Below are 68,267 nucleotides of genomic sequence, written 5' to 3' on the forward strand. Positions count from 1 at the left end.
AGGCAGACGAGTACATTTTTGCCGGGTATTGGAGGTTTTGCGTACAGGCACAAGGAGTTGGAGGGGTTTGTGCCGGGTATTTTCCGTTGGGATGCGGTGCATCTGTCTGCAATTGGAAGGCGGCGATTGAAAAGGCTCCGGAAGTGGGGGTGTGCCAGGCGTAGCAGCCGGGTGGGGTAGTGCTTCCCACTCATAGGGGCGGGCAGTTGGTGTGTTGCTAGGAGCAACGGTGGTATTGCCTGGGTCTACTGACCAGGCAATAATTTCTGGTGTTACAAAAAAATAAAGGTTTTCAGTCTGGTTTAACGGAAGTTACGGTTTCAAATTAATAAAGTTATTTGGTTAAAACCCCCAATAAAGAAGGGCCGCGGCCTTTTAAACGCCTTCATGTGTGTGGTCTCCTTTATTTATAATTTGTATAATTTTGTAAAGTATTTAAGTGGTATGTTTTCATGCATTTGCCATGGACAGGGAGGAGCACAATAGGGCGACGTACTCATGGCAGATGCTGAAAACTGCCCGTATATAGCTAAGTGTAATGTATACAGGTGGCTGTGTTTCTGGCTGTGCTTTCTCTCTTGTTTCAGGTACTGATCTGTGAAGAGATACATCTCAGCATTCTGGAAGGATCTGTTGCTGAGGATGCTGCTGGACACTTCACTCAATCAGGAGGCGGACTGAGGGCAAGGGTGGTGATTGGCTCTGGTCTGGGTGCTAGGGTCCCCGGTGACCCAATGGCTGAGCAGCTATGGACAGTATAAATAATGAGGTGACCAAGTTTCTGGGTCAGTTGGCTGGGAACAGGCGAGCTTCTCCCACCCTCCCTCCCTATTCTTCGAGTCAGAGCCTGTCGCGGTATCCTACTTATTGGGGGGGGGGGGGGGGGGAGTGCTTCCCACTCATAGGGGCGGGCAGTTGGTGTGTTGCTAGGAGCAACGGTGGTATTGCCTGGGTCTACTGACCAGGCAATAATTTCTGGTGTTACAAAAAAATAAAGGTTTTCAGTCTGGTTTAACGGAAGTTACGGTTTCAAATTAATAAAGTTATTTGGTTAAAACCCCCAATAAAGAAGGGCAGCGGCCTTTTAAACGCCTTCATGTGTGTGGTCTCCTTTATTTATAATTTGTATAATTTTGTAAAGTATTTAAGTGGTATGTTTTCATGCATTTGCCATGTACAACAGTCCAGTATATCAGCACACCGTAGTTCAATTAATTACGTTCTTTATTGAGCCATAATCCACATTCCTTGATGAAGAGGACCCTGCACGGCCCCCGAAACATTTGCCGGCTATCTTGTGGATTATGGCTCAATAAAGAGCATGATTAATTTAACTACAGTGTGCTGATATACTGGACTGTTTGACTTTTTAGAAAAACTGATCAGTTTGAGGACTCTTCCGACTTTTTAAATGATCCAATTTTTGATTACGATTAAAATACGTAGCAGCATGCAGTACTTTTTTAATCTGAATCAAGAATCGGATCGTATAAAAGAATCGGAATCGCATGTAGTGTGCAAGAAAACTCATTCCGATCTGCAACCTGACAAGTGTGAACCTAGCCTTACTTGTAAGTTTCTATTCAGTCAGAGTTTATAATGGCTTTTCTTTAACTTCAGCCTCTGTAACCACATATTCACGGATCCCTTCTATGAAAGTGAAACCGTTTGCTCTTTCTTGACTATCAGTAGTAGATAGGAACTGTGAACACCCAGATTCCCACACCAGCCAATGAGGGGAAGGGAGCCTCTGAGACTTTCAGTACAACTTCCTGCAATGTGAGCTTTCCTGACTGAACTGGCTGCTTCAGACTGTGGATCTTCTTCCCTCAGAAAGTCATGAAACATGGCAGGTAATGTAATGTGAGCTGGTTATTATTGCACTATACGGAATTACTAGCAAATACTGTATGTGTCAGCTAAGCACAGCACAAGTGTACGGCATGGATGGAGGAGACACTGGATATTGGAAGATAGTTTAGTGGGTGAAGGTTGTAGGGAAGAATCTGTCAAGTGTAGAACAGGAGGGAAAAGTTTTCCACTGCAAATGTACTGTGATAATCCTAAAGGTCCCCATACATCAGAAGATATATGGGCAGATCGACCAAGATCTGTTGTCTGTCCATACACCACAGGCTGATCCCGATCGATTTCAGCATGAAATCTCTCGGGAATCGCCCTTGTGACGCTTCCTCGCCAACCCCCCGCGCAGTCCTCCCTAATGTAAAATGTTTCCCCCGTGCAATATACTTTACATATCCGTTGCTGGCTCTGGGCTCTGTTCTGATACACACACGCAGGGCCGGTTTTAGCAACAATGGGGCCCCAGGGCAAAATAAACCTGGGGGGCCCCCCAACAGATACCCCGGAACAAAAATAGGCATTAAGGGACCTTTTTTGCAGCTGGTATAGTCAGGGTGTGAAGCCCCAATCAGTCGGAACTCCACATTCTGGCTATCCCAGCCTGCATGGGGGACAAGGGGTTAAAACATTTCAGGAAGGGGGACCCCCACATCATTTAAAAAAAAAAAAAAAAAACTTCCCACACTCTAAACTTTAAAAAAAAACAACTGAAAATAGGAAAAAAAAATGCCAGGGATCTTCATACAGCCATATTGCGGCTGTATAGCGATCCCTGGCCAAAGCGCTGCGGCTGCGTATGGACCCCCTGGAAACCCCGTCAGGAAATTCATGGCTCTTTCTTTTGATACATGTAAAAACACTACCTAAAAGTGACATTTACCGCGTCAGGAAATTCATTGCTCTTTCTTTTGATACATGTAAAATTACACTACCCAAAAGTGACATTTACCGCATTTAAAAGTATACTTTTTTTCTTCGAAACTTTAAAATCGATTTTCTCAAAAACTATAAGGTCTTTTTGAAAAATTGTTTTCCTCTTATTCCCAAGGATCTCCTTAACATATCCTGCAAATTTAGGGTTTCTAGCATTTAAGGTGGATTTGCTATTAACCGTTAAATTCGGCGGGTTTTTAAATGTGTATTTTTTTTCCTTTGAAACTTTAAAATCGACTTTCTCAAAAACTATAAGGTCTTTTTGAAAAAAAATGTTTTCCTCTTGTAGCCACTGGTGGCCCCCACAGGCTCTGGGGCCCTAGGGCAATTGCCTCTATGGTAGCGCTGGCCCTGCACACACAGTGCGTGTGTGACGTCACACACGCACCCACGTTATGTCAGCAAGCGCATGAGGAACATGTATGTGGACGATGCCAGCGGTGGACATGTAAAGTATATTGCAACGGGGAGGGGGGGGGGGGGCATTTTCCATTAGGGGACAGAACGCAGCTGATGCGGCGTCACAAGACCGATTCTCGAGAGACTTCATGCTGAAATTGATCGGGTATCAGCCTGTGGTGTGTGCAGCCGACCGATCAACCCCCTGGTTGTGCTGCTCAAGTACTGCGGAGCGGATCCAGCTAATAGCGTATCGTGCGGTACACAGTCCCGCTAGTAAAGCTAATATTGCCGTGCGTTGTCTTTGCACAACAATATTACTGCAAGTTTGTGCATCAAGCCCAATGTGTTGTGTGGTTGACCTTGTCCATTCTGGATACCTTACTGTGATATGCACTTACCATGGACCACTGCTGCTTTCAAATAGTAAATACATTAGGGCTCAGCGTCTGTTCACACTGCATGGATCAATTTTCAGCACTGGGCATTAGTCGTTCTTGCATGCGTTCCATTTCATTATCGGTATCCAACTCGTCGATATACCCGTAACGCTTCCGCGGATCCAGAATTATCTCATACTGCATATACTTGCATTCCGTTTGACTGAATGGACAAAAAGGATCCGTTACGAACGGAGTGATGTGAACGGATCCTAGTGCTTTGCATAGGATCCATTCACACCCATTGGGATCCATTCTGTTTCATTCTGCTAAACAGATTATTTTTGAGTTTAACCACTTGAGAACCACAGTCTTTTAGCCCCTTAAGGACCAGAGCCTTTTTTTCCATTCAGACCACTGCAGCTTTCACGGTTTACTGCTCGGTCATACAACCTACCACCTAAATGAATTTTACCTCCTTTTCTTGTCACTAATACAACTTTCTTTTGGTGCTATTTGATTGCTGCTGCGAGTTTTAGTTTTTATTATATTCATCAAAAAAGACATGAATTTTGTCAAAAAAATGACTTTTTTAACTTTCTGTGCTGACATTTTTCAAATAAAGTAAAATTTCCTATACATTTGAGCACGAAAGTTATTCTGCTACATGTCTTTGATAAAAAAAAAACATTCAGTGTATATTTATTGGATTGGGTAAAAGTTATAGCGTTTACAAACTATGGTGCCAAAAGTGAATTTTCCCATTTTATAGCATCTCTGACTTTTCTGACCATCTGTCATGTTTCATGAGGTGCTAAAATTCCAGGATAGTATAAATATCCCCCAAATGACCCCATTTTGGAAAGAATACATCCCAAAGTATTCAGTGAGAGGCATGGTGAGTTCATAGAAGATTTTATTTTTTGTCACAAGTTAGCGGAAAATGACACTTTGTGACACTGTCCTGGCATTTTGGGGGGTGCCTAATTGTAAGCACCCCCTGTAAAGCCTAAAGATGCTCATTGGACTTTGGGCCCCTTAGCGCAGTTAGGCTGCAAAAAAGTGCCACACATGTGGTATTGCCATACTCAGGAGACGTAGTATAATGTGTTTTGGGGTGTATTTTTACACATACCCATGCTGGGTGGGAGAAATATCTCTGTAAATGACAATTTTTTGATTTTTTTTTACACACAATTGTCTATTTACAGAGATATTTCTCCCACTCAGCATGGGTATGTGTAAAAATACACCCCAAAACACATTATACTACTTCTTCTGAGTACGGCGATACCACATGTGTGGCACTTTTTTGCACCCTAACTGCGCTAAGGGGCCCAAAGTCCAATGAGCACCTTTAGGATTTCACAGGTCATTTTGCGACATTTGGTTTCAAGACTACTCCTCACGGTTTAGGGCCCCTAAAATGCCAGGGCAGTATAGGAACCCCACAAATTACCCCATTTTAGAAAGAAGACACCCCAAGGTATTCCGTTAGGAGTATGGTGAGTTCATAGAAGATTTTATTTTTTGTCACAAGTTAGCGGAAATTGATTTTAATTGTTTTTTTTCACAAAGTGTCATTTTCCGCTAACTTGTGACAAAAAATAAAATCTTCTATGAACTCACCATACTCCTAACGGAATACCTTTGGGTGTCTTCTTTCTAAAATGGGGTCATTTGTGGGGTTCCTATACTGCCCTGGCATTTTAGGGGCCCTAAACCGTGAGGAGTAGTCTTGAAACCAAATGTTGCAAAATGACCTGTGAAATCCTAAAGGTACTCATTGGACTTAGGGTGCAAAAAAGTGCCACACATGTGGTACCGCCGTACTCAGGAGAAGTAGTATAATGTATTTTGGGGTGTATTTTTACACATACAGATGCTGGGTGGGAGAAATATCTCTGTAAATGACAATTTTTTGATTTTTTTTTTACACACAATTGTCCATTTACAGAGAGATTTCTCCCACCCAGCATGGGTATGTATAAAAGTACACCCCAAAACACATTATACTACTTCTTTTGAGTACAGCAAAACCACATGTGTGACACTTTTTTACAACCTAGGTGCGCTAAGGGGCCTAACGTCCTATTCACAGGTCATTTTGAGGCATTTGGATTCTAGACTACTCATCACGGTTTAGGGCCCCTAAAATGCCAGGGCAGTATAGGAACCCTACAAGTGACCCCATTTTAGAAAGAAGACACCCCAAGGTATTCTGTTAGGAGTATGATGAGTTCATAGAAGAATTTTTTTTGTCACAAGTTAGCGGAAAATGACACTTTGTGAAAAAAACCCCAATACAAATCAATTTCCGCTAACTTGTGACAAAAAATAAAATCTTCTATGAACTCACCATACTCCTAACGGAATACCTTTGGGTGTCTTCTTTCTAAAATGGGGTCATTTGTGGGGTTCCTATACTGCCCTGGCATTTTAGGGGCCCTAAACCATGAGGAGTAAGGCCCATACACACGTCGGATTTCCGCGAACGACGGGTCGTTTGAACGTCCCGTCGTTCGCCCGCTAAGTCGGGCGTGTGTACAGGCTGTCGTCCGCTTCATAAGGGCGAGTTTGAGCGATCCGCCCGGCCTTTAGTCTTGAACCCAAATGTCTCAAAATGACCTGTGAAATCCTAAAGGTACTCATTGGACTTTGGGCCCCTTAGCACAGTTAGGGTGCAAAAAAGTGTCACACATGTGGTATCACCGTACTCAGGAGAAGTAGTACAATGTGTTTTGTGGTGTATTTTTACATATAACCATGATGGGTGGGAGAAATATCTCTGTAAATGACACATTTTTTATTTTGTTTTACACACAATTGCCCATTTACAGAGAGATTTCTCCCACCCAGCATGGGTATGTGTAAAAATACACCACAAAACACATTATACTACTTCTCCTGAGTATGGCAATACCACATGTGTGACACTTTTTTGCAGCCTAGGTGCGCTAAGGGGCCCAACGTCCTATTCACAGGTCATTCTGAGGCATTTGTTTTTTAGACTACTCCTCACGGTTTAGGGCCCCTAAAATGCCAGGGCAGTATAGGAACCCCACAAGTGACCCCATTTTAGAAAGAAGACACCCCAAGGTATTCCGTTAGGTGTATGGTGAGTTCATAAAAGATTTTATTTTTTGTCACAAGTTAGTGAAAAATGACACTTTGTGAAAAAAACAATAAAAATCAATTTCCGCTAACTTTTGACAAAAAATAAAATCTTCTATGAACTCGTCATACACCTAACAGAATACCTTGGGGTGTCTTTTTTCTAAAATGGGGTCACTTGTGGGGTTCCTATACTGCCCTGGCATTTTACGGGCCCAAAACCGTGAGTAGTCTGGAAACCAAATTTCTCAAAATGACTGTTCAGGGGTATAAGCATCTGCAAATTTTGATGACAGGTGGTCTATGAGGGGGCAAATTTTGTGGAACCGGTCATAAGCAGGGTGGCCTCTTAGATGACAGGTTGTATTGGGCCTGTTCTGATGGATAGGAGTGCTAGGGGGGTGACAGGAGGTGATTGATGGGTGTCTCAGGTGGTGGTTAGAGGGGAAAATAGATGCAATCAATGCACTGGGGAGGTGATCGGAAGGGGGTCTGAGGGGGGGTCTGAGGGTTTGGCTGAGTGATCAGGAGCCCACACGGGGCAAATTAGGGCCTGATCTGATGGGTAGGTGTGCTAGGGGGTGACAGGTGGTGACAGGAGGTGATTGATGGGTGTCTCAAGGTGTGATTAGAGGGGGGAAATAGATGCAAGCAATGCACTGGCGAGGTGATCAGGGCTGGGGTCTGAGGGCATTCTGAGGGTGTGGGCGGGTGATTGGGTGCCCTAGGGGCAGATAGGGGTCTAATCTGATGGGTATCAGTGACAGGGGCTGATTGATGGGTGATCAGTGGGTGATTAGATGGCAGAACAGATGTAAACAATGCACTTTGGAGGTGATCTGAGGGTAGGTCTGGGGCAATCTGATGGTGTGGGTGGGTGATCAGATTGCCCGCAAGGGGCAGGTTAGGGGCTGATTGATGGGTGGCAGTGACAGGGGGTAATTGATGGGTGACAGTGACAGGGGGTGATTGATGGGTGATTGATAGGTGATTGACAGGTGATTGACAGGTGATCAGTGGGTTATTACAGGGAAGAACAGATGTAAATAATGCACTGGCGAATTGATAAGGGGGGGTCTGAGGGCAATCTGAGCGTGTGGGGCGGGTGATTGGGTGCCCGCAAGGGACAGATTAGGGTCTATTCTGATGGGTAACAGTGACAGGTGGTGATAGGGGGTGATTGATGGGTAATTAGTGGGTGTTTAGAGGAGAGAACAGATGTAAACATTGCACTTGGGAGGTGATCTGATGTCGGATCTGCGGGCGATCCATTGGTGTGGGTGGGTGATCAGATTGCCCGCAAGGGGCAGGTTAGGGGCTGATTGATGGGTGGCAGTGACAGGGGGTGATTGATGGGTGGCAGTGACAGGGGGTGATTGATGGGTGATTGATAGGTGATCAGTGGGTTATTACAGGGACGAACGGATGTAAATAATGTACTGGCGAATTGATAAAGGGGGGGGGGGTCTGAGGGCAATCTGAGCGTGTGGGCAGGTGATTGGGTGCCCGCAAGGGGCAGATTAGAGCCTAATCTGATGGGTAACAGTGACAGGTGGTGATAGGGGGTGATTGATGGGTGATTGATGGGTAATTAGTGGGTGTTTAGAGGAGAGAACAGATGTAAACACTGCACTTGGGAGGTGATCTGATGTCGGATCTGCGGGCGATCTATTGGTGTGGGTGGGTGATCAGATTGCCCGCAAGGGGCAGGTTAGGGGCTGATTGATGGGTGGCAGTGACAGGGGGTGATTGATGGGTGGCAGTGACAGGGGTGATTGACAGGTAATTGACAGGTGATCAGTGGGTTATTACAGGGAAGAACAGATGTAAATAATGCACTGGCGAATTGATAAGGGGGGGGGTCTGAGGGCAATCTGAGCGTGTGGGCGGGTGATTGGGTGCCCGCAAGGGGCAGATTAGGGTCTAATCTGATGGGTAACAGTGACAGGTGGTGATAGGGGGTGATTGATGGGTAATTAGTGGGTGTTTAGAGGAGAGAACAGATGTAAACACTGCACTTGGGAGGTGATCTGATGTCGGATCTGCGGGCGATCTATTGGTGTGGGTGGGTGATCAGATTGCCTGCAAGGGGCAGGTTAGGGGCTGATTGATGGGTGGCAGTGACAGGGGGTGATTGATGGGTGATTGACAGGTGATCAGTGGGTTATTACAGGGGGGATAGAGGCATACAGTACACAGGGGGGGGGGGGGTCTGGGGAGAATCTGAGGGGTGGGGGTGATCAGGAGGGAGCAGGGGGCAGTTTAGGGTAAAAAAAAATAGCGTTGACAGAAAGTGACAGGGAGTGATTGATGGGTGATTAGGGGGGTAATTGGGTGCTAACAGTGGTCTGGGGGGTGGGCAGGGGGGGGGTCTGAGGGGTGCTGTGGGCGATCAGGGGGCAGGGGGGGGGGGAATCAGTGTGCTTGGGTGCAGACTAGGGTGGCTGCAGCCTGCCCTGGTGGTCCCTCGGACACTGGGACCACCAGGGCAGGAGGCAGCCTGTATAATAGGCTTTGTATACATTACAAAGTGTATTATACATACGGGCAGCGGCGATCCGGGTGCTAGTAACACGCCGGCGCTTCCGAACGGGCAGCGGGTTACAGCGCGAGGGGGGCGGAGCCATTCACCGGCTGCTGATCGCGTCATGAATGACGCGATCTCTGCCTAACCACGCCCGCCGCCGATGTGCGTATTGCGGTCGTTTAGGCCCGGACTTTGCCGCCGCCCATCGGCTGGGGCGGTCCTGAAGTGGTTAATGTGATCTGAACCTTATTCACATTATGGGCTTGATTCACTAAACCGTGCTAACTCATAGTACAGCCGTGCTAGCGTTTTGTGTGCATTTTCACGCGCAATCGTGAATTATTGCACGCAATCGCGAATTTGCAACCGCGATTGCGTGCGAAAATTTGCGTTTGTGCGCAAAACCGCATGCAAAAACACTAGGGCGCCCGTGCTATGAATTAGCTTGGTTTAGTGAATCAAGCCCTATGAGTGATGCTATCAGTTCTGATGTACCGAACTTGGGGCTTAATTCACTAAAGTGTGATAGCTGCTATCACAGTAGTTATCACGCGAGCAAAGGTTTGCACACGAACATTGTTACTTCGTGTGATAGGCGAAGGTTTGCACGTGATCACATGTGCTTTTCACGTGAAAAGCGCATGCGATCGTGCAAAAACGTTTGCTTATCACACGAAGTAACGCTGTTCATGCGCAAACCTTTGTGCGCGGAAGCTCGCGTGATAACTGCTGTGATAGCAGTTATCACACTTAAGTGAATCAAGCACTTTATGTGTAATCCACATGGTAACATGAAAGTCCATAGACTTATGGTTGATTGACTGACAAAATAGGACAAGACACACTATGATATCATCTATAGACAAATTGGACACCAGACGCTAGTGGACAAAATAGGCGCACCCATTGACACCAATACAAAATAGCAACAGGCAGGCGGCCAAGTGGAAATTTGTGCGCCCGATAACGTATATTGGTTCTAAAATATGGTATGCCATCACTTGACTAATTAACATAGCAGCGGCCGCTAGTGAAGTATCGCGGTTGGTTAAGCTGCCTTAAAGCTGCCTTAAAGAGAACCCGAGGTGTGTTTAAAGAATGTTATCTGCATACAGAGGCTGGATCTGCCTATACAGCCCAGCCTCTGTTGCTATCCCAAACCCCACTAAGGTCCCCCTGCACTCTGCAATCCCTCATAAATCACAGCCGTGCTGTGAGGCTGTGTTTACATCTGTAGTGTCAGTCTCAGCTGCTCCCCCGCCTCCTGCATAGCTCCGGTCCCTGCCCCCGTCCCTTTCCTCCAATTAGCAGGGAGGGAAGGGATGCAGGCGGGGACTGGAGTTCTGCAGGAGGCGGGGAGAGCAGCAGACTGACACTATAGAGATAAACACAGCCAGCTCTGACAAGCTGTTTGTCAGCAGAGTGGCTGTGATTTATGAGGGATTGCAGAGTGCAGGGGGACCTTAGGGGGGTTTGGAATAGCAACAGAGGCTGGGCTGTATAGGCAGATCCAGCCTCTGTATGCAGATAATATTCTTCAAACCCACCTCGGGTTCTCTTTAAAGGATACATGAAGTGAGGGCCTGTTTCCACTACACGCAGATTCTGCATGCAGAAAACTGACTCCAATGAATGCCTATGGGAAGTCTGCATCTGAAATATCGCGTTCAGTGGAAACAGGCCCATAGACATTCATTGGAGTCAGTTTTCTGCATGCAGAATCTATGTGTAGTGGAAACAGGCCCTAAGAGTGATACAGGAGCTGCCACATATACTGGATTTCCTTTTTAAACAGTGCAAATTGCCTGACTGTACTGCAGATCCTCTGCCTCTGAAACTTATCCATAGACCCTGAACACTGAAAATGCAGATCAGAGGTTAGACTGGCGTTTGACTCTTTGCCGCATGCTTGTTTCTGGCGTGTAATTCAGACTCTACTGATGTATGAAAGATCAGCAGGACAGCCAGGCAACTGGTATTGTTTAAAAGAAAAGAACTATGGCAGTCTCCATAACTCTCTCACTTCAGGTGTCCTTTAAAAGACAACAAAAGCGGGAGGGGTATGGAGGCTGCCATATTTATTTCCTTTTAAGCAATACCAGCTGCCTGGCATCCTGCTGATCCTCCTTTATATTGCTTATATAAATATGGCAGCCCTTATATCACTCTTGTTACAGTTGTCCTTTTATTGAGATGGTAAACTTTGAGCCTTATGGGATTTCTCTTTTCAAATATTGTTTGTTATTGTTGTTGATTCTGTCACTTGACTTATGCATAGATGGAGTGTTGTATGTGCAGATCAACAAAGAGACAGATCTTTCTCTGATTAGAGAGAGATCTGTTGCCTGCCCATACACCGCAGGCCGATTCCTGATCGATTTCAGCATGAAATCTCTCGGTAATCAGCCTTGTGACGTCAAATTTGCCGCCTCGCTGCCCCTGACGCTGTCCTCACTAATGTAACGTGTTCCGTGCAGTATACTTTACCTTTCGGTGTCTGCTGCTGGCAACTACGTGGGGCGCGTGTATGTGGATGGAGCATGAAGCCAACGGCAGACACCGACAGTTAAAATTTACTGCACCGGGAACCAGGGGGCACATTTTACACTGGGGGGACAGCACCGGAGGTTCTATTGCTTGCGTAGTTTGTCCCGATATCGCACGGCGTTGCGGCCACGCACCCGATCGAGCATGTCGGCCCTACATCTTGCAGCATGTCCGATCGATACATGCAACCAATTTGGGCCAAAATTGGTCACATTGTCAATCAGGCATGCTTTTAGCGGCACCAATTTTTATCCGATTATAATAATCGAATTGGATGGTTGATCACCTACCAAGTCATCTGATGTATGGCCACCTTTAAGCAAATTATTATTTATTATTCCCTATTTTCAGGTAAACTGCTTGAACTCCGAAAGGGACTGGTTGAGGGCGGCAACCTTGCACTTTTAGGTGCTCTGTTGGATGACTTACAGGAAGATAAAATACTGAGCCCTGCAGAGGTGGAATGTATAAATGAAGGACACCCTTTGAGTAGAGACAAAATGCGGGCGTTGGTTGATTATGTGCGGAAGAAAGGAGACAGATCTAGCAACATCCTCATCCAGAGAGTGTCAGAAAGAGACAAAACTCTCAGTGAAGAACTCGGGATAACAGGTGACTCCTTCCCCTCACAAGTCTGTGGGCTTGATTCACCAAAGAGTACTAACTGTTAGCACGGCAGTTTTCGCGCAAATGTTTGCGTTTCCGCGCAATCGCTAATTTTTGCGCGCAATTAAATGGTTTCACGCGCAAACGCATGTTTCCGCGTGAAAACGCGAATTTTCGCACGCTAACGATTTTGTACGAAAACGCCTGTGCTAACAGTTACCACTGTTTTGTGAATCAAGCCCTGTGGCTGCATGACAGCATCTCAGGTTTTCAGTGTTCAAATATCATGGGAGAACCCTGTAGATTCTGTTTGGTGATTTGTCTCATTCAGCTTGCTCCTAAATTATATTAAACCAAGCTCCTTGTAGTTCGCATCCTGTTACCCAGTATATCTATAACTGTATATGAAGTGTCCAAATTAAAAATTAAAAGGCTTCAGCTAGACATCTTTTTGTGTCCTACAAGTTGTTTCACCCTCTTAAGGTAGCCATACATTAGGCAATTTTGCCAGCTGATCGACTTTCCAATGTAATAATTTTATGGAATCAGAGGAAAATCGGTGACGCAACTTGTCCACCGGATCAATGTTTCAAAATCTTGGGTCAAAATCGTTCAAAAGGACATGTTGGAAAATCGATCAGGGGAGCAGCGGTAACATCGTTCGACATCGCAATGAGCAATATACTTGACGGACCTCCAGCCGATACCCCTGCCCCCAAGTGAAAAGTGTACCCCAGTGCCTGTGTGCAGTGTTTTAAAGTCTTACCTCTCCAGTCCTCCTCCGTCACCAATGTGTCCACCGTCACCATGAGCACCTGTATGATATGGCACCAGGTGCATGTGGCGTCACAACACGCACCTGGTGACAGCGGACACAGAGGTGACAGCAGAGGCATTCAGGAGTCTCGCTGGTAAAAAGGTGAGATTTTACAGAGCACAGGCAACGAGGACATTATTATACTGGGGATGGGGCGGCCAGGCAGGCAGCGGCGGTGCTAGGCCAATTTCTGATAGATTTCATGCTGAAATCTATCAAAAATCTGTTGGCGGTGTATGGGCAGGCAACAGATCCCTCTCTGATCAAATCTGATAAGAGAGGGATCTGTCTCATGGTTGATCTGCGCATATATCACTTGATGCATGCTCGTTTCCCCGCCCCTCCCACATGTGAGGAAACGCTACAGATTCTGACATAGAGGAAATGGACTCTTACAATTATGCTAGTTACACACAATGAGCTTTCTGTCAGATTTACTGTCAGATTAATTATGCCCGACAGGTCCGATCTGGTTTCTAGTCGATTTGCTAATTATTTTTTCATAGAAGTGAACGGAAAGTCGATAAAAAATCAGATCAGACCTGTCAGAAATAATCGATCTGACAGTAAATCTCATTGTGTGTACCTAGCGTTAGGTGAATTACTGTAGATCACCAGTGCAGATAATCCACTTTGTTTATCCAATGGTCTAGTTAAGGGACGGTTTACACTCTGAATGCAGATCACAAATGGCGATCGCGATTTTGTGTCACGGTTTTGCACTTTGATTCCTATTTAACAGTACAAGAATCACAATGCAATCGCCCCCAAAGCGCTGCATGCAAGAAGTTTGCAGTCTATGCAAATCGCAAATGCTGCAGTGGGAATGATCCCATAGGTATACATTAGCAGCAGCGCTTTGCTGATCGCCGGCTGTCAGCAAAGCGCTGAAAAGCGTTCAAGTGTGATCCAGCCCTAACAAACACTCATTATGTAAATATAATTGATTAAGGAGTTTATGAAGTTGTGTATTGTCTACATAAAGTCTTACTTTTTCTCCTAAGTTTTCTCCTAGGTGATATTTTCACACCTTATATATAAAGGACCTTGAGCAGAATCTGTGGGTATGCAAGCATAGAAGCATGCCACGGCTATTTGATACAGAGTAGACACTCACTGACCCCTTATAGAAGTGCTCCTGCTCCCGGGCTGGCCGCCATTAATTACAGTGGATCCTGCAACTCCTAACTAAGTGACCCAGAATAGGAAGCCTGCGGGTCCTCTCTGCACATGCGCAGGTTTCCTGGCTTTTTCCTCCCCTCTGTGTGTGAACCACATAATGAAGCGCGGCAGAGGGAGGAGGAAGAAGCCGGAAAGCCTGCGCATGCGCAGAGAGTGGGTGAAAAAGTACAATTATTCAGGGTATTTTCTTACTTGCTAGTGGCTTAAAGCAAAAGTGTTCCCCAACCCTGTAATCAAGGCCCACCAAAAGTGCATGTTTTGTGGAAATCCTCACAGGTAGGTAATCCGTTCTGCTGAGGCACTAATTACCCCACCTGTGTATGTTTGTGGTTTTCTGCAAAACGTACTGTTGGTGGTACTTGAGGACAGGGTTGGGGAACTCAGGCTTAAAGGGACCCTGAGCAGAAGCCGTGAGTATGCATATAAGCATACCCATGGCTTCTGCTCAGGGTCCCTTTAAGCCACTAGCAAGTAAGAAAATACCCCGAATAATTGTGGCCGTACTTTTTCACCCACCTTTTGGTACTTTTTCAATTGTTGAGTGCTGAAAAGATATTTTAAACATAAGATAAAAAATAACCAGTATTTCATAGGAGAAAACTTTGGAGACAAAGTGAATTGGATTGGGCCCAATGTCTAGGTAAGGGTGATAATACATGCTGTTGAAGGCCCATTCCCTTTTAAAGAGACACTGAAGTGAAAAAAAAAATATGATATAGTGAATTGGTTGTGTACTATGAATAATTACTAGAAGATTAGCAGCAAAGAAAATATTCTCATACTTTTATTTTCAGGTATATAGTGTTTTTTCTAACATTGCATCATTCTTTAATATGTGCAGATTTCACAACACTCAGCATTCAAAATGAGTCTATCAGAGCAGTCTGTGAAGTAATGACCTCTCCTCTAGCAGAGAAAAAGTAAACAGTTCAATTACAGTTGAGATAATAAAAGTCAGATAACAGCCCTCTCCATGACTAGGGCCACATACACACATCAGACCATAGTCTTTTGAAAATGAAAGACCACAGACCAATCTTACCACCCTTCATGTAGTATGAGAGCCATACTCTACACAGTCTTTTCTATGGAGCTGAACTCCACATCAGAAAAAAATCTTTGCAAGATGCTGCACACACAGATGCTGTACAGACACAACAGATCAGTATCTGCAAAAGATCTGTTCCTGCCAAAAATCCATTCCTGCAAATTGCAATGATAGTCTATGAGATCTGCAGATCATCATACACACATGATTTAACTGACATTCATCTGCAGATCAGATCCACCAGGATGGATTTTCAGATCTGCAGATCTACAGATGAATGTCAGTTAAATCATGTGTGTATGATGATCTGCAGATCTCATAGACTATCATTGCAATTTGCAGGAATGGATTTTTGGCAGGAACAGATCTTTTGCAGATACTGATCTGTTGTGTCTGTACAGCATCTGTGTGTGCAGCATCTTGCAAAGTTTTTTTTCTGATGTGGAGTTCAGCTCCATAGAAAAGACTGTGTAGAGTATGGCTCTCATACTACATATAGGGTGGTAAGATTGGTCTGTGATCTTTCATTTTCAAAAGACTATGGTCTGATGTGTGTATGTGGCCTAGGACTTAGGCCACATACACACATCAGACCATAGTCTTTTGAAAATGAAAGATCACAGACCAAATTTACTCCATTCCATGTAGTATGAGAGCCATACCTACACAGTCTATTCTATGGAGCTGAACTCCCCATCAGACAGAAATCTTTGCAAGATGCTGCACACACAGATGCTGTACAGACACAAAAGATCAGTATCTGCAAAAGATCTGTTCCTGCCAAAAATCCATTCCTGCAAATTGCAATGATAGTCTATGAGATCTGCAGATCATCATACACACATGATTTAACTGACATTCATCTGCAGATCAGATCCACCAGGATGGATTTTCTGATCTGCGGATGATTGCTTGATCTGAAGATGAATGTCAGTTAAATCATGTGTGTATGATGATCTGCAGATCTCATAGAGTTTCATTGCAATTTGCAGGAATGGATTTTTGGCAGGAACAGATCTTTTGCAGATACTGATCTTTTGTGTCTGTACAGCATCTGTGTGTGCAGCATCTTGCAAAGATTTTTTTCTGATGTGGAGTTCAGCTCCATAGAAAAGACTGTGTAGAGTATGGCTCTCATATTACATGAAGGGTGGTAAGATTGGTCTGTGATCTTTCATTTTCCAAAGACTATAGTCTGATGTGTGTATGAGCCTTAAGTCAGAGAGTTAATGGCTTGTTTGCATAGAGATAACAACTGGAGTTTCTTAACTCTTCCTGTACTGGAAACAATTAGCCTGATGTATCTGATATTAATGTTTTATTTCTTAGCTGTACTACACATACAAATCATAATATCATAATTTTTTTTTCGCTTCAGTGTCTCTTTAATGCCTGGTACACACCATGCAATTTCTCGTCAAATAGATGGGGCGAATCAATAAAATCATCAAAAAAATAATTCTTAGCAAAATGTACTACCCAAAGAAAGCCTAATTAGTGGCGGAAAAAACAAGATCTAGATCAATTAATTGTGATAAGTAGCAATAAAGTTATTGGCGAATGAATGGGAGGTGAACGTTGCTCGGATTCATGAGATTTTCGACACTGTGGGGCTGAACCGGTTAAAATAACTTTCCAGTACTCTGCAGATGAAAAAAACGTAGATGACAAAGTATTATTAAAATTATTTTGAGTATTTTCCTCGCTTGCTGCTGGTTTAAAAGGAACTTTATTAACAAGGTATGAAAATATCACCAAATACAAAACTCAGGAGAATAAGTTAGGCTAGGTTCACAGTGGACAGTTGCATAACGCAAGCGTTATAATGTGTTATAATGACTGTAAACTGCAATGGAGACTGAACATAGACTTTAATACAAAGCCTGCATGCAGTGAGCTTAAATACGTGATCTGTTACAGCGTAGTACTGTGAACAGGCCCATAGAATTGTACGGACAGTGAGTTGACATACAGAATTATTCTACAATGCAACTGACCACTGTGAACAGGGCCTTAATTGTATATGGGGCCCTAAGTCTAATCAGTGTGATTTAATCTTACAGGAAACCTGAAGTGACAGGGATATGGAGGCAGCAATATTTATTTCCTTTTAAACAATACCAGTTGGCTGGCATCCTGCTGATCTTTCTGACATAAGTAGTGTCTGAATCACACACCTGAAACAAGCAAGGGGCAAATCCAGTCAGACTTCAGAGCACCTGATCTGCATGCTTGTGCCGGGTCTATGGCTAAAAGTATTAGAGGCTGAGGATCAACATGATAGCCAGGCAAATTGCATTTTGATAAATAAAAAGAAATATGTAATAAAAAGAAATACAAAAAAAGTAATATAAATAAATATGTAAATTAGAGTGTATCAGAGACGAGTGTTCTTAAAGATTTTTAATTACCCGGGGCTTCCTCCAGCCCCATAAGCACAGATGCGCTCCTCACTATCCTCCCGCGGTCCTCCATTATCCGGCAATCAGCTCCGGTATTTGGCAAGCGCAGAAGACCCCCGTCCCCTTAGTCAGACTGGGCCCGACTGGGCAGAATACCGGAGCTGATTGCGGCCCTTAACGGAGGGGGCTGGAGGAAGCCCTGGGTACGTAAAAATCTTTAAGAACGCTCGTCTCTGGGTCAGTTTAAATAAATAAGACTAAATATGGAAATAAATATGGCAACCTCCTTACCTCTCTCACTTCAGGTGTGCTTTAACCACTTAAGTACCAGCTGTCTCTGCCCCCTTAAGGACAAGAGACCGCTGGTACAAGAACGACGGAATTCTGGCGAATCGCAGCGCGTACCCGCCGCAATCGCCGTCATCGCCGAGACCATCTTGACACCCACTCTGCCGTCTCTATGACGGCAGAGTCATGTGAGCCGGTCAGGAGCCGCTTTCATTGGCTCCTGACCGTGTCTATTAATGTTAGCCAATGGGAGCGGCTTACATTGATAGACACGGCCAGGAGCCATTGACTGGCTCACATGGCTCTGCCGTCATAGAGACAGGCAGAGCCTGTGAGCTGCGGCGAGAAATGGTTTGAGCGGCGCGATCGGCGGAGAGCGACGGAAACGGTGAATGCGCGCTGCGGACAGTGAAAAACAGGGCGTAGATTTCAATCACCGCAGTACTAAAGTAGTTAAACTATTATTTCCATAAACTCTTGCAGATCTAAGTTATCTTTGAGGCCTTGTTCACAGTATAAATTGCTAGAGCAATTGCAAGCGCTAACTGCTTTTGTGAACGCTTTTGAAATCAATTTTTGAAATCAATTTTCCCTTCACTTTCAGAGCAATTTACGCTTTGGTAAGCGCTTTTCTAATTGCTTTTGTCCGGCAATTTTGTTTTTTCTTCCTGACGACACTCAGGAAGTGAGAGATTGATTTGTGGTATTTCACAACAAACTCTTTGACCTGGAACTGAATAAATACAATGTATTTATTCTTGAAAGCGCTGGGCAAATCGCTTTTCAAAGGGCTTTTTCAAGCGCTTTGCGATTTCCCAATACTTTGTGTTGAGGAAATGGTGCAGGAGCCACGTTTGCGTTTGGAAAGAAAGCTCATCGCTCATGTCATCAGCTCATCAACACTCACATAGAGCAACATTGCAGAAGCACTTTTAAAGCGATTTTAAAAATCACCAGCGCTTAAAAAAAAAAAAAAGTGAAAACGTTCTTAGTATGCCTTAGTAAGCCCTAACACAGTATTTTACAAGGTCTAGAAAAATGCAGTGATCTGATCATGGCCTACATAACATGCGTGCGTACAACATAATAATGAACATCTCAACTTTTTCCCCAGTATGTACTTCACCCTCAGTGCCCTCACAGGAGCAGAATACTTCCACATCTACTCAGCCAGGTAAGAAATATGAATATATATAATATATAATAAACAAATCTAGACCAGGACACTATCTGCCTTTGTATGTGTAGGTTTCTCTAGGGCAGGGGTCTCAAACTCGCGGCCCGTGGGCCATTTGCGGCCCTTGATAAAATATTTTGTGGCCCGCGCCGGCAAAAGCAAAAGAGACACGGAAGCGAACTATTATTTGCCTATTTTACCTTTCGCTTCAGTGCTCCCAACTAATCCGCCGCATCCCCGCCGCTAAACGAGGGCTGCAGAGCCCCCAAATCCCCCGGGCAAACATCCACGACTGCGCTGAGGGGCAGAGCTTCCAGCTGTAGCTCTGCCCCTCCTGACGTCAATCGCCGCATGGATCGCCGCCTCTCCCCGCCCTTCTCTGTGAAGGAAGAGTGAGAGGGGCGGGCAGAGGCGGCGATCCGCCGCGATTGACATCAGGAGGGGCAGCTGAAGCTGGAAGCTCTGCCCCTTCCAGGAAATGCCTGCGGATTGCCCCCCGGGCGATTTGGGGGCTCTGCAGCCCTCGTTTTGTGGCGGGGACACGGCGGATTACTTGTAATGGGAGCACTGAAGCGAACTCCCTTATGCGGCCCAGCCTCATCCTGACTTTGCCTTCTGCTGCCTCCAGGTAAATTGAGTTTGAGACCCCTGCTCTAGGGCACTTCAGTTACCTAAATCATAGCCCCCCCCCCCCCCCCCCAAAAAATACAGATAAGGCCAATCATTTATTTAGAGTGTATATACCACAATGAAAAATGTATGAATAGAAGAGTGAGAGGAAAGGTCTTCAGCAGGAAGCATTAAAACTTGTCAAGACTTGTTAATTCTTCTCAGGGCCCGTTTCCACTATCGCGAATCCGCATGCGGGCAACGCATGCGGATTCGCACAGTCAGTACAAGTGGATGGGACTGTTTCCACTTGTGCGTTTCCCCGCACGTTTTTCTGTGCAGAAAAAATCTGCAGGGTAGGGGCCTCAGAATTCGCCTGCGTGTGGAATGCAGGCGAATCGCACGCAATGTATTTAATAGGGAAATCGCATGCGTTTTCCCCATGCGTTTTTTGCCGCGATTTCGCCTGCGATTTCGCATAGGTACCCATGTTAATTCACACAGGCAGTGACATGGTTAAAATCGCATACAGCCTTACCTATGCGAAATCGCGGCAAAAAACGCATGCGGAATCGCACCCGCATGCGATTTGCCTGCGGTGATTCGCCGGCGATTTCGTAACGCTATAGTGGAAACGGGCCCTCACTGTCCACAACAAAAAAACAATCTTTTCACTTGAGATACATGGTAACATTTGGTAGGATCCTTCAGAGGAGTTAATGGGTTAGCTCATATGGTTGTAGTCAGAAGGCAGGGGACCAATAGCAGAGTGTATTCAGGGGCAGTTTCTGACTGATGCCCCAGGCACAACAACTGATGCTCACTGGGATGTGAAGAGAGGCCAGGAATCAGAGTCCTTGTTGCTAGCAACAAATCTTTGTGTGCTTTGCATTGCCTGTGCAGTGTTTTACAAGGTCTAGAAAAATGCAGTGATTTAATTGTGGTCTATTATGAGGGGGCCTAAAATGTACATGTACAATACATAACATGGGTGCATACAGACTAATAATGAGCATTTTAACTTTTTTTCCCCAGTACCTACTGCGCCCTCAGTGCCCTCACAGGAACAGAAGACTATAGCACCCACTCAGCCAGGTAGGAAATGAGTATATGTAAACAAATCTTGGTCAATGCTCTATCTGCATGGAGTTTGTATAGTCTCCCTTTATACGGTATGTATGAGTTTCCTCTAGACACTTCTGTTACCTCAAACATTTCAAAAATATACAGATAACTTAACTGTCTCCCCTCCAAATTGGCCTTACACTATGATAGTCTCAGACCAATTATTTATTTAGTATTTATGTAGCACTTGCATCTTTCGCTCAATAATAAATACATCAATTTTAGAGTGAGAGGAAAGGTCTTCAGGAGGGATATAGACAGCATTAAAAAACTTGTTAGACTTGTAAATTCTGTCCAGAACAAAAAAACAATCTTTTCACTTGAAAATCATGTTAACAGTTGGTTTGATTCCTTCAGAGTTAATGGATTAGCTCATATGGTTGTAATCGGAAGGCAGGGGACCAATAGCAGAATGTATTCAGGGCAGTTCCTGACCTATTTGTTACCCCAGGCACAACAATCTGTGCACCCCCTCTCCCTTTCCCATATACAAATGCACAATATATGGAGAGGAGAGAATTAGTAAGGTATAATCAGCTAAGTATTATACTACAAGGGACACTGAAAGGCTGCAAGAAATTGCAGAGGCAATGCAAAAACTGGAGTATACCGTGCTGTGCATTGCAGACTGCCTGAAAAAGAGTTTCATTAATATAAAAGGATGTAGTATTGCACCTTGTACACTAGAGGGTGCCCCTGGACTTTTCCTTTATGGCCTATGCACAGAAACAGACCTGAATGTATTATACCTTTTGAGGTGAGAGAGAGAGATACAAAAGGTCTGATGCGTACTGGGCTATGAAGAGAGGCCAGGAATCAGAGTCCTTGTTGCCAGCAACAAATCTTTGTGTGATTTGCATTGCCTATAATGGCCTCAATTCACTAAGCTTTATCAAACACTTTATCAAACGTTTGATAATTTACCTCAAAGGTAAAATCTGATTTTGAATTCACTAAGGTGTTATAGGTATATTGAATGTTTTATCGATAAAGATTTCAATAAATCTATAACACCTTAGTGAATTCAAAATTCGATTTTACCCATGAGGTAAATTATCAAACGTTTGATAAAGTGTTTGATAAAGCTTAGTGAATTGAGGCTGCAGTGTTTCACAAGGTCTAGAAAAATGCAGTGATTTATTATGGCCTATTATGAGGTGGCCTAGAATGTACATGTACACTACATAACACGGGTGCATACAGGCTAATAATGAGCATTTTAACTTTTTTTCCCCAATACCTACTCCGCCCTCAGTGCCCTCACAGGAACAGAAGACTACAGCATCCACTCAGCCAGGTAGGAAATATGAGTATATAACAAATCTTGGCTAGGGCACTTGTCTGCATGGAGTTTGTATGTAGGGCTGCTCAAATCCGGATCCGAGAGACACGTGGAAAAGAGCCCTTAGGCCTCTTTTGCATGGACAGTTTAAAGGCAGTGAAATGCCTATCAAACTCTCACAACTGCTTACTGCTGCCTGGTAACTGCTCATTGCTGCCTGGTAACTGCTTGCTGAACACACAGTTCAACTGCTCGTGGAAAAGAGGCCGCAGGCCCAGTGCACACCAAAAACCTCTAGCAGATCTGCAAAACGCTAGAGGTTTTGAAGCAGATTTCAGAGCGATTCTAGGCATGTTTTCTAAACATACCCCGCTTTTTCTGGAGCGTTTTTGTGTAGCAGATGTCATATATTGTTACAGTAAAGCTGCTACTGTAACAAAAAAGCCTGAAAACCGCTCTGATCTAGCGTTTTTCAGAGCGGTTTTCCATTTTCCTATACTTTAACATTGAGGCAGAAACGCCTCAGAAATCTAAAAAATGCTGCAGCCCTGGGTTTGCGTTTGTGGAAAAAACGAACTGCTCTGGTGTGCACCATCCCAGTCACTTTCATTAGCCAAGCGGTTTCCCCCCTGCAAGCGTTTTAAAAAATGCTCCAGAGCCGCTCTGGTGTGCACCAGCCCTTAGATGGGTAGGTGATCACTTCAAGAAAAAACAGAATGGGTGTATTGGAGCTTCCTAATTAAGCAGCAGCTTATAAGTTAATACAGATGCTATTTAACCGATTGGCAGCCTGTAGTTTTGATTTACTTGCAACCGATTCCATATCCCTACCGGGAAAATTTTAATGTTCTGCAAATTTTTCACTGAACATTTGCTAGTGTTGGAATGTTTCTTCTGTAAACCAGCCTCTGTGTTTAAATCAGTATTGAGTAAATTTGTGTCTAATTATATGTGACTCAGTGTGCTGAGCTGACTGTCATATAATTTTCCTGTGTTTTAAGTACCTTCAGAACTCCCGCTGCCCAAACAGGAACAGAACGTGGAGCCAGCCATACAGACAGGTAATACAGAGTGCTGTCACAGTCTACAGGTTCAGCATGTCGTCATCTTCACTTAAAGGACACATCCGAGGAAAAAAAAAAACAAGATCTACTGAACTGAAAATGAAAAGTCAAAATAAGCATACACAAGTCATACTTACCTTCCATGTAGTCTACTCCTCAGTGTCCTTCTCCTGTCCCGCGTCCTGTTTGTTCACTGTTATCAAGGGAATTTTCCGTCCTCCATTTTGAAAATGGCCATTACCCATAACCGCTTTCTGGTCAGCACACAGTTAAACTGTAACATCGCCACTTGAGCCATAGGGAAACATGGACATTACCTGGTACATCAGTTTTCCTCTCAGCTATAACTGACAGCAACTGATATATAACTGACAGCAACTGATATATTTCAGATCTGACAAAATATTGTCAGAACTGGAAGGGATTATTGTCAGAAGAAAATGGTGAGCTTCTGAGAGGAACTGACGGCAAGGTAACTATGTAATGTTCATTTGAAGTTACCTCGTGTTTATTTTAAATATTTTTACTCAGTACAGCTTCTCTTTAAACAGGGCCAATATGTCCCTTGCCGCAGCCCCAGTGTCCCTGGGTCCCCTCCTTTGCAAATGTCAATCTCGCCGGGTCAGAATCTTATGTGCTTGTGCGAGTGCGGTCGCACTCACATGGCCTGGAGTGTTCTGCGCAGGCGCAGAATGCTCCCGGCTACTGGAGTGCGAGCGGCGCAGCCCAGCACTCGCACAGGCGAACAGAATTCCGACCTAGCAAGGTGAGCATCTGCAACAGAGGAGACCCTGGGACACCGGAGCTGCGGCGAGGGACATATCGGCTGCCAGGGGCTGGAGTAAGCCCCGGGTAAGTAGATCTTGTTTTTTTTTTTTTCTTACTCAGAGCTGTCCTTTAAGCCCCCTTCACACATGAAATAATTCTTGTGCAATTTCTGTTTTTGCAAATTTGCAATCGCCGGACATCTAATGCAAGTCAATGGCATTGCATTTGACATGTGTAATTTTTTGCATTTGAATTTTTTTTGCAGAAAAAGTCCTACATGTATGCTTTTATTCTGCCCCTAACATGTGACCCACAATGCAAGTCAAGCACAAAAATGCAGAATCGCAAATAATCATAGCAAAACGTGGCTGAAATTCACAGGGATAAGTGAGAGGCAGGGTGTCTGTTTTTATGCATGTTTTCTGAACATACAATCGCATTTCAACTTAGAACTCATGTTAATCAATTGACCAGTTCACACTTAATGCGCTTTTTGCATGCAGAAATAACTGTCAACCTGCAGCATAATTCTGTACATTTTGTCAGTTTTCTCTATCATAAGCTGCTGTGAAAAAAGAAACCGTGTATTTTTCTGGGTACAACACACATAGGGCTTGATTCACTAAACTGTGATAACTCATATTACAGGTGCGCTAGTGTTTTGCGCACATTATAACATTAACACATTATAAGAGCTCTGGCGCCCAGGACCAGGACACTTTTTCCCAGGCACTCCTATAGATCTGAGGAAGCGGTTTTAACCGTGAAACGCGTTGTCAATTGTGCCCCAAATAAATTTCAAAGTGTTAACTACTGCCTTACCAGTGAGTTTTACTGCTATAAGGTAGGAACCTTAGTACTATATTTGAATCTTTGTATATTTGATCTGAATTAGTGGTACATGTCCACGGGCGCCTTCTACTTCTTCCGCCAGACTGTGCTAATTACTTGTTCTTTGTTAAATACTTGCTCCCTGCTAGCAATTAACTAGCAGAGAACAAGTATGCAGATCGGGTGCCTTGACTCCGCTGTGAGCTTCAGTTTACAGCAGTCCCAAACCTGTACTCTATGCCCGCCAACAGTGCATGTTTTGCAGGAACCATACATAAGTGTGTCTCAGTAGTGCTGATTAACTACCTCTGTTGGAATTCCACAAAACATGCACTCGTTCATACAGAAGTGTTTTTTACCTGTGCCTGAAAGGCTTGTACTATGTTTGTATTTATGTATTCAGCTGTTTTTTTAACCTCCTCAACCTCCTGTGTCGGGCATACCGCTCTGTGGCCCCAGGAGTCCGCCAAGCAGTAGGAGCAGCTGGAGTACTTTGGCATCACAAAATATTTTTGTCCTTCAAAGTAATACTTGTGCCATTTAACTCCAATGGTGAAAATTAGAGATGAGACGAATCCTACATTTCCTTGAATGCAAACACAAAAAGATTCTCAAATCTTTTGAATCAAAAGGTGCATACACACGCACTACGGCGGGTCCGTCAGACCTTCCCGCTGGGCGGACTTTCAGCAGACAGTAGTGCATGTGTACGCACTGTCGGCAGACTGATAAGGCTGTTCCTGAATGATCCTGAAAGTCCACCCAGCGGGAGGGTCTGACAGACCCATCGGTGGCTTCCGCAGTGCGTGTGTACGCACCTTAACAAATCCTGTAAGTAAGAGTTGTGTGATCTGTGTAAGAATAGTAGTTAGACTTAGAATATACAGTACGATTCTAAGTCTTAACTACTATTCTTACATGGATCACACAATACTTATGTACAGAATTCAAGAGATTTCAGAATCAAGAAAATCGAGAATTCTTTCGGAATGTAGGATTCAGCCCAAGTCTAGTGAAAATCCTATTTAAAGAGACACTCAAGTGAAAAAAAAAATTATGATATAATGCATTGGTTGTGTAGTACGGATAGTTACTAGAACATTAGCAGCAAAGAAAATATTCTCATACTTTTATTTTCAGATATATATATATATATATATATATATATATATATATATATATATATTTATAACAATTGCATCATTCTCTAATATTTGCAGTTTACACACTTACTACAGCATTCTAAATGATTTTGCAGAGCAGCAGTGAACTTTTGAACTCCTTCTCAGCAAAAAAAAGAAAATAATTTGACAGACAGTTGAGATAACAAGCTTCAAAAGACATGGCTCTCTGCTTTCAAAGTGGTAGAGCTCAATGGCTTATTTGCCTAGATAACAACTCGAGTCTCTTAACTCTTCCTGTACTGGAAACAATATTAGACTTATGTCTCTGCTCTTAATGTTTTATTTCTTAGCTGTACTACACATACAAATCATTATATCATAATTTTTTTTCCACTTCAGTGTCCCCTTAAATCCATTTCAATTCCTGGTCGGAACATTACAGTACATGAAACTGTCCAAAAGGTTGAATACATGGGAGGCACTGCCTATTAGCCATCAATGCTGAATATAAATGTAGAGAGAAAATGCTTTCATCATTAGAGCAGATGAATGGTAAATCAGACAATCATTGTAAACATAGATACATACATAATTTATAGATAACATAAATAAATATCTTTTTCTTTTTAGGACCCTATGGCATCAAACTGTGTTCAGCAGAGCAATATGAGAAAATTTGCTCAGAGGAAGGTGGTCAAGTATGTATACATTCTTACTATTAAAATCTCGGTAACTCTAAGGTGCTATTTACTAAGAGGATGGAAAAAGCAAGGGCATACTTTAGCCAGTACTCCATATCACATAGAAGTGGTAAGATTGTACAATCAGGATGGTATCATTAATGGGCACCTTAATTGTGGTCACATTGACCAATGAGGTCTTTGTTGCACATTGGCATGATCAGAATTAATCCTTGGAAATGTACAGTAGGTCTTGGTCACTTCAGCTTTTTGGCTTCCAAACTGAAAATACAGTTTATCTTTTTTTCTACAGTTATCTATTCCCTTCAGATAGCCTATTAGCTACCTTATAATGGCACATTTAAATTTTAGTTATCTTGTCTATTTTTAGGTGTATAAAGTATTTCCTCAGGAGACACGAAAATGTGTTGCTCTGGTCATCTGTAATGGGAAGTTTGACCATCTTAAACTTAGGAAACACACAGGGGCAGAGTTTAATGTGGAGGGGATGCAGAGATTACTACTATATGATTCTTTTTTTTGCCAGTACACACTTTCAGAAAGGGTTTCAGATTACAATAAAGGGATAAGGTTAGTTCTGAAAGTGACAGCGGGCTTTATTAATGCAATCATGTTCATCAATGCAATCAAAAACATGTTCATACTACGGGATTAGTGATCAATGAAGGCTAACCGAGGTTAAATTATATCTGAAGTGACTGGAACCAGCTGTCATGTTAATATTGTTGCTTCGGTGTTACCCACCTGCAACAAGCATACAGTGAGTGGTGCCAGAACACCTTCTGATCCACACAGTGATAGTCTAAAGGTGGCCACACACCATACATTTTTTTAAATATCTGTTAAATTTAAGAATTGCAATCAATTTATCTGACTGATTGTAACATTTCAAAAATATGACCAATGTACCACACACCTATGTTCAATTTGTCCTCAATTATGATACAAATGATTTGAAACTCTGAGAAAATTGCTAGGGTGTGTATATTAATAAATTGACAACCCAACACACACCATACAATCTTTAGTAGAAATTGAAGAGAAATATCTGGCATTCCGGATCGATTTAAATCGAAAAAAACGGGAAATCCGATTGGATTTTTCAGTTGAATGAAAAAAAAGCTTTCGATTTTTCTTGAGAGATATGATCGTTTTTATCGAATTGCTGTAAAATCAGATCATTTTATTGTATCGTGTGTCGCCACCTTAAGTCTATGATTCAGAAAATGTTATTGTAAAAGATAGCGGACATGCCGCCGCAGCGGTGAGCGGCATGGCGGCTGTCTCAGCCGGCGGCTTTTGCCGCGCAGTTACATGGTGGAGTTTTGCCTGGTCCATAAGTTGCACATAGACTGAGGGCTACGCGCACGCGTGCCAGGCGACAGGACCTTTATGCGAATAGAAGGGGAGTCAGCTGATCGGGCTGGTCAGCTGACTCCAGCAGTGCTCCAGATTGGTTGAGTGACTGGGGCGGCGCTGTGGGGCGCTCTCAGTATATATAGGACCTGCCTGTCAGTAGCTCCTCGTCTGCTGTTGCAAATGCTACGTGTTAGCATTCAGACCTTAGTCAGATCCCAAAGTGTGCTAGAACCAGCAGGAGCTGGAGATCCACACTTAGTCAGATTCTGTTTATAGCTAAAGTACTAATTGAATTGTATTATTTGTTATGACCTTCTGCTAGCCTTGACTACTCTTCTGCTTACTGATTCTATGCTTCTGCCTATCTGATTCTGTTGCCGACTCAGCCTGAACACTACTCTGATTTAAGCCTTCTGTCTTTGTACCGTATCTGTCCGTTTGTTGCCGAATCTGCTTGTCTGACTCTCCTGCCCTCACCAGTGAGCCTAGTCCCTGGTGAGGGATTCTCTGTACAGCTTAATCTGCTCCTCAGGTGACCAGTAGCTGCAGTACAGTCTTAATCACCTGCTCCTCAGGTGACCAGTAGCTGCAGTACAGTCTTAATCACCTGCTCCTCAAGTGACTAGTAACTATGGTACTATCCTCATCACCTGCTCCTCAGGTGATTAGGAGTTGCAGTACAGTCTTGATCTCCTGCCCCTCAGGTGATCACCTGCTGCAGTACAGTCTGAATCACCCGCTCCACGGGTGATCAGTATACGTTGTCTTACTGTGCACCACCTGCTCCTCGGGTGAACTGATTACTAGTTCATCTGCTGATCCCTGTGTTCTATAGAGATATCTCACTCTACCAGCTTCTCTGGGGGAGTTGGTATCGCTATCTGTATTACTGTTGCACCAAACACCTATCTTTACATCTGGTTGTCCTGTGTCACGCTATACTCGCATTATTGGTGATTCTGCAGATCACCACATAATCAGGTATAGTATCTGTATTATTGGTGATACTGCAGATCACCAATAATCAGAAAATCTGTTCTTGCTGACACCAATCGTTACAGTTATAGGTAAACAATCAGCATAGAAGGGAGTAACGTATTCTCATTACAGAATTCCTTTACATCTAAAACCTTTTTTTGTATTTTTAACTAAGGAAAGGGGATACTGGGATAACTACACTCTAATTACAGAATGTGTAGTCATTTACAGATCAGAGGTGAGAAAAGTGAAACCTGGCATACCTGTGAACATTGTGAGCACAGCTTAGTTGTCCAGTGGAAAACATAATCAGCCTATTATAGTTCCGAGAACAATAAGGGTTCTGTTAGGAGCAAGCAGATCTTCTGCCCTATCTCCATGAACTACGGTAGATCTGAAAATATGTCGGCCATATTTTAGTTGTTAAACAGAAAAGATTTTGAACAATACAATTTCCACAGTGTATCAAGACAAGCCCGGTTTCCCTTCCTCTGCAAAACCTGACTCATCTTTAGGGTAGATGTGCATTTGTGTTCATTAAGAATGGCAATATGTAGTATCTAGATCTGTCACTGTTGCATATCAAGGATTTGCTACAATTAACTTTGTGAGTTCAGCTGTGCACTGCTCAAAGAGCTCTACTGCATCATACTGCATTAAGTTATGCCTTGCTCAAAGAGCTCTACTGCATCATACTGCATTAAGTTATGCCTTGCTTAAAGAGCTCTACTGCATCATACTGCATTAGGTTATGCCACCTTGCTCAAAGAGCTTTATGGCATCATACTGCATTAGGTTATGCCTTGCTCAAAGAGCTCTACTGCACAATCCTGTAGGAGAAGTCCTGCCTTGCTTAGTTAGCCCTACTACGCCATCGTATAGGAGATCATACCTTCCTCAAAGAAATCTGCTGTACCATAATTTAGAAAATCAAGCCTCCCCCAGAGAGCTCTACTGCACCATCATTTAGGAGGTCACGCCTTGCTCAGAGAGCTCTACTGCACCATTCTGCTGTAGGTCATGCTTTGCTTATAGAGTGCTACTTAACGATCTGGAAGAGAAAGTCCTGCTTTGCTCAAAAAGCAATAGTGCACCTTGTATAGAAGAAGTCCTGCCTTGCTCAAATAGCATTGTGTAGAAGTCATGTTTTGCTCAAACAACTCTACTACACCACTGTGTAGAAGTCTTCCCTTCCTCTGAGAGCTTTACTGCACCACTGTGTAGAAGTCTTCCCTTCCTCTGAGAGCTTTACTGCACCACTGTGTAGAAGTCTTCCCTTCCTCTGAGAGCTTTACTGCACCACTGTGTAGAAGTCTTGCTTTGCTCAAACAGCTTTACCACACTATCACATAGGAGAATTGCATTTCTGAGTGCAAGGAGAGATATAAAAAGGTCACTAGTTTATATATTTTCACTCAGGGACGCTTAAAAGGCTGCCACAGAACAGAGACAATAAAATATTCATTCTACTTAGTAATTGTTCAAATATAAAATAAAACCATGGGATATCTAAAAAGGTAATTCTCAGGAGTAGGGGGGAAATACAGTTGTTTATCTCACCAGTTTATTTTCACCTCAAGTTCACTTTAAGTGAATAACTCCTCCAGGCTCCTGAGTGCAACACTTATTTTCTCCCTTTCCTGCAGCTCAGGAAAAGGTAGGGGGCCACTAGACACCAGGAAACTGTGTAGGGGAAGGAGGGGGCAAATAAACACCAGGGAACTGTATAGGGAGGTAAAACCACTAAACATCAGGGAATTGTATACATGAGTGAGGAAGTGTATAGGGGATGGCGGGGGGCTATTAGACACCAGGAAACTTTATAAGGGAGAGAGGTGGCCACTAGACATTGAGGTCGGCCCGTAACTTGCTCCCAGAGCTCAATTTCGGCCCACTTTGTATTTGAGTTTGACACCCCTGGTGTAGAGGGATTTTTATCTTCTTGACCCTGTCAAGATAAGATTTGTTGTTATATTATCTATACTTTTATTTAGTGAGTCAGGCCTAACTTTTTAGACTTCTAATTGAGTATATACGGAAATACCAGTAACATATTGCATGGTACATCTTGCAAATTCGTCTGTGTGTTTGACAGCATTTTAAGGTACACTATACATCATTTATCAATATAAACCATTATAAAATTGATGCTACCATGACATAAACCCCCCCCCCCCCCCCCGCAAATTATGTTATATATCATTTCTAACCAGGTCTAAAAATTCTTGAAATATAGAGAGCACAATGAAAATTGGTAGGGGTTTAAAGGAGAACTGTAGTGAGAGGTACATGGAGGCTGCCATATTGATTTCCTTTTAAGAAATACCAGTTGCCTGGCAGCCCTGCTGAGCTATTTGGCTGCAGTAGTGTGAATAACACCAAAAAACATGCAGCTAATCTTGTCAGATCTGACAAAAATGTCAGAAACACCTGATATGCAGCATGCTGGTTCAGGGTCTTAGGCTACAAGAATTAAAAGCAGAGGATCTGCAGGTTAGCCAGGCAACTGGTATTGCTTAAAGCGGAATATAACCCTGCATTTCAACTTTGCTCTAAAATATTATTTACAGCATATTATATGCAAAAAGCATTTTTTTTTTTTACTAGACCAGCATTGGAAGGGTTAAACACAAAGGTTTAAAGTTCCGTGGAGAGATATGCAGAAGTTCAGATTGTTACATTCTATCTAGTTATATGTATCTATTGATAAATGGCTGTCCTCCAAGCTCCTTCTCAGTCAGAGAGATGAGTCACATTCAACACTTAGATACATTTATGTAAACAAAATGTATCTATTTCAGCTTCGGAAGCGTCTGCAGAAATCTCCAGGAACTTTAAAACCCTGTGTAACCCTTCCAATGCTGGTCTAGTAAAAAAAATGCTGGTTGCATATAATATACTGTAAATAATGTTTTAGAGCAAAGTTGAAATGCAGGGTTATATTCCGCTTTAAAAGGAAATAAATATGGCAGCCACCATATACCTCTCACTACAGTTCTCCTTTAGGTTAACCTGAAATGCCGTAATACAAAGATCTTTTACTTACCCGGGGCTTCCTACAGCCGCATGAGCACCAATGCGTCCCTTACCATTCTCCCAAGTGCCTCCGTATGGCCACAATCAGTACCGGTAATCTGGCTCAGTCACACCATTAGGCTCTTCTGTGCATGTGCGGCCCTCAGGAGGACTGCGCGGGAGGCATTGGTGCTCATGGGGCTGCAGGAAGCCCCGGATAAGTATCAAATCTTTGTATTACGGCACCTCAGGTACACTTTAAGTATACAATGTTTGTCCAGAATATTGAGGTTATTAAGGAATGTTGATGAAAGAGAGACACTAGTGTGATGGTTAATGCCACTACTCAGATGACTGATTATTGGTGATCTGCGGAATCACCAAGAATACAGACGCTATACTCGATTATGTGTGATCCGCAGAATCACCAATAATACCAGTATAGCAAGAACGAGAGCAGAGCGTAAGTGTGTGTCTGGTGCCACCGTAACTAATGGTTTTACAGGACCTTACCACAGTAGTTAGTAAGGAACACTCAGGACACCAACAGAACAGACTAGACACAAGGGCCCCCAGTGGGGCTGGAAGGTACAGACAGAGAATACGGTTCTAACGATCACCTGTGGAGCAGGTAATTCAGACTTTACTGCAGTCTAAGAGATACAAATAACATGGCTCTAATGGTCACCTGTGGAGCAGGTGATTCAGACCTTACTGCAGTCTAAGAGATACAAATAACACGGCTCTAATGGTTACCTGTGGAGCAGGTGATTCAGACCTTACTGCAGTCTAAGAGATACAAATAACATGGCTCCAGTGGTCACCTGTGGAGCAGGTAATTCAGACCTTACTGTAGTCTAGACTCTCCACGGGAGGAGTCAGACAGGGAGAGAGAAGGACAGAACGTGAGTGACACCACTGGGGAAGTGTCACTGACGGATCTGCAAACTATCTCCTAACAGGAGAGATAGCTCTCGAGGTCGGACAAGCCAGGTCGTAAACACACGGACAGATAAAGTACAGAGACAGGAGGCAGATGCAGAATCCAGAGACTAGCCGAGTTTTGGCAGCAGAGTATCAGAATGACAAAGGTACAAAATCAGAGTTCAGAGGAATAGTCAGGCAGGCAGAAGGTCATAACAAATAATACAGTTCAATTCCTAATGCTAAGGTGTGAGCTCCGTGATCATCAACACCTTTGGAAACTATGGTAGAACACAGATACAATTCAATTAGTACTTTAAACTATCAACAGAATCTGGCTAAATGTGGATCCCCGGCTCCGGCCGGTTCTAGCACACTTTGGGATCTGACTATGGTCTGAGTGCTGACACACAAGCGTTCATGACGACGACAGACAAAGACAGAGTAACAACTCCAGGTTTAAATACTGACAGCAGATTCAAGCAGCCCCGCCCGAGGGGCTGAACCAACCTGCTAAGAAGATTGACAGGTGGAAGTCAGCTGACCACAAAGTCTCCTCTGCCCATAAAGGTCCTTTTGCTCCATGCGCAGGCGTGTGGACCCAAGCTGCTGCAACAGAGATCCCTGTCCCAGCTGAGTCGGGAAGCGACACCCGGGATGGCTTGGCCAAAAGGTGACATCAGGTGTGAAAGCAGCTGCGCTGCTTTCCACCACAGAGGTAACGTTTTAGATCGTTACAACTAGCCATCCATTTACTAAACCCTTACTGGGTAGGACAGTATCAATAGAGTTTACCATTTTAGTCTTGTAGTTCAAAGGATAAATATAGACTATGGCAATCTTTAAAAAACTATATTCTTTCCACAGTGTTAACAAAACAATATAACAAAGCGTCCCTAATTGTATTTGTAATAGCCCAGGTGTAAGTCATGTGGTAGACCTAGCAATTAGGGAACGCTTGACCCAGTGCAGACAAGGGGCTTGATTCACTAACCGGTGCTAAGTGTTAGTGCCGGAGTAAAAAAAGAGTTTTCCGGTGCTAAGCCGGTTAGTGTGCCTTATCTGAGGATAGTGTGCCTTATCTGAACTTAGTGCCCCTTAAGTAGCTTTGTGTACACTAAATAGCTTTGTGCACACTAAAAGATGCACAAAGCTACATCGCACACTGCAGATAAGGCACACTAACCTGAGATAATGCACACTAACTCAGATAAGGCACACTAACCTCAGATAAGGTTAGCGCTGTAGTTTGTGCCCACTAAGTGATAAGGCACACTAACCGGCTTAGTGCTGGTTAGTGAATCAAGCCCAATATGTAATAACAGTCAAAAAGTAAGAGAAAGGAAATGTAGCAGAGTTTTTGTGTTACAACCCTTTTTGATTTGCTTCTCTTGTCACATGTCTTGTTGTCATGAGACATTTGCAGATTTGTGTAATTGAACCAATAAGGTCATTGTTGCACATTGGCATTATCAGAATTAATCCTTGAAAATGTATGTCTACCTCACTCTAGCTTTTGCCTTTCAAATAAAAAGTTGTTGCTTTATAATGACATATTCAAATTTCAAATGTTGAAATTTCAATTTTCTTCTCTGTTTTTAGCTGTATGAAGTATGTCCTCAGAAGATGCGCAAACGCCGTGCGCTGGTCATCTGTAATGAGAAGTTTGACAATCCTAATCTTAGGGAACGCAGAGGGGCAAAGTTTGATGTGGACGGGATGCAGAAATTGTTAGAAGGACTTGGATATGAAGTCGAGCAGAAAACTAACCTGACAGCAAAAGTAATACATCTTTACTACTTTTATCATATGTTTTTTTTGGGTGTGGCTCTATAAAATTTACAAATTATATGTAGTATTGCTTTTTAGTAAGAGGGCTTTTCTCTCTCTTTTAGTCCCTTATACGCTCTTAGTGGTTCTGGGTCACCATGAGCTATCTGGGTACTCTTGATCTTTGTATGAATCAAAGGTCAGCTTGAGTCCTAGGCATGTAAGAAATAAATCAGCCAAAGGCTTTTTTTTCATTTAAAAAGTAATGTTTATTCGTGCACTCACATTCGTGATTAAAAGTTCTATAGGAATTTATATTGACCTGAGGAAGCGGGCCAAGGCCTGTGAAACGTGTTGCCTACAGTGCTTGAATAAACATTACTTTTTCTATTAAATAATGCTTTGCCCTTCTGAGAAAGTAAGGAATTACGCTTCTCAAATATACAACATGTAATAGTATCATATCATCATGGGCGCCTCCACCAGTGTTTTTTTTAGTAATGTTTTGGTTAAATTGCCCAAAAAAGGGTATCATCCTGATTTAAAACTTCCTGCTTAAACTGGTTTTCATAATCATATTTTAGGAGATGCGGGACACAATGAAGACCTTTGCTGCTCATGAAGACCATAGGGCTTCTGATAGCACCTTTCTAGTTTTTATGTCTCATGGGATGAGAGATGTAATTTGTGGAACTGATACGAAACAAAATGAAACTGGAGAAGAGGAAATAAATGTTCTGAAGACTGATGAGATCTTTACTATTTTCAATAATGAGAACTGCCCAGCACTGCGGGATAAACCAAAAATTATCATCATCCAGGCTTGCCGCGGCAGTAAGTAAAAGCAATCTAAAATCTAAATAATATAGCACTGTTCTCTTAACCGGATCTGGATTACGCTAATTGAAATCTACACCCTATTTGCCTGCCAGGGCATAGATTTCAGTAGGCCCGCCGCATGCTACCGCTGATCACGCCACTAAAGCTTACTCGCCCTGCTGTCAGTATGACAGCAGAGCTGTGTGAGCCACGCAGGAGCCGATTTCATTGCCTCCTGACCATGTGATCACTGTGAGCCAATGAAAGCAGCTCCTGACCGTCTCACACAGCTCTGCCATCATGGCGATGGCAAAACGAGTAATCTTCGGCAAGATCAGTGGAAGCAGCGGCACTGTGCTGTGTGACGTCGGTAGTCCCTTTTTCTTGTACCAGCGGCCTCTGGTCTTCCAGAGACCACTGGTACTGAAGTAGTTAAACACAAGGTCTGGATAAAAACAATTTCCTCTTTACTAAGCAAAGTAAGGCTTTTTGTTCCCTTTGTTGCACCTTACCACATGATGACTGGCTATCATGTCTTGGTCCATCTCATGCTATGGTTCTCCTATGATATGCTTCATATGGCTTCTGACGATAGCCAAAAAGACTACATGTATTAGTGTTGAAAGAAATGGCTGTTCAATATTAGCATATAAAATGTATATAACTCCTCCCACTGTTTAATGTATGTGTAGAGGGATTTTTATCTTCTTGACCCTGTCAAGATAAGTGTTGTTGTTATTATTATCTATATATATAAAATTTGGGCTTACCAGAGTTAGGCTTTAATTCATCAAGCATTACTGCATGCGGTAATGCTGAAAATAGCTGACTTTACCAAGCACTTAGGAAAATGTTAATTCATAAAGGCTGTTACCGCATGGAAAGCTGAAATTACCAAGCAGTGAGATAAATTACCGACTTATGCGGTAAATAGCTAAACACGTCAGTGAATGTTAATTCATGAAGGTTACAGAATGCGTTAAAAAACTATAACATGATCGATCATCACCAGCAACCCTCCTCTGTCGGAAACCAGCTTTGAATGCCTTCCATGTGGGTTTCCCCATGATTGACAGGAGCAAAGCCAATAGAAACAGCCCCTGCCTCCTGCAAGTCCCCTTGATAGGACCCACGGGCTTCTCGGGAGGGACAAACTTTTCTACCTTCCAGGCAATGAGCAGAGAGAACAAGGAACAAAATAGGATTCCCCTGCAGCCATTCGGTAATTTAACACCTTAGGTTTCTGTTTGAAGATGCAGAGTAGCTAGTAGGGAAATCACCTAAGCAGGGCATGTTTAGTTAAGGACCGGGCTGTTGTTTGCTGATCTGTGCAGCGCGGGCTCTCCAGCCCACATCACAGATCAGCAGGGTGACCAGACTTCCCCCCTTTTTTCCCCACTAGGGGGATGACCTGCTGGGAGGGTCTGATCCCCGCCGCTCCATGTGGCCGAGCGGGGGGGGGGGGACGACTCCTCAAAGCCCCCCTCCGCAGTGATTTCCTCCCTCCCTCTCCCTATTGTTGTGGGCGGCACAGGACAGGGATCCGTCCTGCGCCGCCTAGGATAGGCCTTCAGGCCAATCAGAGGCCGGGGATTGCCGATCTCCTTTACGGCGCTGCAGCAGCGCCATTTGATGTAAACAGCGGGGATTTCTTCACCGCGTGTTTACAATTAGCCTGCGAGCCGCGACCGGAGGCTCGCAGGCTGTTCACGGAGACACCCTCCGTGAACTGACATGGAAAGGCCGCTCGTGCGGGCGGCCGTTTCCATGTAATTCCACTTACGTCCTGCCGCCGCCTATCACCGTTAGGCAGTCGTTAAGTGGTTAAAGTGTCCTGGAAGTGAATCTAGTGGGCTAAAAAAATAAAATATTGGGAAGCTGTTTCATTTCACTTCAGTACAATCTTAAGTACAATCTTCTAAAAATCTGAAAATGTTTATATTTTGGGCAAATTGATTTAAATAAAAAACTATCTGGGTCATTTTTGGCTACATTTTATTTGTATTTTCCTAAATGTCATCATAACATGTGGTCAATTTTAGTACAGCAACAAAAACAAACCTAACCTAATCAAGTCCCCTTATGTTCTCTTCTTTATTCTATGTTCTCATTCTGTCTTTTTTTTCGGCTCTGAACGTCTTCACGCAAAAGCCACAAAGTCCCAATGCCAAGTGATGGCATTTCCGTCTGCCACATATACACGTGCCAGGGTTCCCTCACTGACATCATTAATATAAAAAAACATGGCTATAAATGGTTAATGATGTGAAGAAACCAGTGGTTTTTGGGTTTCTCATCATTTGCCACCAGGTCTTTAAAAAGGGAAGACCTGTACCCAGAGCTAGATAGAAGAATATAGAAGACAGACGTTAGAGGACAAAGGGGACTTAATTAGCTTGATTTTAAAGGATAAGGCCTCGTTAAGGCTCCCTGCACACTGCAAATCCGATTTGCAATTCCGATTTCGTTTCCGATTTGCAATTCCGATTTTCCCTAAATGCTATCAACAGAAAAACGCTGAAAAAACGCAGCATGTGATAACGATTAGGATCCCTGCACACTGCAAATCCGATGTGCGATTCCGATTTGCAATTCTGATTTTCCCTGAATGCTATCAACAGAAAAACGCAGAAAAAACAAAGCATTCTGTAACGATTAAAAATTGGAACCAGAATTACATGTAAAAACGATTAAAAATTGGAATTGGAATCGCATGCAGTGTGCAGGAAGCCTTAAAAATCGGAATCGTATGTAAAAAATACTATTAAAAATCAGAAACGCATGCAGTGTGCAGGAAACCTTACAGTGGTGCGTTGCGGCATAATGGCCTCTTTGTAACACCGGAATGCACCACCTATACTGATTTTTTCAGTGTGGTTGGTGTGCTATGGCACAATGCCATACGATCTGCATGCAGTGTGTTGCCACAAAACGCATCATTTGAAGCATACTTTTTATTGACTGTATACGACTCAACACGGCCGTAATGTGTGGTATGACTGTTTCGTTCAGTTGCATTCCTGTTGTACAGGGAACACAACGCAATGGCGTCCCTCGCCACACAACGTGTTCCCTACACAACGTGAGGCCTAAAGGTGGCCACTAATGATACAATTTGCTGAACAATCGATTACGAACAATTCTTCGCATGATTGATCGTAAATTATAGTTTGGGACCACTAATGGACAAAGATCTCCTAACTAATCCAATTAGATTGATGGGATCCAACCAAAATTCGGATGGATGTGATTAATCTGATCTTATTGGTTTGGAGATGTTTGTCCATTAGTGGTCCCAAATGATCATATACGATCATTCATACAAAGAATCGTTTGCAAACAATCGTTCAGCAAATTGTATCATTAGTGGCCACCTTAAGTGTACTTTTGGGGGTGGTCTGGGAGAGCTGGGGACACGGCAGGCAGTGCATACAGATTTTCATAGATTTCATGCTGAAATCTGTTGAAAATGTGTATGCAATATGTGAAGGGATTCGATAAGCTAGATCCCTCTCTGATCAGAGATCCAGTGGCCACATTGACCAGTCTATGTCCAGCTTTAGGCTCAGTTTACACCTGAAACTAAAAAATTCCAGCTTACAGAATGGAGCACAACAGACAATGGTTATGTTGATGCATCCTATGCTAAATTTAGTGTTCATTCTGACCTGAGTCGGCATGTCTGTTCTGTACGGTGTCCTTTGCAGTGATGGAATGCAAAATCCTTACCTCAATTACTTTTTTCAGACACCAGACAGAAGTCAAACATGTCATAAAAGAAATGCTATAAAGACATATGTTAACATCGGTTCCATGAGTGTTAATTTCTGTGAATGGTGACGACTTTTACAAAAACAATAAACGCCTTCATGCACAGCCAGGCATTTCTAGAATTGATGCTCACTGAAGCTTGGGAAAATGAAATAAACTGCAAAGTAATTTTCTTATGGAATACTGTAATATTAAGTTTTTCTCACTCATTACTTAGTTCATGTTTATACCGTATTTAGTGTCAGCATATTATGTTTTGAACAGTAGTTTGAACAAGTGAAATTGTTTTAATGATTGTCATTTCTATATTCAGGGCAGAGCAGTACAGTGCTGGTAAGTGATGGTCCCTGTGCACCTCAAAATGCAGACAAAGAAGACCTGGAAGATGATGCACCACGCAAGATACAAAGAGAACATGATTTCATCTGTTTTTGTTCTACAACCCCAGGTATGCAGAGTAACATCATAATTACCATAGTAGTATGGTGCTTCATGTAACCAGTCAAGTAGATACAACTTTTGTAACACTTAGGGCCCTTTTACTCTTAAAGTGGAACTCCAGTGAAAATAATGTAATAAAAAAGTGCTTAATTTTTACAATACTTATGTATAAATGATTTAGTCAGTGTTTGCCCATTGTAAAATCTTTCCCCTCCCTGATTTACATTTTGACATTTATCACATGGTGACATTTTTATTGCTGACAGGTGATGTCACTGGAAGTAGCTGCTGCTTGCATTTTTGGCAGTTGGAAACAGCTGTAAACAGCTATTTCCCACAATGCAATGAGGTTCACAGACAGGAAACTGCTAGGACCATGGTCCTCACAGTTTCCTGTGGGAGGGGTTTCACCACAATATAAGGCATAAAGAGCCCCCTGATGATCCGTTTGTGAAAAGGAATAGATTTCTCATGTAAAAGGGGGTATCAGCTACTGATTGGGATGAAGTTCAATTCTTGGTCACGGTTTCTCTTTAATCAGTTGCTCTCAGTTATAACTGAAAGGATAAACACAACTTAGGGATAGGCAAATGGAGGGGTACAAGTCAATGAGACCACCAAAATTTGCTATAAAAATGTCAAAACTTTATTCTTCTCAAAAAGCTAATATCGCAAAGATATCTACAAACACAATTAAAAACTATGCAAGACAGCCATCTGGCAACTAAATTGCGATACCGCCAAACCGACCACAACATACCTACATTTGAAACCTAAGGGAATTAGTGAAGATAATTAATTGATTGAAAATAATATAAAGTGATTATGGATCCAGAAGATAGTAACTCCAGTTGTGCAGATCACTGTAACATAGCTCAACAGTCTAGGGCAAACAAATTGGAATGCACTTATTCGAAGCAAGTGGGTTAGTATATTTAGAGCAGCATAGCAAGCAGTGCAAGGCAGTAGGTCAGCATAGTAAAGCAAGGCAGACAAATGTTAGTCATTGCATCACAGTATCATACAACACCCTTCTGTCCTTTGTGCTGTGAAAGTCCCGCTTGTTATCGAAAGCGGCAAAGACATGCATGCCTGGTTATGCTGTACATCAGTCATAGGGCCGCTGTGAAGATGCCACTCTCAGTCCAGTCATGTACAATTGTGGCTACCGAACCCTTATTGTGTAAGGATCCCACCAAAGCATTAGATGCTCAGTAGTGTTGTATAAACACCGGGAAGTCCTTATCAGGTGAAGGGGTGGATGATGTGCGGTGGCTCAGCAGAGCAACGGTAGCACCAGGGCGCCAACAAGCAGTCTAGTTCAAACAGCCACGTTGGGATCACCCAACATGTTTCGCAGGAAGTGACATCCAGCAGCTTCAGGGGAGGCGTGGATATGTCTAAAGTCATTCACATCCAACTTATAGTGAGCTATATCCATCCCGGAGTGCGCCCGCAACCCCTCCCCCAAATCACCCAGTCAACCCGTAACCCACCAAATCACCGCAACAGCTGATGGCCCGGCAAAGGACGGATGAGGAGACATACAGAGAGTAAGCCAGCAACACTACGCGATGCAAGGAGAAGGAGACGAGTGCGTCTCATACAATGCGCAGGACAGGGCACAGAGGGTCACGTGGCACACTCAAGGACAAGAGCTGTCTCGGTCAAAATATCTATTCATTCAGTATCTACACTAAACAAAATATATTAAAGAGTATATATAAATATATAACCAAAAATAATGACTGTCCATGAATTCAAATAATACATCATAAATTTAAACAAGGCACCGTAAAATGCACCTTGCAGTATAGTGATCTCCTGTTATACCTTATTACTGGCCCAATCTAATCTCTGGAACATAGGGCTGGCCCCTAAGATGTCAGTGCTGGGAAAATCATTGCAGAGTGTAGAGAGCCTGCATAACAAACCTCAAGGCATCAAGAGAAGGAAAGGGGAGGGGAGAGGGGAAGACAGGGTGAAGGGAATGGAAAAGGAGGGAAGGGGAAGATGGGGAATGAAGGGAATGGATGGGGACAGAGAGGGGTGGCAAATGGAAAAGGGAAAGGGATGGACAATTAATGGAGGAGACGGGGAAGCATTCACAATAAATTATTAACCACGGTATGTTTCTAAACCAGCTATGAATAAAGTTAAACTGGCAAGAATGGAGCAAAGCTGAAAGTCTTGTTGAGGCCTTTTGGCTCCATCTCCTTAAGATGAAAAATCCGTCGGGCCTCTTTTTGTAATAGTAGGCGGTCGAAATTCCCACCACTCACGGTTGTATGAATTCTGTCCAGACCAATAAATCTTATATTGTCAGGCCGACCGCCATGGGCAGTCTTGAAATGTCGGTCTACTAGTGGCAGGACAGTGGGATCCTTCTTGCTTTTAATACCAGTGATATGCTCACCCATTCTTGAGCGCAAATCACCTTTGGTTTTACAAGGGCAGGTGATCATATAGACCACCAAAATAGTTGCACAATTAACAAGGTGTGCCAAGGACCAAAGCCTACCATCTGGCACCCTGACATTCTTGCCCACTTGTATATAATGGCATGTAGAGTACCCACCACGGATATAAGTGCCAGTGACCTTGCAATGCTTATTTTTAGCAATATCAAATGGCTGGCAAAGAGCATGTCTCTTAGAGAAGGCGCTCTCCTGAATGAAATACTAGGAGAGTCCGTCACTAGTGGCCCTAACTTAGGGTCATTTCTTAAAATGCACCAAAGTCTATTTAGAGCACTGGCAATATCTCTGTGCTGAGCACAATACCGAGTGACAAAACGAAGCTCATTCTTTGTGGCTCTATCCGTCCCAGATGCAAAAAACCATCGAGTCTTGATTTGTGCATTCCGCTCGCTGATAAGCTTTCCTCAGGTGTTTGTCCATGTATCCCCCTCTCTATACCGTGACCTGAGTAACTGAAAGGATAACTGATTTTTAAAGTAATGCCCATGTTTTCCTATGGCTCAGTTCCCACTATACGTGTTTTAAATGAAAGTTTTTTTCACAATGCACTGTTATGGAGAGAAAAAAAACGCGTACCAACGCACACTAATGCATACCAATGCATTAAGTGTAAAAGGGCCCTTAGAGTAATCAAAAGCAGAACAACAGAAGATCAAGGTATTACAAAAATAGCCAGATGCTCCGACAGCTCATGTGAACTTACCTTGTTACATAACAGCCATGCATATGAACAGCTTGTTGCAGAACATGTAACAGCCATCCATGTGCAGAACATGTAACAGCGATGCATGTGAACTTAGCTTGTTACAGCACATGTAACAGGCATCCATGTGCAGAACATGTAACAGCCATGCATGTGAACTTAGCTTGTTACAGCACATGTAACAGCCATGCATGTGAACAGCTTGTTCCAGAACATGTAACAGGCATCCATGTGCAGAACATGTAACAGCCATGCATGTGAACTTAGCTTGTTACAGCACATGTCACTGTACAACCCAGGTGGCCATGAGTTTATACATAAACACATGGCACCTGCGTTGCCATGCTAATACCATTCAATGACAATGAATGGGACGGCATTGCATTGCATTGAGGACAAAAATGCATGCAGCAGTGCATGTGCTTGGTGATGATAATGCACTGCTGGGCAACACATAAAGGAGTACAGATCAGACAGTACAATCTATGCACTTCTGATGTCCTTGTGTACTGCACACCATACACATTGCTGAAATGTGCCCTGCAGTACCTATAGTGGGGACCAGGCCCAACAGCTATCCAAGTGAACTTGCTAAGGGCTCTTTCACATCAGGGATGATTTTGGCCGCATTGACGCAACAGCCATTGGGCTTGATTCACAAAACCGTGATAACTGATATCACGGTGGCGCAAACGTTTTGCGTGACTAATGTGAATTTTCGTACGCAAGACGCAAATTTTCATGCGAAAATGTCAGCATTAGCGCACGCAAAACGTTACACGCGTTATAACACGCACAAAACGCTAGCACGACCATGATATCAGTTATCACGGTTTAGTGAATCAAGCCCATTGTGTATGTTTTCCAAGGTAAATTGAAAGTCCATAGACTTTAAATTTTACCTTTCACATCTAACGCTGCGTTTCTGTGCATTGAGGTTCGACGGTCCCTGGAGCTTTTAATCGTGCAATGCCTGCATTACACGTTTCAATGAAAGTCAATGTAAAGCGCAAGCTCCGAAAAGAGCATGCGTTTTTAAAACATTTCAACGCACACAGTTAAAGTTGAAAATCAAAAAATAATAAAATCACCTATGTTTTCCTATGTGACGCATATGAAAACGCATACATCAAAACGTGTTTGTTGATCCGTCACCAACGCCATTCCAGATGTGAAAGAGCCCTAAGAAACATACAGGTAACAGCCATCCAAGTAAACTTAGCTTGTTACAGAACACATAAGACATCCAGGAGAACTTAGCTTGTTACAGAACACATAAGACATCCAGGAGAACTTAGCTTGTTACAGAACACATAAGACATCCAGGAGAACTTAGCTTGTTACAGAACACATAAGACATCTAGGAGAACTTAGCTTGTTACAGAACACATAAGACATCCATGTGAACTTAGCTTGTTACAGAACACATAAGACATCCATGTGAACTTAGCTTGTTACAGAACACATAAGACATCCAGGAGAACTTAGCTTGTTACAGAACACATAAGACATCCATGTGAACTTAGCTTGCTATAGGACGTGTAACCGCCAGGTGTATCCAGTATCTAGGATGATGTCAGTGTTTACACAAAAGTAGAGATTAGTGAATGATGTCTTTGCTGACTTGTCAACCCACAAAAGAACTGAACTGACCAGATCAATCCAGTTTGCCCATGGTCTGAAGAGGATATGTCACAAACATATAATTTTGTGGTTACAAGAGTCTATATTTAAAAAAAAGAACTTATGATTTTAATAGACATTAATGATGCTTCCCTTCTGAATTCTGACACAATGTAGTCAGCTTTAATTAAGCTTTGCCATTTCCTGCGGTCAGACAATGATTTTGTCATCTGGCTGCTCTAAATCCAGTCATACACAATACCTTATTCACACAATCAGACAATCAGTATTTTCCTGGTCACAAATTGATCAAGAATATTGCTAACTTTACAGCCTTGTAATCTTCAAAATCAATCCGATTTCAGCATAAATCTGATTGAAAATTGATTAGAAAACTGCGCAGCTAGTTTTGCCTGCTCATGCTGGATAGCGTACCGGTAAGGCTGTTGCCTTTGATGTGGGATTTGAGCCTTTGACGAAGATTTGAATCCTGGCTCAAGCCATTGTGTAAAACAGTAAAGAGTCTTTGGGCAAGGCTCCCTAATGATCCCGGTCACCCGTGGAGTGCGCCCTAGTGGCTGCAGCCCTGAAGTGCTTTGAGTCCACCAGCAGAAAAGAGCAACATAAATGTTCTGTGTCTTGTCTTGTCATGCAGGACAAAGCTTTGCACATGTTGACTTAAATGCCTCACCTGTTAAAAGCATTGCAAATAGAATCTGGACTGGAACTTAACTATTTGAAGTATAGCTTGACATTTCTTTGAAGAAAACATTGATTATAAATAAAGCCTATTTACACCTGTTTTATATCCTTTATAAAACTTAGCCACAACATTTTTTAAAGTGATCCTGCACTGGGTCACTGCCCACTTATCTGGCAGTAAGGCTATATACAGTAGTATACAGATACTCACTCAGGTTACAAACATCTCATACATACTCGTAAAGTTGGCCTCATGCTCCCTCCAAGTCTGAGGTACTTCAGTTACAGACTTCATTATTTGATCTGAAGAAGCAAGTAAGGACCCGTGAAACACGTTGTCCTTTAAGTGTCCAATAAATTAAAAATTTCTCACTACTCTTCCTCCCCGAGGTAAGACTGTTTACTTCACACTGTTTCCCATCTGTTCACAATGGTTTGGGGCACCTCCTCCCACCTATTTTAGTTTGTCCCTCCAAGCTAGAGGCCTCACCTATGATATTAGATCCAGTAAGTTTTGTTTGTTTGCCCCACCATACTGCCAAGAAGTTTCCTATATATCTGTATGGAGACGGAATTCTCCACATGCTTGTACTGTGGTTCCTTTTCAGCAACCCAGTCTTGTAGGTAGCATTTCTTGCAGGGGCGGCGCCAGGGGGGTGCAAGGGGGTGCTCGAGCACCCCCTAGAATTGTCCAAGCACCCCCAAAGCACCCCCTGGAGTGAACTGACTTCAGGCGTCTAAAAGACGCCAAGTCAGTTCACAGCGGCAGCAGAGCAGGGCTACGGTAAGATGGCCGCCCGGAGCCCTGTTCTGCAGACTTCGAGTCTGCAGTGCATGGCTTCGGGCGGCCATTTTCCCGTAGCCCTGCTCTCTGCATGCAGGCAGGAAGTCTCGTCGTGACGTCGGGAAGGAAGAGGATCGTGGGCGCGCGGGCGCTGCGCGCCACAATGAGGTCGGGACTCGGGACAGGAGGTCGGGAAAGAAGGTCTTCTGGCTGTAGGTGAGTAAATGGGTTTTTCTTTTCTTTTTCAGGTGATGCTGATTGTGCATATTGGGGTCATATCTGCTACGGATTGTGCATATTGGGGTCATATCTGCTACGGATTGTGCATATTGGGGTCATATCTGCTACGGATTGTGCATATTGGGGTCATTTCTGCTACCGATTGTGCATATTAGGGTCATTTCTGCTACTGATTGTGCATATTGGGGTCATTTCTGCTACCGATTGTGCATATTGGGGTCATTTCTGCTACCGATTGTGCATATTGGGGTCATTTCTGCTACCGATTGTGCATATTGGGGTCATTTCTGCTACCGATTGTGCATATTGGGGTCATTTCTGCTACCGATTGTGCATATTGGGGTCATTTCTGCTACCGATTGTGCATATTGGGGTCATATCTGCTACGGATTGTGCATATTGGAGTCATATCTGCTACCGATTGTGCATATTGGGGTCATATCTGCTACCGATTGTGCATATTGGGGTCATATCTGCTACCGATTGTGCATATTGGGGTCATATCTGATAACGATTGTGCATATTGGGGTCATATCTGATAACGATTGTGCATATTGGGGCCATATCTGATAACGATTGTGCATATTGGGGCCATATCTGATAACGATTGTGCATATTGGGGCCATATCTGCTACCGATTGTGCATATTGGGGCCATATCTGCTACCGATTGTGCATATTGGGGCCATATCTGCTACCGATTGTGCATATTGGGGCCATATCTGCTACCGATTGTGCATATTGGGGCCATATCTGCTACCGATTGTGCATATTGGGGCCATATCTGCTACCGATTGTGCATATTGGGGTCATATCTGCTACCGATTGTGCATATTGGGGTCATTGGACGTTTTTTGTTAAAATCTGCTCACATTACGTGTATTTTCTTGAGAAAACCTGCACAATTATGTGAATTTTCTGGGAAAAGGGTCACCAAAACTTGGGCCCTCTGTCTTTGCGTTGCACTTTTAAAGGGAACCCGAGGTGAGAATAATATTGAGGCTGCCATATTTATCTCCCTTTAAGCAATACCAGTTGCCTGGCTGCCGTGCTGGTCCTCTGCCTCTTATTCTTTCAACCATAGACCCTGAACAAGCATGCAGCAGGTCAGGGGTTTCTGACAATATTGTCAGAACTGACAAGATTAGCTGCATGGCTTGTTTCTGGTGTAATTCAGTTCACTACTACAGCCAAATAGATCAGCAGGGCTGCCAGGCAACTAGTATTGTTTAAAAGGAAATAAATATGGCAGCCACCATATCACTCTCACCCTGGGTTCACTTTAAATTACAGTTAGCCCCGCCCTCATCCGGTCATGACCACGCCCATTTGGGCACACACACTCTGCTTGTGCTTTAGAGATTTACTAATGACCATGTACTGAGAAAGCACCATACAATTATACTGACATTATACTGAATTATTAATTCAGTTATTAATGCAGATTAAAATGAATTATACAGAGAGTTTCTTCAGTTTGTAAATGAGAATTCTTTTCAGATTTAATTCAAACAAGTAGACTTAGATCTCATAGCCAAAAATGTGAATTTTAGTGACATTCATTGGCTCAGCATCTGCATTGCTGTCATTGGCGCGGAGGACAGGTGTTTGGACTGGGCACCAGCACAGACGTAATGAAGACAATGAAAGGTAAGTATTGGTTACTGGTTATATAGTGCAGGTTCTCAGACAGTGCAGAGTGTGTTCACTGCTTTGCACTTCCTCTACAACACGCACATAACTCCAGTAATGCCCATTGTGCTGATAGGGTAATGCACACTGCCCCCCTGCCGTTAGTGCTTTATGCATCAGGCCCCTTATCTGTTTACTAGGGCTGATCAATGTCCACCAAAATGGACCAATCAAAGCCTACCTAGGTGGAATTTTATTGGTCCATTTTCAAACTGTACAAGTTCCCATTCATTGATCTAAGTCCCCGTGTCAGTGATCGCCGGCATCAATGAGATCCACGCATTACTTACTGTTTGCGTATTGATAGTACACTCAGGGAAATAATGCACAAGGACATCTTGTGGTCAAATATTAAAAATACCCCTACATACCTTTTTTTTTTTTGTGTTAAATACACCCAAATACCACACATACCATTAGAATTACCCCCTTACCTCCCACACTCCCCATAGTTACCCAAATAAAATATTTGCATTAAAAAAATACATAAATAGTTACCCTAGGGGCCAAACTTTATTATTATGTATGTCAATGTGGTATATTACTGTTATTTTTGAAATTATGGGCTTGTAATCAGTGATGGACGGAAAACTGAAAAAAATGCACCAAAAAAAATTCCAAATACAATTTTGGCGCCATACAATGTACTAGGAAAACATTTTTAACATTTTAATAACCGAGACAAATGGGCAAATAAAATGCATGAGTTTAAATTATGGTAGCACGTATTATTTTAATAAAACCTTGATATATCTAAAAAAATGGAGAAGGAGGACATATCCAATTGTTTATCTAATTTGTTTATTTTTATCTCAGGTTCACTTTAAGTTCCACACGCTTAAAGGGGAACTGAAGAGAGGTATATGGAGGCTGCCATTTTTATTTCCTTTTAAGCAATACCAGTTGCCTGGCAGGCCTGCTGATCCTCTGCCTCAAATACTATTGGCCATAGCCCCTGAACAAGCATGCAGCAGGTAAGGTGTTTCAGACTTTAAAGTCAGATCTGACAAGACTAGCTGCATGCTTGTTTCTGGTGTTATTCAGATACTACTGCAGAGAAATAGACCAGCAGGGCTGCCAGGCAACTGGTATTGATTAAAAGGAAATAAATATGGCAGCCTCCGTATACCTCTTATTTCAGTCCCCCTTTAAGAGAGATTAAATGTAGGTTATCAACACTGAGGGACTAAAATTGGTCTTCCAGCAATAGGAATGGTGCCTTTAATGAATGGAAGTCAGGATGTATGGGTGCGGGAGCTCAGAGGAAATTGTGTCTTACGACATGAGTTTCAGTCTATTCTCTGGCCTCAGTATACTTTTATCTCTTACAAATAGGCTGCAGGGGCAAAGGGAGACTTTAGGCAGCACCAAGAGGATTTTTAGAAATAGGGACCTAGCCACCCCAGAGGAGCCTGAGCCTCAAGTAGAAATTGCGCGCCCACCGGCACCGGGCATCTGGCACGGTAAACTGGTGGTGGTGGGGGGGGGGGGGGAGGAACAGCAGGAGCACGCCGATGGCTTCAGAGGGGGCTTGGGAGCCCGGCCAGGGTAGGGATGGCAAATGATGTGGCCTGATGGTGGCAAGAGACAGGTGATAGGAGCACAAATCAGGTCTACCTTGCCCATTGCTGAGCCACCCTAAGGCTGAAGGGCAGATTCCCACAGGGTCACCACCTCTCTGTAATGTAGGTAAGAGACAGGAGCCATGAGAGTCCTATTATCCATACTACACATACAATTCATTATCTCATAAGTTTATTTTTGCTTCTGATTTGCTTGACAGCAGCTGTTTTCTGAAACACTTATACATCAAAGTAAAAGTGAAAGACAACTTCAGAGAAGGTTTTACTGCAGGGAAGTTCAAAAAATCAGTAGCTCTGCTTAGTTTCATAGTTTAAAATATAGAGTGTGGTTTGTAAATTGTAAATATTAGAGAATGATGAGCTATATACCGGTAACTGAAAATAAAAATATGAGACTCTTCTCTTTGCTACTAATGTTCTATTATTTGTACTACACATACAATTCATTATATCAAAAGGGTTTTGGTTTTTTTCGCTTGAGTGTCACTTTAAGTTGTAATTTTTGTAGGATCATGTATAGACTGCTAGAATATATTGTATGTAAGCTCTGTGAATGTGTATAACTATACTCATGTTCATTTCTCATTAACATCGCAGTTACCAATACACTCATAACACGTGACTTTATATTCACACCTTTAGATACTGTTTCCTGGAGAGATCCCAGAAAAGGTTCTTTATTCATCCTTCGTCTGATCGAACACATGAAAGAAGATGCCCATCGATATTCAATAGAGGATATCTTCCGCAATGTAAGTCATTTCCTTATTCATAGTGCTAATCTTTGAATCAAATTTAAAGAAGAAAGTCCTAAAACAACCCTCCTCTGGCATTGTTGGAATGTAATTGAAGCAAGATGACAAAGTGTGTTTCTGGTGTGGAGGTTGGGTGGGTTCCCTGCCGATCCCCCTCCTACCCTATCCTCTTGGACTCTTGCCTCCATTGCACAAGTAGGAAAGGTTTCTAACCCTTGCAAAGGCTCCTGCAGTGGCAGGGGGAGCAATCTGGGTTGGTCTGTGTGTGGGCGATAAACAATATGGAGCAGAGTAGTCTGTACATGCAGATCGGCACCCTGTATAACAAGTTAGAACTCTTTACTGAAGAAAAACATGCAGAGATAAAACATACACAAACATCAGGTAATGCAGCTTACTTAGAACAGAGAGAAACACAGACTGAATACAGGATATCACAATGCCATAGAGATCATCATCACATTTTACAGACAATGACATCTTGTGGTTGTTATTATACTGCAGTTTAAGTAATAATAGCAGCTCCCCTCTGTGAATCCCTCCACTGGCATCCTATTCAGTCCAGAATCAGATTCAAGATACTGTGTCTGGCCTACAAATCTGTCCACAAAACCTGCCCAACCTACTTTTCCAATCTTACCCAGAGGTACACCTAGCCACTCACTATGCTCCTCCAGTTAATTTAGCCTGACTGTACCCCGCATCACCAAATCCCATGCATGCCTCCAGGACTTTTGAGGCAGGCAAAAATGGCGCAAGACATTTGGGCGCTGCCATAGGCTGTAATGTTTTGTTTTTTTGTAACTAAATATAAAATCTTCACTTGTCATTCATTGCTAATGCACCAATACACAGTCCTTTAAAAAATGCTGATAGCCACACTAATCACACAGCAGGGCTGCAGTACATTTGAGAACTAGTACATGAAACAATGCATGTAGCCAATTCTTTACATAATTCCGTGAAGCCAGGCATGCAGAATGCATCGTTATGTATTGCTTTTCTGTCTCTCATGGCCCTTTTCCACTAGCAGCGATTGCGATGCTGAATCGCAAACCGCTAGTGATTTTAAAATCACTAAGGTTTGTATTTTAACATAGGAATCGCAGTAGGTAATTTCCACTACCGCGATTCATTTTTTCTCAAACGCGATCGCGGCGTAGAGCGATTTTTTGCCGCGATTTTGCTATGCAGTCCAGTGCGTAGCAAAATCGCGATCCCAAACTCCGGGAACATTTGTTACTTTGCTGAATCGCTAGCGTTTAGCCCGAACGCTAGCGGTTGCTAGTGGAAAAGGGCCCTCACAGCTACAATAGACCTACCATTGCAATTATAGTCTGGCCATTTCTTGGTTAGATGGCAAATGAGCAATTAGTAGGGGATTTAATACTTCTTTACCTCACTGTATATATTTCCTTATTTTCTCATGCTACTTTCACAGTCGAGTCAGCACCATCCCTAGTATCCTATGTAATAAAACCCTAACTGTCACTGCGTCATCCTCCTGTCCCTGTGTCCCGTGTGTTTTGGCTACTGCGCATGTGTAGCCATTGGGACAGGAAGAGGAGGGGGCCAGGGGGTGCGCGGCGGGCAGGTGCGCGCTGACATGTGGTGGCGAGAGAGTTTTTAAACGGGCTTAGGTCTACTAGTTATTAGATAAAAAGCAGCATGACAATCCTCTATATCAGCGACAGCTCTGCTGTTTCGGTCATCCAGACCTTGGTTTCCTTATTTTCTCATGCTATGCATTACAAAAACAACATGGTGAAAGACTGCTTTCATATAGCAATGTTAATAGAGAAAACAAAGAAAATAGAGCTCCTGGGAGTGAAAGAGTACGAGAAGAAAAGTGTAGTTTAGGGTTAACCAGAAAACCATCATGGTACAAAGTGACTTTTGTCAACCCCTAGAGAACATATGAATGACAAGTACAAACATGTTCAGATGTTGGCAATGCTTTTAGCCTAAAACATGCTGAGACATACAGTCTCAACATGCATCTTCATGAAACCAGTATGTATTGCAGTCACTATGTCCAATACATAGCTCCCGGTCTGGCAAAAGTGATCATTTGCCGTTTTATCTGACAAACAGAATTTTATATATGGCGTTTCCTTTTCTGTGTCACGCCCAGATATCCCATGTGTGTATTTTGTGCTTTTTATACTTTTTTTTGTGTGTGTGTGTGTGCGCCTTGTGTAACATGGGACAGATTAAGATACATTTTCATTTGGCCTTCGTTTAGTATTGCAAAGCTTTGCAACTTATTAAACTGGAACTGGATATGAATTTTAATGCTCAGCTTCTAGGTGTCCAGTACTTATGTTTTGGATAAAAGTAGAAAATCAGGGACATAATTTTCTGAGCTAGAATCGTACATAATCACCTCCTAAAAACGGCTCTGTCTTGGGCTGTTGTTGCTGGGGGATTGTGTGGTGGGGGGTTGTCTATTTATTACTTTTCATGCACCGTGTCACTTTTACAATGTGCACCTGTCACACACAGACAGGTAGCGGACAGGCACAGTGACACTGCGTGCGCTCACATAGGTAGGTGGGTGCACTGTGAACAACAGGTAGGTAGGTATACAGGAAAATCATGACGATTAACAAGGTTGCCCAAACTTTTTCATCCCACTGTACCTTCTATAAAGGTGGTGCACTGGGCAGCATTAGAAGCATATGAATGATGGTGTGTTTCGGCACCCTCAAACCACGCCACACGCATTTACACACCTGTACACGCTTGTTCTAGCCCTTGCACACCCAGAGTGCTGAGCTCCTCATATCTCAACATATACTAATACGACACCTCTTTGGTGAGGATAGCTACACCCCATAACCCACTTAGGTATGCCTGTGTGGGGCTGTTGGGGGGGGGGGGGGGGAATAAGCAAAGACCTCTCTCCAATTTGGTGTTTTTATTTTGTTTATCCATGTATTTGCTAATTATCTGCATTAGTGAGACTTATCATTGGTCCCTGATTTGAGGGTTCATAATAGTTCACACAATTATTCCCTCTACTAGTGACCTAAGCCCATTTAAAAACGGGCTCTTGGTCTGTCACAGCCGCCACAGCGCGCACCTGCCCGCCGCTCTGCCGGCCAGCCTCCATAGCTCGTCCTGCGTCCTGTCCCAACGGCTGTGTCAGTGCAGGACATGCGCAGTGGCACAAAAGCACTGACACAGGGACAGGACGCAGGGACACTTGCCTATCATTAGGTAGGATTGTATGCTCATACTGGTCTCAATCACCCTTTAGACCTGTTGATCTATGGTATTGATGCTATTGTCTGCAATAGGGAATCCCATGCATTGTGCAATTAAAAATCAGCAGTGCCAGCTTTTTCCCCTTACTGCAGAAAATCACACATTACTCCCAGTGGACTGTGATTGTGAATTGGAAACATTATGTGTGATTTTAAGCATGTGTGACCCCAGCCTGAATTGTCAGAGTGCTCCACTCAGCATTGCAGGGAATATTGTAGTGTTGGGAATGCCTATAAGGACAGCAAAGATAACACAGCCACTACAGTCACAATTTTGATTGCACTGCTTTATTTCTTTAACCACTTCACCTCCAAGGGTTTTTCCCCTTAAAAAAACCAAAGCAATTTTCACCTGTCAGCGCTCCTTCCATTAATTCACCTATAACTTTATCACTACTTATCACAACAAAACAATCTATAACTTGTTTCTTTCGCCACCATTAGGCTTTCTTTGGGGGTTCTTTTTGCTAAGAAGTATTTTATTCTAACCGCCTTTTAACAGAAAAAATAAGAAAACATTGAAAAAAATTCATTATTTCCCAGTTTTCGGCCATCATAGTTTTAAAATAATACATGCTACCGTAATTGAAGACCACACACTTTATCTAGATTTTTTTGTCCCGGCTATTGCAATGTTTAAAATGTTTCCCCAGTACAATGTATGGCGCCAATATTTTATTTGGGAATAAAGGTGCATTTTTTCAGTTTTGCATCCATCACTTATTACAAGCCCATAATTTAAAAAGTAACTGTAATATACCCTCTTGACAGGCATATTAAAAATTTCAGTCCCTAAGGTAACTATTTATGTAATTTTTTTTATTGTGTATCTTTATTTATGTTAATATGTTTTTAGGGGGGGGGGGAGGAGAGAGGGGGGTATTGGGGAGTGTGGGAGGTAAGGTGTTAATTTTAAATGAAAAAAAAAAAAGACTGTTAGTCTAAAAAACTATAGATGTAATTTTACTATTTGGCCACAAGATGTCCTCATGCATAACTTCCTTATGCATAGTATTACTACGCAAACAGGAAGCAATGCATGAATGTGTAAGTATCGGCTTTTGTGAATGAGGGCGCCATCTCATAGATGGCAGCATTCATTCACATGGGGACTTAGATCAATGAATGGGAACACAATGAATGGGAACTGTGTCATTAATCTCCCGGCTAACGATCAGCAATAGTAACGAGCGCAGGAGTGCGCGCGCGGGGGGGGGGGGGGGGGGGGGGGGGAGTGCACAGCGTGGAGGGATGTAGTAGCAATGCCCCTGAATCCGCAGAGTCTCCCTGCAGGCAAATCGCACAGGGAAACTCTGTCATAGGGATGAATAGCGCCGCCAGCCGAATCGCTTGCACTAGCTTTTCCATCCGAAGTTGTGCGGGAGGCTGCGAATCCCATAGCCGTGCATGGCACGGCTGATGGGATTCGTCTGCGTACTCGCAGACCCGGAAGTGCCGCCACGCGTCTCGATGACGTGTGCAGCACAAGTGGACACAGGCCCTCAATGTAAAAGTGTCTTATGGTATATTGGGGTGTATTTGGTTGTATTTTACTTTTTGGCCACAAGATGGCACTACACTTAGTTCACTTAGTTGTTTGTAACAGTTTCCTTGGGGTTATGAATGAGAGATGCTCTCTCTCCTATTTATAACTGCAAGGAGATCAGGGCTGAGAATGGATGAGTCTCATGCCCTCATCACGGAAGAACAGGGATTCGGTGATGGCGAATGGAAACGGTGTGGGAATTGCAATTGGCGGCGGTAAGTAAACAGTGCGTATATAAATGCCCCTGATCTGCTAGTGGTAAACACAGGGGTGTATATATACGTAGCAGAAATCCAGAACTGGTTAAAGTGAACCTCCAGACTAAAAAACTACTCAGCAGCAATTACAGTTTCACAGTATCAGAACTTTTTTTCTCTTACATAAAGAGAATCTGTTCTGTGAAAATCTTACATAACTAAACGTACCAGCCTGTTTTTTGTCTTCTCCTAGCCCCCTCTGTGACATTTTCGCCACTCCCTGCTGCTTTCCTGGTGATCACTGTTTTATTCATTGTTTTTGTAAAAAATGAAGATGGCCGCCAAACAGGATATACATCATCAGAGCAGGTGCCTGTTTGCAGAGGCTCCTCTCAAACCTGACTTGATTGCTGGAATGTTACTCCAAGTGTTGCCTTAGCTGCTTGTCTGAGTTCTGCACTAATCTCTGGGCACTCACAGCTGTTTGGAATGTTTCAACTCCACAAGCCTTGCAGAGACGCTGGCTGTGAGCAGAGACATTGCCTCATACTAACACAGGAGAGCCTACAGGGGGCGTGCAGGGGGTGTGCATAACCTCTCCCTATCACAGCAGAGACAGCGCATTCCTCTTTGGCTCGACAAGGCTTGACAAAGGAAAGAAGATTAGATATACTACAGAGACAGTGCAATTAGAAAAGGCTGCAGTAAGCCAGACCACATTAGAACAGGTATAGGAACTTATAGGATAGAAGAAATAAGGCTGAAAATTTTGTTACAGAGTCTCTTTAAGCCTCATTTTTAGCTGAACAGAAGCTAAGCTCCGCCCATCAAAGAAAACTGCCCGGGCATTTTTCCAATGATGCTGTGCAAAGCATGATGGGATTTCATATGTTGTTCTCGTTGCCTAGCAACTGGGAGGGGTGATCAGGACACAGTACAGTTGGAACTGTGTCTCATGCTCCCTGTCACCTCCTTTCAACCAAAAAGATGGCTGCCCTCATGAAATCAAACATTTGCCTGTTCTTTTAAAACAGGATGGGTAAGAGATTATATTACCTATCTATTTTAATTAACATAACTAATGTAACTTAATGACAGTATGTTTGTTTAGGCTGAAGTTCCTCCTTAAAGGCTCTAAATGTTTTCCCTGAAGTGGACCAGAAAGAAGAAAGTGGATCTGTAAGAAGAAAAGTGCCGTTAGGGTACTTACCTCGGGAGGGGGAATCCTCAGGATCCTAATGAGCCCTCCTTGAGCCCTGGGGGATCCAGGGCTGGCTCCCCCAAAAAATCCCCCGACATGCTGTGTGCAGCCAATCGTGTCCACTATACGGCACAAGTGCTACCTGATCGGGTTCCACTGTTTCCTCCTAAGCCCGATTGGAAAGCTCATATTGCGGCAGGAGCGCAGATTATAAATATTGCCACATGTGGTGTTCAAGAGCTGCCAGCGCTGGTTCATGGAGGGTGAAGAGAATTATTAGGATCCAGAGGCTTCCCCTTCCTGAGGTAAGTAACCCCCGGGGGAGTTTATTTTATTACAGATTTCCTTAAATGTCCGCAACTAGTCTGGGAGCACTCTGCACTTAACTGCGCATAAGCCCGATAGAGTACAGAGTCGCCAATTTTAACATGGCTGACAGCGGAACAGTCCTAAGCAGTTAATGCACTAGCATTAATGCACTAGCTGTAACTCAGTGTTTGCATCAATAGTCAACTCTGGCATCACGTGATTTACAACTGAAATTCTAAGGTAAACTCTTGCAACTCAGCACTCACAGCTGAAAGTCTGAGGTAAACTCTGGTATCACATGACTCACAGCTGAAAGTCTGAGGTAAATCTGATATCATCTGGTTCACAGCCGAAAATCTGAGGTAAAATGTCACAACACATGACTTACAGCTGAAATTCTGAGGTAAAACTTGGCAACACTTGACTTACAGTTGAAATTCGGAGCGTGACTGTCTGCCACACAGTAAAATCTGGCAACAAGTGCTCAGTTTTAAAGAAAACCTGTAACAACAACAAAAAAAAAACAACTCCCCTGGGGGGTACTCACCTCGGGTTGGGGAAGCCTCCGGATCCTATTGAGGCTTCCCCCATCCTCCTCGGTCCCACAGCGGCGGCGATAAAGCTCCCCGAACAGCAGGGATGTAAATATTTACCTTCCTGGCTCCAGCGCGGGCGCAGTATCGGCTCTCTGCTCGGAGATAGGCAGAAATAGCTGATCGCTGTCGGGCCGATCTACTGCGCAGGCGCAAGTCTCCTGCGCCTGCGCACTAGAGCAGACCCTACAGAGATCAGCTATTTTCGCCTATCTCAGAGCGGAGAGCCGCAACAGCGACCCCGATGGAGCCAGGGAAGGTAAATAAATCAGTGCTTGTCGAGGGAGGATTGCCAGACACTTCGGGGGAGCCAGCGCTGGATTGCCTGCAACTACAGGGGAGGAAGAAGCCTCATTGGGACCCTGAGGCTTCCCCCTCCAGAGGTGAGTACCCCCCAGGGGAACTTTTTTTTGTTACAGGTTCTCTTTAACTGGTAAAATACTTTAAATAAACACTTTAAAAAGTGCTGTATTTTGTACAAAATAAACTTACTCTCAAAAGCGCTTTGGGAAGTGATAGAACCCTTGCCGTTTTTTTAGCTCCGTCTGTGATTTCACTGCAGACTGGGTTTCACAGAAAATGAGAAGAAATATTCCAGCAAGGAAAGTCCTTGCTCTTTTGCACTTTTCTAACAAAAATATTTCTTATTGTTTATATCTCCACTAGTGAAACCACTAAATGAGACAAAGGATTAAACATTCCTCCTTTTACACAGGAGAATTAAAACAATTTGTGACTGCGTACTTGAACTTGTGCCCTTGTATCTCCACTTAGGTTCAGCGCTCCTTCAAGGACAATGTACAGATGCCAACACAGGAGAGGAAAACACTTCTGAAGAAATTCTATCTCTTCCCTGGACACTGACAATACTCTGTGTGGTCACTTTGCTGGTTTAGAAAAATATGATATGAAAATAGTACAAATTAATAAGATCATGAACATGGGTGTCTGCAGAAAATTAACCGGGGGGAGGGGGGGGGGGGGGGAGTATGTGGCGCACGTGGCCATGGACCAGAATGTGGGTGTGTCATGGGTGGAGCCAAATTTACATGAACTTAGCAATAGTGGGACATTAGACTAGGACTATAATAAGAATTAGATTGCGATCGCCTCTGACAGGTGCCCCCCAGTTTAGGTAGTGACAGGTGCCCCCAGTTTAGGTAGTGTCATGAGCCCCCCAGTTTAGGTAGTGACAGGAGCCCCCTAGTTTAGGTAGTGACCGGTGCCCCCCAGTTTAGGTAGTGACAGCTGCTCCTAGTTTCGGTAGTGACAGGGACCCCGAGTGTATGTAGTAACAGGGACCCCCAGTTCAGGTAGCGACATGGACCATCAGTTCAGGTAGTTACAGGAGCCCCCCAGTTTAGGTAGTGACAGCTGCCCCTAGTTTAGGTAGTGACAAGGACCCCCAGTGTACGTAGTAACAGGGACCCCCAGTTCAGGTAGCGACGGGAACACCAGTTTAAGTAGTGACAGGGACCCCCAGTTCAGGTAGTGACAGGGACCCCCAGTTTTTAGGTTGTGACAGGGACCCCCAATTTTTAGGTCGGGACAGGGACCCCCCAGTTCAGGTAGTGTCAGGGACCCCCAGTTCAGGTAGAGACAGGAACCCCCAGTTCAGTTCAGGTAGTTGTGCAAAAGGTGGATCAGCGCAACACCAGGCCGCCTCCGAATGGCCTCCAATCAGAGGTGCGCTGAGCCCCCCCAGGAACTACAAACGCACCTTGAACCCAAACAGAAGCTCTGCATATACACCAAAAGCATGGCTGTTAAGTGGGAGCAGCTGACCAAAAACAAATTAAATTAGTACATAGCAAGGAAATGAGCAGCGCTACTTAAAAACAGACAAGTGCCTACCTGCAAAAGAGTGCAAGCCCCACTTGTGGGGTCGAATACACACCGAGCATACACATGACCTGTCTACCACTGGAGGATGTTGGTTTCCTGTAACAGCTTGCATGCAACCTATTAAGTACTCGTCCCTCCCACTGCGAAGAAGTCAATCCTCCATGGCAGTTCAGGTAGTGACAGGGACCCCCCGTTTAGCTAGTGACAGGTGCCCCCACTCACCATGTCACAGCAGCAGCCCAGCATCAGACCTCAGAATCAGAGAATCAGCCAGCGACCAGTGAGAGCAGGCGCACGGTACTCCGTAAACACTGCGCTGCATATGCGGAAGTGATGTCACTTCCGCATATCAGTGCGGTGTCCGCGAGCTCCTAGCACCCCCACTCACTGGTCACCGGCTGATCAGAGGTCTGACACTGGGCTGGCTGTTCTGCCTTAGGCAGCAGGGACGGCCGGGGGTGGGAGCAGTTGGCCCCATTTTGCCCAACGTGCGAACGCCCATGATCATGAATGTAATTACTAACCTGGAGTTGGGTTCTTGCATGTTTTGGACTGGGATACTTTAATCAATGAAGATGATTAATAGCAATTCATGTTTATAACTATGTATGGGATTGCGCTGGTAAAGATATTTTACATTATGGGTATGGAATTATTTATCACTGTCCAGTGATAGCAGCATATTTTATATATCTTTAATAAAAAAAAAACTTTAGCTATTACAAGATACGTCAGGACTCTATATAGAGCTACTTGCCACAGCCAACAGGACTGTTGTTACGCTTGGTGGTATATCCTCCACAGTCAGCACGTAGTGTATATTCTGACGTGAAGGAGGTACACACGCTAGCACAAGGAACCAGGATATCCCCAGTTTAGTGGAGGAGAGGACTGACTTCAACAGGAGATGTGGCGCACAGAACAGGCATAGATCCGAACAGCCACAAACAATCCTTCCACTATAGTGGTTCAGCGCAAGGTAGCGCTGAGCGCATAAACCAGAACTCAGAAGATCAGGACAGGTAACAGAATGAACGCTTGCTTAACTAGTCACTGCTTAAGTGACAGCAAGCGTCCATAACAAGACAGACTGGAATGAGGCAGCCAATGCGATTGCGTGCCTCACAAGGACAGGACAGAATAGTTGGGAAATAGAGTCAAGAAGGCAGACGCAATAACACACAAATATACAATAGGTATGATTTCCTAGCGTATTACGATTACAGCTATCAATGAACTACAAACGACTAACTGACATATGTATATATCGGCGATAAACCGATATACTGTATGACATAAGCAAGGAACACTAACTAAGAACTGGAGCAGGACTAGGAAGGATTCGCTACTTCTGCGCAGAAGCGAGCGCAATCCACGCAAGGCAACAGGAAGAGGACTGACTAGCTAAGCACAGGTGATCACGATACGCGCAACCTACTAAAACGTGCTGAAAGCTGACTGACTGAACACAGGATATAAACAGTTCGTGTACATATATATCAGCGACACTGCGCTAGTATGCGTATATATTGCGTATATATTGGCGATGAACCGATATAGGATGCAAGACTAGCAAAGTAACAATTACTGATAACAAGAGCTGAACTGGAGGGACTCACTGACCCCTTCGCAGGAGTCAGTGGAGTCCACACAAGATCTAGGAACGGGGGGGCCTCGGACAGAGTAACAGACAGAATCTGAGACTATGATAGCCTATGGAGCACTGCAGGAAGCAGTCCTTTATACTGAGGTCATCCAATGGGAGCAGACATGCAGATTCCCACACAGGTGAATGGTAATCAATCACAGGCTGATAGCAGCAAAGGGCAGACAATGATATACAGCCTGCAAGAAAGGGATTGCAGCTCCATTGCAACAGACAATGGGCTCTATTCACTTAGGGCCCATTCACACTAGAAATCGCTAAACGCTAACGCAAAACGCTGAGCGTTTTTCTGGCGTTTTTTCCTAGCGTTTTTTCACTGTATGGAGAGCGTTTTTCCAGCGATTAGCGTTTTGCATTTCACTAGTTCAATTCAAATACTTTTATTGAAACGCTAATCGCTCCAGAATCGCTCAGAAAACGCTGCATGCAACGCTTTTGCGTTTCAGCAAATCGCTAAACGCTTAGATGAGAACACTTCCATACACTTTCATTGTGCACACGTTTTTCAAATCGCTAGCGATTTTCAGCAAAGCTGAAATCGCTCTGAAAACGCACAAGTGTGAAAGGGCCCTAAGAGCCAAAAACTCTGCAAAATTTTACCGCTAAATTTCCGCCAGCGGTAAACTCCGCATTTTTTCCACATTCACTAATATTTTCTGCATGTTTTCCGCATGCGGGAAAAAAGATGCGGAAAGAGCCATTATTCATGCGGTAATCATGCGGTTAAAAGGTCGCATGAAAAAGTGTTTAAAAAAAAAAGTTAAAGTCCAGCAAGCACAGCCCTTAAGCCTCCAGACTTCATTAAAGTCAATGGGATGCGGAATATATCACCTACTACTTGTAGGTGATAAAAAAAATAAAATCGGTAAATAATGACGAAATGATGCGCCTGAACAGTTTTGAGAATTGATTTTTTATTGCGGAAAATACCGACTTTTGCGGAAAATTTTCCGCATGAATCCCGCACTTTTACTGCACTTTTTCCGCATGCGGAAAAAACATGCGGAACATTTGGGAATGTGAACTTGACGGTGTTTTGGTCGCAAACTTCCCGCATGTACTTCACCGCATGCGGGAAGTCTTTGAGAATAGAGCCAAATGTTTGTTTTCACAAAAGCATATTAACCTGTCATTAACTTCAGAGCGACTGCAGATGGAATCAACACTCAGTGTAAGCGCACGCAAAACTATGCGAGCAAATGCACGCAAAGAAATCAAAAACTGTTTGTCTTCAGTACAACTGCAGCCAGCAGTACATGCTGCAGAAGTGATCATGACAACTGTAATGCTGGGTACACACGTTTTTGCGACCCGATCATTTTTTCGTCACGATTCCGCACTAGATTCTGCGCTCGATTCTTTTATCTACATTCGTTTTTCTTGTCTTTTTCCATTCAAAGCTATGAGAAATCGAGTGCGGAAATGATCAGGAGCAATATCGGACATGACGGATTTTATCTATTGGATCCATCTATCGCACGGAAAATCGTACCCAGCAAAAGACTGATAGTGACTTTGCAGGATGATCTTACAGGTGGAGATTGTGTTGTGTAAAGAGCAATGAAAAATAATACTGTAGAGCTACTGCAGTTCAAAGGGTCACATGACTTAACCTCCACCTAACCACAAGTCTGCTAATAATGCTCAGTAAACCAGTAGTCAATCCACTAATTCTAAGAGCAGCAGGGAAACTGCTCCACAAACAGCACTGGCAGATTTGGTGAGACTTGTTTCTATGACAGGCATATATATATATTTTTTTTAATAATGTAAATTACAGTTTCAGTATAATAGTATAATTGTGGAATCCATCTGGAATGCCTTCAAGTGGATCTCAACTCGCAACTTCCTCTCTGTTCTAAAAGATAACCACAGCATAAAATGCTTTAAAGAAAAACATTTATTTGTTACAACTTATAGAAATCCCCCAAAAAACGGAAGTGTTAACTTCCTGAACATTCCTGGGAGCACAGAAAGGGTTAACCTTCAGTGTTTACATATTAGCACAGAACAAGGACACACTGCTCCACAGCTGACAACCCTGATTCAGACTTGCTTATAACTTGCTGATGATGGTTAATTAGACAGGCTCATCTCTGTAAACACACACAGGCCCATATGCAATTAACTTTTTCTCATGAGTTATCTCCTAGGTGATATTTTTAAACTTGTCAATAAAATACCTTTTAAGCCACCAGAAAGCAAGAACATACTCAAAATAATTTTGAGAGTACTTTTTCACCTACTTTTTGGTACTTTTGTAATTGAAAAGTGCTGAAAAGTTATTTTAAATTGAAGATAAAAAAATGATCTCCTAGGAGAAAACTCAGGTGAAAAAGTGAATTGCATATGGCCCACAGAGTGAATTTCTTAGCATACTATGGGCCGTATGCAATTACCAAACTCGCCAGCAATAAGTGCTGGCGAGTTCTTAAATTAGGCGTCAGTAACGTCGCCTAATGCAGTTGCATTTAACACCCCCGGGGCGGTAAAGAACTCGCTTGGGCGATATAATCGCCCAGCAAGTTCCTTGCCCCCTATGCAATTGCATTTTTCACCCCCCAGGAAGTGATGCTTCCAACCAAACAGATGTAAACTTTTCACCTGTTTTGAGCAGGTGAAAAGACCTATCGCCGGTGTCTGCGGGCTGTTTTTGGCATCTGGGAGCCTCCTTTACTAAGGACACCCCAGATGCCAGGGATTTAAATGGGTAAAGGAGTCAGTTTTGACTCTTTACCTATTTAAAATGTATCAAAAAACATACTTCCATCGTTCCCGTCTCACCGCATGTCCCACGCTGCTCCTCCTTCCTCCGTCTCCGTGAATATTCTCGGAGCCCGGCAAAGCATCTTTGAGTCTCCCGTCGGGGCTCCCCATTCGTCCACTAGGTGGCCCAATTTTTCTCATTGGTCCAATTAGAATCAGGATGATTCTCATTGGGCCACCTAGTGGATGAATGGGGAGCCCCAGAGGGAGATTCAAAGATGCTTCTGCTGGGGCTCCCATTAAGAAGAAGACGGCGGTGGCAGGAAAGAAGGTCCCAGCGGGTCCCGCGGGTAGCGACAAGCATCGGGAGGTGACGGACGGCGGGTAAGAGCAAAGGCTGGCTCTTGTGACGGATGCGTGCGCATCTTCCGGGGGAGCGAGGCTGCAGTGCCGTGGAGCTGTCCTTCATGCCTCGCTCCACATTGCTCACTACACAGGAGCATTGCTCAGTGAACATCTAGTATTCACCTGAGTTATGCTCCTTTACGCCAGGACATCGCTCAGGTGAAACTGGCAATTGAATTTGCCGGTAAATCCTGAGCGATGTGAGGAGATAAGAAGCTCGCATGTTTTAAGCTTCTTATCTCCTCAAATTGCATATGGCCCTATGTTACATACTTTTTTCTTTACATAGCTGAATGTGCTGACAACAAAATCTCACAAAAATTATCAATGGAAGTCAAATTTTTCAACCTATGGAGGTCTAGATTTGGAGTCACATTCAAACTTAAACTGGACAAAAACTATAGGCTGATCCAACTTTGATGTAATGTCCTTAAAGGAAAGGTCCAAGCAAAATAAAAAAAAATCTACTTACCTAGGGCTTCCTCCACGCATGGGTCACGTGGTCCGGCTGACGTCATCAGGACTGTACTGCGCAGGCGCAGTAAAGACCTGATGACGTCGGCCGGACCACGTGACCCGAGCCATGGAGCGAGGTCGGCTTCTGCAGCGCAGGACACCGGGAGCCACTTGAGCTGTGGCGAGGGCACAGGACGGCAGCCAGGGGTTGGAGGAAGCCCCAGGTAAGTGGATTGTTTTTTTTTATCTTGCTTGGATGTTTCCTTTAAAACAAGACAAAATGAGGCTCAGTAGTGTGTTTGGCCTCCACATGCCTGTATGACCTCCCTACAAAGCCTGGACATGCTCCTGATGAGGTGGCGGGTGGTCTCCTGAAGGATCTGTGATGTCAATAAAAATAAATGGGTAACCTGATTTTCTATTCTGTTTTTGCTGCTCCACACCGCTGGGTACTGATTAAAAAATAAATTTCATTTTTGACTCTCTGCCCAAGATGGTTTTGACCCTGGAAGCACTTCCGGGTCATCCTAGCATACACATACACTGTGCACTTTCTTACACTGGGCCATTGATTAATATGGATTGTCACTGTAAAGCGTTGCAAAACTATATATATATATATATATATATATATATATATAGCTGAAATAGTTGGCACCCCAGAGCTTTTTCCAGAAAATCAAGTATTTCTCACAGAGAAGTATTGCAGTAACACGTTTTGCTATACACACGTTTATTTTTGTGTGTATTGAGACAAAACAAAAAAAAAAAGCAAATTGGACATAATGACACACAAAACTCCAAAGATGGGCTGGACAAAATAATTGGCACCCTTTCAAAATTGTGGATAAATATGTTTGTTTCAAGCAGGTGATGCTCCTTTAACTGCTTGAGGACTACAGGCTTACACCCCCCAACCAGGCCATTTTTTACAATTCAGCACACTGCAGCTTTAACAGTTCCCTGCAAGGCCATACAACTTAGCACACAAATTAATCTTACCTCCTTTTCTTGCCAACAGAGCTTCCTTTCTGTTGGTGGCATCGCTCTGTTGGTGGCATCTGATTGTTGCTGCAATTTTTATTTGTTAATTAAATGTATTTTTTTGTATAAAACTATTTTCTTTTTAATCCCCCTGAGATCCAATCCCAGCGATCGCCTCTCATAGGCATCAGCAAATGAGAGGGATAGCTTTGTGAGCCTCTCCTGGGGACAGCTCTGTGACAGAGCTGTCTACCAGCTCCAATCACAGCTGGCAGGCTGTTTACTGAGCAGAGCTTCCTAACTCAGCAGGGATGCGCAAACCCTGCTAATCTCCGCCCCCAGGACTTGGCAATCAGCGTTACGCTGAGGAAGCCAGTCTGTGGCTGCCGATCGGCGATAGTACAGTGGTTAAACCCACCTCAGTGGCAAACCCAGGATTTTCAAGGGAGGGGATTCCTGAAAGGTCTCCTTCAGCCATGCACAATACAGTATAATAATATGGTAGGACATCATGCTGGGTACACATAATGCAATTTCCCATCCGACTGACCGACAACGGGATTGATCAGGAGCAGTTTGGATACAGATAATAATGAGTACAAGGTTGGTAATGATAGGGAAAGTCAAGCATTCACACAGCAGGGCACAGGGCTGTGCTCATACCAGACTCTGTTAACCTCCTTGGAGGTAATGACGAGCTCAGCTCGTCCATTACCGCCGAAGGGTGCCGCTCAGGCCCCGCTGGGCCGATTTTTATCATTTTTTTAACAAACACACAGTCTAATCTGATCGCCGCCGATGCGCCGCGATAGAGACCCCGTGCGCAGCCTGGCCAATCAGTGCCAGGCAGGGCTGAGGGGTGGATCAGGACCACAATCGCCGCCATGGCGACGGGGGGGAGCCCTAAAGGAAATCCCGTTCAGAGCGGGATTTCCGGATGGGCATATGCACCGGCGGCTATCGGAGGGGTGGGAGGGACGCCGCAGGGAGAGGGGAATCAAGTAGCTAGCGCTAGGCTAGCTACATGATTAACCAGTTCGGCCTATCTGGACGAGCTTCCTCGTCCGGATAGGCACTGCTGCTGCCGCCGCCTCGTGCGCGCGATCGGGCGCGCGCTCCCGCTGCCCGCCGCTAGCCCCCCGATATAATTCCCATTCACCGATCTATCTTCCCCGCAGAAATACCGACGCTTTCTCTCCAGAGAGCGCGGTATTTCTGCCCCCAGGAAACATTTCCCCTGCTTTTAAGTTCCTAGATGCGAAATCGTTCGCATCTAGGACTTTTTTCACTGTGGCCATCTTGTGGCCGAATAGTAAACTGCACCACAATTCATTTTTAATTAAAAAAAATATATATTTTACATTTAAAATTAACAGTTTCCCTCCCACACCAAAAATTACCCACATACACTTTTTTTATTAAAAATAGAAATAAAAAATACAATAAAAAAAAAACAAAAACAACATAAATAGTTACCCAAGGGTCTGAACTTTTTAAATATGCATGTCAAGAGAATATGTTATTATATTATTTAAAATTATAAGCTTATAAATAGTGATGGACGCAAATTGAAAAAATGCACCTTTATTTCTAAATGAAATATCGGCACCATAAATTGTGATAGGGACATCGTTTAAATGGTGTAATAAGCGGGACAGATGGGCAAATAAAATACATGAGTTTTAATTACGCTAGCGTATATTAATTTCAAACTATAATGGCCAAAAACTGAGAAATAATGAATTTTTTTCATTTCTTTCTTAATCTTCCTGTTAAAATAGATTTAAAAAAAAATAATTCTTAGCAAAATGTAGCACCCAAAGAAAGCCTAATTAGTGGCGGAAAAAACAAGATATAGATCAATTCATTGTGATAAGTAGCAATAAAGTTATAGGCGAATGAATGGGAGGTGAACGTTGCTCGGATGCATGAGATTTTCGGACTGCGGTGCTGAACCGGTTAAAAAAAAAAAAAAGAAACACAAAAAATAGTGCTGCGCCGCCACCCTGGCGATCTTAATAGAACGCCAGGGTGGTTAAGTTCCCCAGAGCTGCTCCATGCTCTGTACACACACTGCTGCTTCATCCAAAGTCAACTGTAGCAGGGAAAGAAAGGGGGCAGTGCTGTGAGCTGCAGGATACCTTTAGATATTCTGGTGTCCAACTTGTGCCTGTCCCCAGATACTGCACCTGCCTGGTCTGAGGGGGGATTCTGGGCAGCTGTAATCCCCGCCTGCGTTTGCCTATGCACCTGGGGGAAGTAACAGGTGTGGACAATTTAAAAATCACACCTGAAAGCAGATAAAAAGGAGAGAAGTTCACTTAAGGTAGCCATACATCTAGCGATGTATGGGCAGATTCGACCAAGAGACAAATCCCTCCCTTATCAAATCTAATAAGAGAAAGATCTGTTAGTTGGCCATAAAAACCACGGCCTTGTGCATCGCATCCATCGCCCGGCACTGTGCATCCCAGCAGCAAAAAAAACAGGGTAATTCAATAATTGTATAAAAGCACAAAAAAGTTTTTAACCACTTCAGCCCTCAGTCGTGTTTCACTTTATGCATCCAAGCAATATTCACCTCCCATTCATTCGCCTATAACTTTACCACTACTTATCACAATGAACTGATCGATATCTTGTTTTTTTCCACCACCAATTAGGC

The 68,267-nt window shown here is 43.5% G+C and overlaps 1 protein-coding gene across 2 annotated transcripts; it reads left to right on the top strand.

Moving 5' to 3' along the window:
* The first annotated feature begins 1,779 nt into the window (after positions 1-1,779).
* On the top strand, positions 1,780-58,479 carry LOC137544668 (caspase-1-A-like). 2 transcript variants are annotated; one of them, XM_068265764.1, is made up of 12 exons: positions 1,780-1,853; positions 12,115-12,375; positions 19,221-19,280; positions 20,928-20,987; positions 22,273-22,314; positions 23,301-23,360; positions 26,717-26,784; positions 34,666-34,845; positions 35,418-35,667; positions 39,737-39,871; positions 50,313-50,422; positions 58,315-58,479. In XM_068265764.1, exons 1-12 carry the CDS (start codon positions 1,847-1,849, stop codon positions 58,402-58,404), a joined length of 1,323 nt encoding a protein of 440 aa, XP_068121865.1. In that variant the 5' UTR covers positions 1,780-1,846; the 3' UTR covers positions 58,405-58,479. The 2 variants fall into 2 exon arrangements, with proteins under 2 accessions (XP_068121865.1, XP_068121866.1); XM_068265765.1 differs by lacking the exon at positions 12,115-12,375 and having other exon boundaries at positions 1,794-1,853.
* Positions 58,480-68,267: the final 9,788 nt, after the last annotated feature.

The sequence above is a fragment of the Hyperolius riggenbachi genome, chromosome 2, assembly GCF_040937935.1.
Source record: "Hyperolius riggenbachi isolate aHypRig1 chromosome 2, aHypRig1.pri, whole genome shotgun sequence".
NCBI lineage: Eukaryota > Metazoa > Chordata > Amphibia > Anura > Hyperoliidae > Hyperolius > Hyperolius riggenbachi.

Excerpts from the sequence above, each read along its gene's own strand:
- LOC137544668 (XM_068265764.1), top strand. Across the intron at positions 22,315-23,300 it reads TACAGCATCCACTCAGCCAG|TACCTTCAGAACTCCCGCTG; the intron begins GTAGGAAATATG and ends CTGTGTTTTAAG. Across the intron at positions 50,423-58,314 it reads TAGAGGATATCTTCCGCAAT|GTTCAGCGCTCCTTCAAGGA; the intron begins GTAAGTCATTTC and ends ATCTCCACTTAG.